Source organism: Amphiura filiformis, unplaced genomic scaffold (assembly GCF_039555335.1).
Source record: "Amphiura filiformis unplaced genomic scaffold, Afil_fr2py scaffold_103, whole genome shotgun sequence".
Lineage (NCBI taxonomy): Eukaryota > Metazoa > Echinodermata > Ophiuroidea > Amphilepidida > Amphiuridae > Amphiura > Amphiura filiformis.
Window position 1 is genome coordinate 68,597 of NW_027305567.1, and position 72,089 is coordinate 140,685.

Here is a 72,089-nt window from a genome sequence, read left to right on the forward strand (position 1 = left end):
ATGGTCTTATACTATAATAACCATGATCTCATTAATGTTTTAAATATTGGACTGTTGTTCTGGTCAATTTGGATATGGAAGATGAACGGAACCGTTTTTTTATACTCGAATACGACCTTCAATGGTATTATACTATAATAAGCATGATCTCATTAATGTTCTAAATATTGGACTCTTGTTCTGGTCATATTGGATATGGAAGATGAACTGAACCGTTTTTTATACTCGAATACGATCTTCAATGGTCAAAAACAAAGATTTCAAATTGCTCATGGAGCTCAAACTTGGTTGGTGGGTGTAACTTGGCCAAGGAAGCCCAGGTTTGCATTTGTTAGGTCATCCATGGTCATCGATTTCGAGATTTGCAAAAGCCAATAACTATGACAGCCGAGAACCGCGAAATACGGATACTCGCCTAGTACTATAATAAGCATGATCTCATTAATGTTCTAAATATTTGACTGTTGTTCTGGTCAATTTGGATATGGAAGATGAACTGAACCGTTTCAATACTCGATCACATTGGATATGGAATATGAACTGAACCGTTTTTTATACTCGAATACGATCTTCAATGGTATTTTACTATAATAAGCATGATCTCATTAATGTTCTAAATATTGGACTCATGTTCTGGTCATATTGGATATGGAAGATGAACTGAACCGCTTTTTACACCCGAATACGATCTTCAATGGTCTTATACTATAATAAGCATGATCTCATTAATGTTCTAAATATTGGACTGTTGTTCTGGTCAATTTGGATATGGAAGATGAACTGAACCGTTTCAATACTCGATCATATTATTAGATATGGAAGATGAACTGAACCGTTTTTTATACTCGAATACGATCTTCAATGGTATTATACTATAATAAGAATGATCTCATTAATGTTCTAAATATTGGACTCTTGTTCTGGTCATATTGGATATGGAAGATGAACTGAACCGGTTTTTATACTCGAATACGATCTTCGATGGTATTATACTATAATAAGCATGATCTCATTAATGTTCTAAATATTTGACTGTTGTTCTGGTCAATTGGATATGGAAGATGAACTGAACCGTTTCAATACTCGATCATATTAGATATGGAATATGAACTGAATCGGTTTTTTATACTCGAATACGATCTTCAATGGTAATATACTATAATAACCATGATTTCATTAATGTTCTAAATATTGGACTCTTGTTCTGGTCATATTGGATATGGAAGATGAACTGAACCGTTTTTTATACTCGAATACGATCTTCAATGGTGTTATACTATAATAACCATGATCTCATTAATGTTCTAAATATTGGACTCTTGTTCTGGTCATATTGGATATGGAAGATGAACTGAACCGTTTTTATACTCGAATACGATCTTCAATGGTAATATACTATAATAACCATGATCTCATTAATGTTCTAAATATTGGACTCTTGGTCTGGTCATATTGGATATGGAAGATGAACTGAACCGTTTTTTATACTCGAATACGATATTCAATGGTCTTATACTATAAATAAGCATGATCATATTAATGTTCTAAATATTGGACTGTTGTTCTGGTCAATTTGGATATGGAAGATGAACTGAACCGTTTCAATACTCGATCATATTGGATATGGAATATGAACTGCACCATTTTTATACTCGAATACGACCTTCAATGGTATTATACTATAATAAGCATGATCTCATTAATGTTCTAAATATTGGACTCTTGTTCTGGTCATATTGGATATGGAAGATGAACTGAACCGTTTTTTATACTCGAATACGACCTTCAATGGTATTATACTATAATAAGCATGATCTCATTAATATTCTAAATATTGAACTCTTGTTCTCATCATATTGGATATGGAAGATGAACTGAACCGTTTTTTATACTCGAATACGATCTTCAAAAATCAAAAACAAAGATTTCAAATTGCTCATGGAGCTCAAACTTGGTTGGTGGGTGTAACTTGGCCAAGGAAGCCCAGGTTTGCATTTGTTAGGTCATCCATGGTCATCGATTTCGAGATTTGCAAAAGCCAATAACTATGACAGCCGAGAACCGCGAAATACGGGTAATCGCCTAGTACTATAATAAGCATGATCTCATTAATGTTCTAAATATTTGACTGTTGTTCTGGTCAATTTGGATATGGAAGATGAACTGAACCGTTTCAATACTCGATCATATTGGATATGGAATATGAACTGAACCGTTTTTTATACTCGAATACGATCTTCAATGGTATTTTACTATAATAAGCATGATCTCATTAATGTTCTAAATATTGGACTCTTGTTCTGGTCATATTGGATATGGAAGATGAACTGAACCGTTTTTTATACTCGAATACGACCTTCAATGGTATAATACTATAATAAGCATGATCTCATTAATGTTCTAAATATTGGACTGTTGTTCTGGTCAATTTGGATATGGAAGATGAACTGAACCGTTTCTTATACTCGAATACGACCTTCAATGCTATTATACTATAATAAGCATGATCTCATTAATGTTCTTAATATTGGACTCCTGTTCTGGTCAATTTGGATATGGAAGATGAACTGAACCGTTTCAATACTCGATCATATTGGATATGGAATATGAACTGAATCGGTTTTTATACTCGAATACGATCTTCAATGGTAATATACTATAATAACCATGATCTCATTAATGTTCTAAATATTGGACCTCTTGTTCTGGTCATATTGGATATGGAAGATTAACTGAACCGTTTTTTTAATACTCGAATACGATCTTCAATGGTCTTATACTATAATAACCATGATCTCATTAATGTTTTAAATATTGGACTGTTGTTCTGGTCAATTTGGATATGGAAGATGAACGGAACCGTTTTTTATACTCGAATACGACCTTCAATGGTATTATACTATAATAAGCATGATCTCATTAATGTTCTAAATATTGGACTCTTGTTCTGGTCATATTGGATATGGAAGATGAACTGAACCGTTTTTTATACCCGAATACGATCTTCAATGGTCTTATACTATAATAAGCATGATCTCATTAATGTTCTAAATATTGGACTGTTGTTCTGGTCAATTTGGATATGGAAGATGAACTGAACCGTTTTTTATACTCGACTACGACCTTCAATGGTATTATACTATAATAAGCATGATCTCATTAATGTTCTAAATATTTGACTGTTGTTCTGGTCAATTTGGATATGGAAGATGAACTGAACCGTTTCAATACTCGATCATATTATTAGATATGGAAGATGAACTGAACCGTTTTTTATACTCGAATACGATCTTCAATGGTATTATACTATAATAAGAATGATCTCATTAATGTTCTAAATATTGGACTCTTGTTCTGGTCATATTGGATATGGAAGATGAACTGAACCGGTTTTTATACTCGAATACGATCTTCGATGGTATTATACTATAATAAGCATGATCTCATTAATGTTCTAAATATTTGACTGTTGTTCTGGTCAATTGGATATGGAAGATGAACTGAACCGTTTCAATACTCGATCATATTAGATATGGAATATGAACTTAATCGGTTTTTTACTCGAATACGATCTTCAACATGTTCAATGGTAATATACTATATAATAACCATGATCTCATTAATGTTCTAAATATTGGACTCTTGTTCTGGTCATATTGGATATGGAAGATGAACTGAACCGTTTTTTATACTCGAATACGACCTTCAATGGTATTATACTATAATAAGCATGATCTCATTAATGTTCTAAATATTTGACTGTTGCTCTGGTCAATTTGGATATGGAAGATGAACTGAACCGTTTCAATACTCGATCATATTATTAGATATCGAAGATGAACTGAACCGTTTTTTTATACTCGAATACGATCTTTAATGGTATTATACTATAATAAGAATGATCTCATTAATGTTCTAAATATTTGACTGTTGTTCTGGTCAATTGGATATGGAAGATGAACTGAACCGTTTCAATACTCGATCATATTAGATATGGAATATGAACTGAATCGGTTTTTTATACTCGAATACGATCTTCAATGGTAATATACTATAATAACCATGATCTCATTAATGTTCTAAATATTGGACTCTTGTTCTGGTCATATTGGATATGGAAGATGAACTGAACCGTTTTTTATACTCGACTACGATCTTCAATGGTGTTATACTATAATAACCATGATCTCATTAATGTTCTAAATATTGGACTCTTGTTCTGGTCATATTGGATATGGAAGATGAACTGAACCGTTCTTATACTCGAATACGATCTTCAATGGTCTTATACTATAATAAGCATGATCTCATTAATGTTCTAAATATTGGACTCTTGGTCTGTTATGAAATTGCCTGGATCATGAGGGGGGGGGGGGGGGGGGCTAAGCTTATGATTTTACCAACATGACCAAAGACCTATGTAGACGCTATTAATTAAAGACTTGTATAATTCATGCATTGCATTTGTGGTCATGTTTTCCCTACTTCTGTCATCTTGCTGTCTGTTATAAGTTTCTCCTAATCTCCCAACATACACACACAAGGTAAGTTTACCTGATCCAGGGGTCCATGTCATGAGCGTCAGCAGCCTTTATGTTTCTTTGCTTGTTTGCATACATTTCCAAATTAATTCCATATCTCAGACATTATAGACCTATAAATCAATACTAAAACAAAATAAATTGCGCAGATTTTGGGGAAAATTTGTGCCAGGTATTAAATGTAGGCTTGAATCTAAGCATATGCCAAGATTGAGAAATATTCTGGTCTTTTATTCAGATTTTTCACGTATTTCTCAAGCCGGCTGCTTCTAGGTAAAATCACGAGTAGTTCTATTCTGAAAATTGGGTGAAAAAAAGTGTATTGTATTCGTGGTCCAGTAGCTCGAAAATTCAATGGTCACCAATATATTTAATTTAATTTGTTTACTTGCTTATTTGTTTGTCAGGAAAACATCAGTTTGAAAAATTGAGTCGCTTCATAAGGTAGGTAGAGCCATTTGAATAGAGGCCATTTTGTACACAAAGTATAGGGAAATTTATTACTATTGTGCATCCTAAACTGAACCGCTTTTTATACTCGAAACGATCTTCAATGGTATAATACTATAATAAGCATGATCTCATTAATGTTCTAAATATTGGACTGTTGTTCTGGTCATATTGGATATGGAAGATGAACTGAACCGTTTTTTATACTCGAATACGATCTTCAATGGTCTTATACTATAATAACCATGATCTCATTAATGTTTTAAATATTGGACTGTTGTTCTGGTCAATTTGGATATGGAAGATGAACGGAACCGTTTTTTTATACTCGAATACGACCTTCAATGGTATTATACTATAATAAGCATGATCTCATTAATGTTCTAAATATTGGACTCTTGTTCTGGTCATATTGGATATGGAAGATGAACTGAACCGTTTTTTATACCCGAATACGATCTTCAATGGTGTTATACTATAATAAGCATGATCTCATTAATGTTCTAAATATTGGACTGTTGTTCTGGTCAATTTGGATATGGAAGATGAACTGAACCGTTTCAATACTCGATCATATTATTAGATATGGAAGATGAACTGAACCGTTTTTTATACTCGAATACGATCTTCAATGGTATTATACTATAATAAGAATGATCTCATTAATGTTCTAAATATTGGACTCTTGTTCTGGTCATATTGGATATGAAAGATGAACTGAACCGGTTCTTATACTCGAATACGATCTTCGATGGTATTATACTATAATAAGCATGATCTCATTAATGTTCTAAATATTTGACTGTTGTTCTGGTCAATTGGATATGGAAGATGAACTGAACCGTTTCAATACTCGATCATATTAGATATGGAATATGAACTGAATCGGTTTTTTATACTCGAATACGATCTTCAATGGTATTATACTATAATAAGCATGATCTCATTAATGTTCTAAATATTTGACTGTTGTTCTGGTCAATTGGATATGGAAGATGAACTGAACCGTTTCAATACTCGATCATATTAGATATGGAATATGAACTTAATCGGGTTTTTATACTCGAATACGATCTTCAACATGTTCAATGGTAATATACTATAATAACCATGATCTCATTAATGTTCTAAATATTGGACTCTTGTTCTGGTCATATTGGATATGGAAGATGAACTGAACCGTTTTTTATACTCGAATACGACCTTCAATGGTATTATACTATAATAAGCATGATCTCATTAATGTTCTAAATATTTGACTGTTGTTCTGGTCAATTTGGATATGGAAGATGAACTGAACCGTTTCAATACTCGATCATATTATTAGATATGGAAGATGAACTGAACCGTTTTTTATACTCGAATACGATCTTCAATGGTATTATACTATAATAAGAATGATCTCATTAATGTTCTAAATATTGGACTCTTGTTCTGGTCATATTGGATATGGAAGATGAACTGAACCGGTTTTTATACTCGAATACGATCTTCGATGGTATTATACTATAATAAGCATGATCTCATTAATGTTCTAAATATTTGACTGTTGTTCTGGTCAATTGGATATGGAAGATGAACTGAACCGTTTCAATACTCGATCATATTAGATATGGAATATGAACTGAATCGGTTTTTTATACTCGAATACGATCTTCAATGGTAATATACTATAATAACCATGATCTCATTAATGTTCTAAATATTGGACTCTTGTTCTGGTCATATTGGATATGGAAGATGAACTGAACCGTTTTTTATACTCGACTACGATCTTCAATGGTGTTATACTATAATAACCATGATCTCATTAATGTTCTAAATATTGGACTCTTGTTCTGGTCATATTGGATATGGAAGATGAACTGAACCGTTCTTATACTCGAATACGATCTTCAATGGTCTTATACTATAATAAGCATGATCTCATTAATGTTCTAAATATTGGACTCTTGGTCTGTTAAGTATGAAATTGCCTGGATCATGAGGGGGGTAGGCTAAGCTTATGATTTTACCAACATGACCAAAGACCTATGTAGACGCTATTAATTAAAGACTTGTATAATTCATGCATTGCATTTGTGGTCATGTTTTCCCTACTTCTGTCATCTTGCTGTCTGTCATAAGTTTCTCCTAATCTCCCCACATACACACACAAGGTAAGTTTACCTGATCCAGGGGTCCATGTCATGAGCGTCAGCAGCCTTTATGTTTCTTTGCTTGTTTGCATACATTTCCAAATTAATTCCATATCTCAGACATTATAGACCTATAAATCAATACTAAAACAAAATAAATTGCGCAGATTTTGGGGAAAATTTGTGCCAGGTATTAAATGTAGGCTTGAATCTAAGCATATGCCAAGATTGAGAAATATTCTGGTCTTTTATTCAGATTTTTCACGTATTTCTCAAGCCGGCTGCTTCTAGGTAAAATCACGAGTAGTTCTATTCTGAAAATTGGGTGAAAAAAGTGTATTGTATTCGTGGTCCAGTAGCTCGAAAATTCAATGGTCACCAATATATTTAATTTAATTTGTTTACTTGCTTATTTGTTTGTCAGGAAAACATCAGTTTGAAAAATTGAGTCGCTTCATAAGGTAGGTAGAGCCATTTGAATAGAGGCCATTTTGTACACAAAGTATAGGGAAATTTATTACTATTGTGCATCCTAAACTGAACCGCTTTTTATACTCGAAACGATCTTCAATGGTATAATACTATAATAAGCATGATCTCATTAATGTTCTAAATATTGGACTGTTGTTCTGGTCATATTGGATATGGAAGATGAACTGAACCGTTTTTTATACTCGAATACGATCTTCAATGGTCTTATACTATAATAAGCATGATCTTATTAATGTTCTAAATATTTGACTGTTGTTCTGGTTAATTGGATATGGAAGATGAACTGAACCGTTTCAATACTCGATCAGATTGGATATGGAATATGAACTGAACCGTTTTTTATACTCGAATACGATCTTCAATGGTCTTATACTATAATAAGCATGATCTCATTAATGTTCTAAATATTGGACTGTTGTCCTGGTCAATTTGGATATGGAAGATGAACTGAACTGTTTCAATACTCGATCATATTGGATATGGAATATGAACTGAACCGTTTTTTATACTCGAATACGATCTTCAATGGTATTATACTATAATTAGCATGATCTCATTAATGTTCTAAATATTGGACTGTTGTTCTGGTCATATTGGATATGGAAGATGAACTGAACCGTTTATTATACTCGAATACGATCTTCAATCCAGGGGTCCATGTCATGAGCTCCAGCAGCCTTTATGTTTCTTTGCTTGTTTGCATACATTTCCAAATTAATTCCATATCTCAGACATTATAGACCTATAAATCAATACTAAAAACAAAATAAATTGCGCAGATTTTGGGGGAAATTTGTGCCAGGTATTAAATGTAGAGTTGAATCTAAGCATCTGCCAAGATTGAGAAATATTCTTGGCTTTTATTTTCAGATTTTTCATGTATTTCTCAAGCCGGCTGCTTCTAGGTAAAATCACGAGTGGATCTATTCTGGAAATTGGGTGAAAAAGGTGTATTGTATTCGTGGTCCAGTAGCTCGAAAATTCAATGGTCACCAATTTATTTAATTTAGTTTGTTTACTTGCTTATTTGTTTGTCAGGAAAACATCAGTTTGAAAAATTGAGTCGCTTCGTAAGGTAGGTAGAGTCATTTGAATAGAGGCCTTTTGTACACACAGTATATGGAAATTTATTACTATTGTGCATCCTGAACTGAACCGTTTTTTATACTCGAAACGATCTTCAATGGTATTATACTATAATAATATTGGACTGTTGTTATGGTCAATTTGGATATGGATGATGAACTGAACCGTTTCAATACTCGATCATATTGGAGATGGAATATGAACTGAACCGTCTTTTATACTCGAATACGATCTTCAATGGTATTAAACTATAATAAGCATGATCTCATTAATGTTCTAAATATTGGACTGTTGTTCTGGTCAATTTGGATATGGAAGATAAACTGAACCGTTTCAATACTCGATCATATTGGATATGGAATATGAACTGAACCGTTTTTTTATACTCGAATACGACCTTCAATGGTATTATACTATAATATGCATGATCTCATTAATGTTCTAAATATTGGACTCTTGTTCTGTTATGTAATAGCTTGTAATTGCCTGGATCATGAAGGGGGGGGGTAGGCTAAGCTTATGATTTCACCAACATGACCAAAGACCTATGTAGACGCTAATTAAAGACTTGTATAATTCATGCATTGCATTTGTGGCCATGTTCTGTCAACTTGCTGTCTCATAAGTTTCTCCTACCCTCCACACACACACACACACACAAGGTAAGTTTACCTGATCCAGGGGCCATGTCCGTCCAGGCCGTGTCCTACAGACCCGTATACATTTTTCAAAGAGGAAAGTTTGAAAGTTGATTCGAGTAGGGTATGCATAGGTCTTCCAAATTCTACCAGGTGGAAAATTCCAAACCCGGGCAAACTCTGTATATGACCATTTTTCAAAATGGCCGCCAAAATGTACTTATGAACCAGGTAAAATGACAATAACTCTGAAACTACTTGACCTAGAGGTGTGATTGAGGTGTCTATCCCCACTAAATCAAGGCTGTCTGGTTGAATGAAGGGGGTTTCATGGATGTCTGAGGTCCAGGACACCTTAAATCCAAGATGGCCGCCCGTAGCAACCATAATAATCATATTAGCCAGATGAAATGACAATAATTCGGAATCTACCTGACCTACAAGGGTCATTGAGGTGTCTATCCCCACTAAATCAAGACTGGCTGAGTGAATGAAGGGGGTTTCATGGATGTCTGAGGTCTGGGACACCTGAAATCCAAGATAGCCGCCCATAGCAACCATAAATCATCATATTAGCCAGGTGAAATGACAATAATTCGGAATCTGAATAATAACATTGAAATTCTTGGTTGTGAAAAAAAGTTCACAATTTTGATTTTGTGCCATATCGGCCATCTTGGATGATTTTTGACAAATGTTCTCTAAATGTATGATTTCAATGCCTCGGTTTGAAAACATAATTTATGCCATTGACTAGTAAAGTGCCATTTCATAAGAACCCCCTTTGATACTTTCACAATATACTTGTTTCAAGTTTGCATATATGTTAAAATAAAGAAATATATAAAGGTAAATATATGGTAATGCCAATTTTGCTCCCAATTGCTATTTTTGGACCTTGTCATTTTATTTCGTTCTAATGACCGGTCAGAATGGGAAACTTTGAAAATTCATAATTCGAAAAGTTTTTGACCGATTTTGACCATTTAACCAGCACAATACTTCTGTTGATGAGTTCTATCCAGAAAATAATCTTTTGTAGCAATAGGGACAACGTGAAATTTTGATGGTTATCCCTACTTTATGTTTGTTCTAGTCATATTGGATATGGAAGATGAACTGATCGTTTTAATCAGTTTTAATACCGCACTCGACACAATCTTCAATGGTATACTATAATAAGCATGATCTCATCAATGTTCTAAATATTGGACTGTTCTGGTCAATTATTGGATATGGAAGATGAACTGAACCGTTTAAATCAGTTTAAATACCGTACTCGACACAATCTTCAATGGTATTATACTATAATAAGCATGATCTCATTAATGTTGCAAATATTGGACTGTTGTTCTGGTCATATTGGATATGGAAGATGAACTGAACCGTTTAAATCAGTTTAAATACCGTACTCGACACAATCTTCAATGGTATTATACTATAATAAGCATGATCTCATTAATGTTGCAAATATTGGACTGTTGTTCTGGTCATATTGGATATGGAAGATGAACTGAACCGTTTAAATCAGTTTAAATACCGTACTCGACACAATCTTCAATGGTATTATACTATAATAAGCATGATCTCATGAATGTTGTAAATATTGGACTGTTGTTCTGGTCATATTGGATATGGAAGATGAACTGAACCGTTTAAATCAGTTTAAATACCGTACTCGACACAATCTTCAATGGTATTATACTATAATAAGCATGATCTCATTAATGTTGCAAATATTGGACTGTTGTTCTGGTCATATTGGATATGGAAGATGAACTGAACCGTTTAAATCAGTTTAAATACCGTACTCGACACAATCTTCAATGGTATTATACTATAATAAGCATGATCTCATGAATGTTGTAAATATTGGACTGTTGTTCTGGTCATATTGGATATGGAAGATGAACTGAACCGTTTAAATCAGTTTAAATACCGTACTCGACACAATCTTCAATGGTATTATACTATAATAAGCATGATCTCATTAATGTTGCAAATATTGGACTGTTGTTCTGGTCATATTGGATATGGAATATGAACTGAACCGTTTTTATACTCGAATACGATCTTCGATGGTATTATACTATAATAAGCATGATCTCATTAATGTTGCAAATATTGGACTGTTGTTCTGGTCATATTGGATATGGAAGATGAACTGAACCGTTTAAATCAGTTTAAATACCGTACTCGACACAATCTTCAATGGTATTATACTATAATAAGCATGATCTCATTAATGTTGCAAATATTGGACTGTTGTTCTGGTCATATTGGATATGGAAGATGAACTGAACCGTTTAAATCAGTTTAAATACCGTACTCGACACAATCTTCAATGGTATTATACTATAATAAGCATGATCTCATGAATGTTGTAAATATTGGACTGTTGTTCTGGTCATATTGGATATGGAAGATGAACTGAACCGTTTAAATCAGTTTAAATACCGTACTCGACACAATCTTCAATGGTATTATACTATAATAAGCATGATCTCATTCATGTTGCAAATATTGGACTGTTGTTCTGGTCATATTGGATATGGAAGATGAACTGAACCGTTTAAATCAGTTTAAATACCGTACTCGACACAATCTTCAATGGTATTATACTATAATAAGCATGATCTCATGAATGTTGTAAATATTGGACTGTTGTTCTGGTCATATTGGATATGGAAGATGAACTGAACCGTTTAAATCAGTTTAAATACCGTACTCGACACAATCTTCAATGGTATTATACTATAATAAGCATGATCTCATTAATGTTGCAAATATTGGACTGTTGTTCTGGTCATATTGGATATGGAATATGAACTGAACCGTTTTTTATACTCGAATACGATCTTCGATGGTATTATACTATAATAAGCATGATCTCATTAATGTTGCAAATATTGGACTGTTGTTCTGGTCATATTGGATATGGAAGATGAACTGAACCGTTTAAATCAGTTTAAATACCGTACTCGACACAATCTTCAATGGTATTATACTATAATAAGCATGATCTCATTAATGTTGTAAATATTGGACTGTTGTTCTGGTCATATTGGATATGGAAGATGAACTGAACCGTTTAAATCAGTTTAAATACCGTACTCGACACAATCTTCAATGGTATTATACTATAATAAGCATGATCTCATTAATGTTGCAAATATTGGACTGTTGTTCTGGTCATATTGGATATGGAAGATGAACTGAACCGTTTAAATCAGTTTAAATACCGTACTCGACACAATCTTCAATGGTATTATACTATAATAAGCATGATCTCATTCATGTTGCAAATATTGGACTGTTGTTCTGGTCATATTGGATATGGAAGATGAACTGAACCGTTTAAATCAGTTTAAATACCGTACTCGACACAATCTTCAATGGTATTATACTATAATAAGCATGATCTCATGAATGTTGTAAATATTGGACTGTTGTTCTGGTCATATTGGATATGGAAGATGAACTGAACCGTTTAAATCAGTTTAAATACCGTACTCGACACAATCTTCAATGGTATTATACTATAATAAGCATGATCTCATTAATGTTGCAAATATTGGACTGTTGTTCTGGTCATATTGGATATGGAATATGAACTGAACCGTTTTTATACTCGAATACGATCTTCGATGGTATTATACTATAATAAGCATGATCTCATTAATGTTGCAAATATTGGACTGTTGTTCTGGTCATATTGGATATGGAAGATGAACTGAACCGTTTAAATCAGTTTAAATACCGTACTCGACACAATCTTCAATGGTATTATACTATAATAAGCATGATCTCATTAATGTTGTAAATATTGGACTGTTGTTCTGGTCATATTGGATATGGAAGATGAACTGAACCGTTTAAATCAGTTTAAATACCGTACTCGACACAATCTTCAATGGTATTATACTATAATAAGCATGATCTCATTAATGTTGCAAATATTGGACTGTTGTTCTGGTCATATTGGATATGGAAGATGAACTGAACCGTTTAAATCAGTTTAAATACCGTACTCGACACAATCTTCAATGGTATTATACTATAATAAGCATGATCTCATGAATGTTGTAAATATTGGACTGTTGTTCTGGTCATATTGGATATGGAAGATGAACTGAACCGTTTAAATCAGTTTAAATACCGTACTCGACACAATCTTCAATGGTATTATACTAAACACAGCCAAAAAAGAAAGTCTCCAGTAGTTCCATCCCCATTTAATCAGAGTCTGATGAGTTTATGGCAAAATAATTTATATAATAGTTTTCTATGCACTTTCTTTCAAACGTTGATACCAAATTTGATATAAAAAGTTTAATAATCATGAGCATAGGAGCCGTTGTTTGGAAATTCGTGCAATTTTAAAAATGACAAATTACGAATTGACCACGCAAAATCCAATGCATGGTATCAGCTTATTATGTGGCCTGAAGCAACCCGTACAGGAATCATTGCACACTTGCCTGCGCACAATTGAAAGAGCGGGGTGATTTGATTTGCATTTTGACATGCATGGGTAAACCTTTAACCTGCCGGTCTATTCAGGCGACGTAATTCTTGGCACTCACGCTAGCTCTGCTACGTGATACAATTCCCTATGTCATTTTTAAAATTGCGCGAATTTCGAAACAACGGTTTCTATGCTCACGATGATTACACTTTTGATATCAAATTTGGTATCAACCTTTGAAGGAAAGTGTATAGAAAACTATTATATAAATTATTTTTCCATAAACTCATCAGACTCTGATTAAATGGGGATGGAACTACTGGAGACTTTCTTTTTTGGCTGTGTTTATAATAAGCATGATCTCATTAATGTTGCAAATATTGGACTGTTGTTCTGGTCATATTGGATATGGAATATGAACTGAACCGTTTTTTATACTCGAATACGATCTTCGATGGTATTATACTATAATAAGCATGATCCCATTAATGTTGCAAATATTGGACTGTTGTTCTGGTCATATTGGATATGGAAGATGAACTGAACCGTTTAAATCAGTTTAAATACCGTACTCGACACAATCTTCAATGGTATTATACTATAATAAGCATGATCTCATTAATGTTGTAAATATTGGACTGTTGTTCTGGTCATATTGGATATGGAAGATCAACTGACTATTATGATATGTAAGATTACACGCCAGAGTCTTTCCCGATATCATATCATTGGATATTGTACATGAAATGAACCGTTTTAATATTCGATATGATTATTGGATATGGAATGTGAACTGAACCGTTTAAATCAGTTCGAATACTGTACTCGACACAATCTTCAATGGTATTCAGATTTCACACCACCAAATAGAATTATATGGTTGTGCGCCCTGAATTTTACTTTTTAGAAAAAAACATGGATAGCTAAAGTAAGCATTAAAATGAGCAGAAAGTTGCATAATTTTGGCACAATTTTGATTGGTCATGATTAGTAATGTTAAATACTGCAAGTGTACTACAGATGGGAGAGATCGAATAACTTTTAATAATTTTAAGCAGCCTTTTCTTTACAGAAACACTGGCATGATTTTGCCTGTAAAATAGGCAATTCCCGGACATCGTAGACTTCGAGGGCCAGTCGTAAAAAATAATGACAGTCAACCTATATTTTTTCCCAGCGAGAGGGATCAGGCAAGGGCTGATTTCAACTATCATAGCGGTCGCTTAAAAGTGAGTCGCTCCTGTGAAAAAAATGACGTTTTCTTAAGGCAAATTTAGCACATCTCTATGGGACTCTGATTTGGTGGTGTGAGATCTGAATGGAGCTGTGTGTGTGAGTCTCATCTTTTGATTGAGCAAGTTAGCCCTGTCTAATTAGCGTTTGCATTCACCGAAGAAGTGCATTGACTGAATTTATGTAATTAAAGGCTAAAATTGAAGAGAACTGCAACATTTGCTACAAATATACCAGTGCTAAGGTAAGTTATGACCCGAAATGTGTGTTTGAGTGCGAGATTCCATTTCGTAGAGTGACTTAGGCCCAAGTAATGTTTACAATTATAATATTTTGTAAGCTTACATCATCAATGGCATGCAATGACTCAGTGCCAGATAAAGAAGACATCAGTATGGTGCTAGGGTACTGGTCGGAACTCATGAAATAGGCGCCTGGATCAGGTAAGGTTACGGTTTGTGTGTGGGTGTGTGGGGGTGTGTGTGGGGGGGGGGGGGGGGGGGGGTAGGCTAAGCTTATGATTTCACTGCTGGAAATGTTTACAATCATAATGGTATGCAATGACTCAGTACCAGATGGAGAAGACAGCAGTATGGTGGCACGTGGGCTAGGGCACTGGTTGGAGCTCATAGAATGTGCCCGTGGATCAGGTAAGCTTATGGGGGGGTAGGCTTAAGATTTCACTAATAGGCCATATAATTCAACACTTATAATTCAGGCATTGTGGTCATGTTCTTCTTTGTTTCTGTGTGTCTGTCTGGCTGTTTGTCCCTCTTGACTGTAAATTGCTGGAGGTCTAAGTCTTGGCGAACTTTTAACATGGTAATCACAATGCTATCTTCAGTAGATAGCAGATTTGCGCGCGAAATAAATGTTTAATTTCAGACCATTTTAGCCCAAAATGAAGGTGAATTTTATTACGTGATGGGCTATTTCACTACGTGATGGGAAATTTACAAATTGCTCGTTCGTGCATGATGTAGCATAATAATTATGTTATACCCGGCGCACCTTGTGTTTTAGGGTTCGAGTTAGGGTTAGGGTTGGGGTTAGGGTTAGGGTTAGGATTATGGACATAGGCCAAGGATCATGTATGGTTATGATTAGGGGCTAGGGTTAGGATATAGGATGGATCATTGTATGATCAGAGTTATGATCGTGTTTATAGGGTTAAGGTTATGACCAGGGCCTAGGATTAGGGTTAAGATCATCGATTAGGGTTATGATCAAGGCTAGGGTTAAAGGGCCTAGGGTTAAGGTTAGTGGTGCTCAGAATATTCCAGAATTATGCCGATTTAATTTAATTAATAAGTTGAATAAAAATGCTTTGACATGTGGTTATTATTACAAAGCCTATGATGTTGGTGTATGGTTTACAGGTCCGGCAAATAAGATTTAAAGCTAGGGTTATCACGTTAGAGTTAGGATTCGCTTTGTGGCCAAACTCAGTGAAGAACTGAAGGTCCTGTATTCAAGCTTTAATAGGACTAGTTGTCGTTTTGTTTGTTGTATTGTATGCACAAACCATATTCCAAGCAGCGAATGGACACAACATGTAGGGTTTGCATTTTGAAGCATCTTTTAAAGCTATTCTCCGACCGATACACATACTCATAGCTAGCCGCCATGATTTCTAATGCATCAAAACTTGACCTCGTTTGATGACTGGCTGCAAAGTTTTGATCAAATAATACTCACGTCATACCTTTATACTATAACTAAAGCACTTCCAACAAACACAGAAAATCACACAGAAAACAAACAAATTAATTACGGATCAAAATGAAATAAAAAAAACCACGTTTATATAATGACTGCGTGAACACTTTCGACGGTTTTTCTCCAGTATGTGTTCTTTTGTGTATTTACGACTTTCAAAAGCAGAGACAGTTTAAGACTTGAAGCGGCACACATTCTTCTTATGCACTCTTAAACTGTCCCTGCTTTTGAAAGGTTTGCTGCAATGTTCACACTGGTGTAGCTTGTCGTTTGTATGTTTTTTAAGGTGACGTTGTAATTTGCTTGATGTTGTTGTTTTAAACTCACAGAAAGTGCATTGATAAGGTTTCTCACCTGTATGAATCCTTATATGGGTTTTGAGGTCATATTTTTGTGAGCATTTATATGTACAGCGTGAACATTTAAACGGTTTTTCTCCAGTATGTGTTCTTTTGTGCATAACAAGTGCGTTTCTATGTGCCGAGGTAAAATCGCAACTCGAACAACCGTAAGGCTTAACGCCTGTGTGAGTCCGTATGTGCACTTGTAAGTTGCCAGTATGTTCAGTTTTATAGGGGCAATGTGTGCATTTTCTGGTCCGATCTTCCAAATTAGCTTCTTCTCTTCCAACATCCAACTGACGAATATCTGTATTGAGAGAAAATATTTTGATAAGAACCATATAATAATAATAATTTAAGGACAAATTTAACACGTTTAACATGTTTGTTTATTTATTATTATTTTACTTTTTTTTTATTAATCATCGGGCTCTGTACTCACTTTAGAATTAGCAATAATATTGTTCTTACATGTATTTTTGTTGATGTTTTTGTTATTGTTACAGCAGTTGTTATTTTATTGTTGGATGATGATGATGATGATGATGATGATGATGATGATGATGATGATGATGATGATGATGATGATGATGATGATGACGACATTTAGAGAATACAGGTATTGTTTTTAGCCGCTGGAGTGCATCTATCGAATGGTTATTCTTAAACACTTGAGAATGTTCCTGCAATCTTATTGGTTCTTACCCGTGTGATATGACACGATATCACACGGGTCAGCGCGTGTGCATCGACGCGATACGCGTACTCGCAATTTGAACCAATCGGAGTCGCATAGCAACAACGGGACTGGTCGATTTTAAGCCCTAGGTATAATTCCTTGCAAAATGTAGGATTTACTTTGATTAAAATTAGTAATACCTATCATATTTTTACTTGAATTGAAGTGTTTAAGAATGAGAATAAAGGTATTGTTTTTAGCCGCTGTCGTGCATCTATCGTCTCATATAACACGGGCGACACATTATTTTTGGCGTAAAACAACTCGGCTTCGCCTCGTTTTTTACTTAAAATAATGATGTCGCCCGTGTTATATGAGACGATAGATGCACTCAGCGGCTAAAAACAATACCTTTATTCTCTAATTGTCGTCGTCGTCGTCGTCGTCATCATCATCATCATCATCATCATCACCGTCATCATCATCATCATCATCATCATCATCATCATCGTCATCATCATCATCATCATCATCATCATCATCATCATCATCATATCATCATCATCATCATCATCCAACAATAAAATAACAACAACTGCTGTAACAATAACAAAAACATCAACAAAAATACATGTAGGCCTAAGAACAATATTATTGCTAAATACAACACTTAAACCAGACTGCTACTTTGGAAATCATTACCTTCACTTCTGTTACTTTCGTTTCCTTCACTATAATCCTCCTCCTCGGCGTACTCTTCTATGATTGCGGCCACCTTTTAGAAACAAACAAATCAGACTTTTTGACATATTCGTACAACTTCGTTCAATATGCTTGTAGACTAATACAGGACTTGCCGTCTAGATTTTAAAGGCGAGTACTAATCACTCGCTAGCATGATTCTAGACGAGTGGTCGAATTTTCACAAACATCACTTATTTGGGTATTAAACGGTCTTAAAACGGTATTTATGTTGAAATGCGCGCGAATTTTTGACTTTCTACACTTGGAAGGGCACAGAATTAGACCGTCAGGAGAGAGACATTTTGGTAGACGAACGAGGTACCAATATCTGACCACAGACGTGTGTAGGGGGTCACTTGAAATTAACGGAATGGCGTGTCTGCCGGGTTCCACCCACTGTGTGTGCCCCAGGGGGCCCTCCAAATAGCTAGAAAAATAGGTTCAGGGTAGATGAGCGTGGTACCATTCAAAACTACCACCATAGTGTGTGCAACGCTCTCCATATATCAACATCACAAATGACAGACATTTTAACTTCTGTCAAAGGCCTGTCAGACCCCCAGGCCCCCCTAAAAATCAGACAAACATAGATGAGCAAGGTACCACTTAGGAACAATTCCAAATGAATAAGTGTAGTGTATAGAATACTAAATGGACAATAACAGACACATAGTCCCCTGCACTACCGGTATCAGACACCCTAAAAGTACCGCCAGGCCCCCTGCTTTCAACTAGCCTAGGCTAGATATTGTCGATACCACTCAAAAATAATCTTAAATGAACAAACATAATTCATAGAAGATGAAATAGGGTATGCTGCAATACCGAAAACAGACACCCCAAAATGGACCACTACCCCCAGCTTGCCAACTAGCCCGGGCTAGATATTGTCGATACCACTCAAAAATAATCTTAAATGAACAAACATAGTTCATAGAACATGAAATAGGGTATGACAGACATTTTGTCTGCTGCAATACCGAAAACAGACACCCCAAAATGACCCTTACCCACAGCTTGCGAACTAGCCCGGGCTAGATATTGTCGATCCCGGTTGTCGGTACCACTCAAAAAAATCTTAAATGAACAAACATACTTCATAGAGATGCTTACCAACTAGCCCAGCCTATATATTGTATGTACCATTCAAAAAGAATCCTAAATGAACTGACGAGCACATTTCATAGAACACCTAATGGGTAATGACACGCATTTTATCTGCTGCACTAAATATACCAGACCCCACCCCAACCCCCCCCCCCCCACACACACACACACACACAAAATGGACATCCCACCCAACTTACTAACAAGATCAGGCTACATAAAGTAATATGTAATACCCACAGTACAAAAAGAAACTCTTCAATGCAATTATTGACGTTTTGTGTGACAACTTAGCCCGGCAAAATTCATGATTTCAAGAACATTTTAATACAGTTACTCACTTTGCATCAGAATAATGAACATCTTAATTCCAAATCGTCGGCAGAGTGCTATAGTATCGTAAGTGAGATATTTGGCCAATTTGAGATGTTGACGAATTATAGAAGGCCGTTAAAATACACATTTTAAACCAGGTTTTAAGTTTTAAAATTGCTTAATTATTGTTTAATCAATAAAATAAAATAAGTTCAATGCAATTTTATTAATGCCTGTACAAGACTATCGTATGTGTCACTTACGATAGTTTTGCACGCTAAATTTTGTTTTTTATCTGCTGCAAGACCATCGTATGTGCCACAAACGATACTTTCTTGGACCTAAACAACAAAATCACGGAATGCTACACTATCGTAAGTGCAAAACAGTCTCTAACACATCACTGACTGTGATGGCTAAACGCGATGTCACCAAGCTGGCTAAGTTTAAATATGGTGTTCTTATTTTTTGATTCAGTAATAATCTTGAGAGATAACATTAGGGCAAAAGGTTTGTTGCTATTGTAAATATTATGTGCCTAAATAAATTAACAGTTGTTAAGTAATATAAAATGATAAATATTGAACATTTGAGCTTATATTACGCATATCCTAATTTAGCAGTGGCTGCTACACTATCATATGTAGCACATACGATAGTATTGCACTCTACACTTATTTCTATTTGAGTGCAACACTATGGTATGTGCCACTTACGACATCTAAATCAATAAATAATTCATCTATTTATTAACTTTCACAACATTTATATAGTTTATTATTAAAATTAAATTGCTTTACATTCCCATGTCATTTTATGGCTACTGGGAAACAAACGGCTTCGCAAAACACTAAAATGCTCCTCCGGTAAAATTGTCCAAACTGCACTTACGATAGTGCTCTGCCGACGAAATGGCCCATGTTGCTTCCTAAGTTTAAACTCTATGCATGTGTAAATTCGGGTATACAATGTAGGAAAAACATTGAAGATGCCCTGTGCTCATTATTTAAGATACACGAGATGTACAAAATGGAACATACGGTCATGTGAATGCAAAAAGGTCTTAACTGACATTTTTAGCTAAATTGACTTTTCTGTTAAAACACACATTTGAAACTTTCACACAGGTTTCAAATCAAAATAGTAAACAATATTGTGAGAGAAAATAGGACATGCCCCGCACTTTCAGCACCATGGATCCAGTATCCCCCGTTGTTGTTGTAAAAGAAATAGGTAGAATATGCAGATACGAGTCACCAGCTGAGAACAGTAATTATGTCCCCTTATTAAATAAGTTTTATTAAATAACTGAAAGATAAATAATAAGTTGACTAGATATATTAGTGTGATCGGGGGCGAGGACAGTGAGTGCTAGGGGTAGGATGTCAATTTTGGGAGGGTCTGGTATCAGCAGTGCAGCAGACAAAATGTCTGTCATATCCTATTTCGAGTTTTATGAAATGTGCTTGTTCATTTAAGACTATTTTTGAGTGGTACCGACAATATCTACAGTAAGCAAAAAATTAAGGTACCAGTTATGTTCACCTCCTGTATATCCTAAACAAAGACAGATTATTGGAACCAGCAACCAATAGTTGCATCTTTTATCTCGAATTTAAGACCTATTTCGTTAAAATTGTTTAAGAAATAAAGACAAAGCGATCCCAAAACCCAAATAAATAACAATTTAAAAGTAGCAGTTTGCTGCATTAAGGGGGTACTACACCCCTCAATAAATTTGTGTATATTTTTGCATGTTTCTCAAAAACTAATAAAACAGTGGTAACAAAAGTTATGTATATAATAGGGGCAAGGAATCCAATTACTACACTGGAATTTCAGTGACCCAAGACAAGCGTTTTGTTATTTATGATAAGAAATAAGGTACCGCTAGGATGTACCTCGTTTCTTATCATATATACTGAACCGCTTGTCTTGAAGCACTGAAATTTCCATGTAGTAATTGGATTCCTTGCCCCAATAATATACATAACTTTTATTACCAACATGTTATTATTTTTTGAGAAAAATGCAAAAATAGTCACAAATTTACCACAAGGGTGTAGTAACCCCTTAAACACCCTATTGATTTGTACACAAAGCGTTCGTGAACAAGAGAACTAGCGCCGCGCTTCCATATTTGATTAGCACGTTAAAATTAGCGTCGTGCTTTCATTGATTAGAACACAATGTGCAACTTTTGATTTCGTTTCTTCATTAGGTTTTTAGATCACCGTTTCTTTAATTCTCAACCAATTTCATCAGATGAGGTCTTAAATCAAAGCTGTAGAGTACAGGCATTGACATATTTGTCTTTATTTGGGATATACAGTGGTGAACATAACTGGTACCTAAATTCTTTGGCTTACTGTAGTCCAGGCTAGTTGGCAATCTGGAGGTGGGGTCCATTTTGGGGTGTCTGTTTTCGGTATTGCAGCAGACAAAATGTCTGTCATACCATGGAGGTATATACCTCCATGGTCATACCCTATTTCATATTCTATGAACTATGTTTGTTAATTTAAGATTATTTTTGAGTGGTACCGACAATATCTAGCCCGGGCTAGTTGGCAAGCTGGGGGTAGTGGTCCATTTTGGGGTTTCTGTTTTCGGTATTGCAGCAGACAAAATATCTGTCATGCCTTATTTCGTATTCTGTGAATTATGTTTGTTCATTTAAGATTATTTTTGAGTGGTATCGACAATATCTAGCCTAGGCTAGTTGAAAGCAGGGGGCCGGCGGTACTTTTAGGGTGTCTGATACCGGTAGTGCAGGGGACTATGTGTCTGTTATTGTCCATTTAATATTCTATACACTACACTCATTCATTTGGAATTGTTCCCAAGTGGTACCTTGCCCATCTCTGTTTGGCTGATTTTCAGGGGGGCCTGGAGGGTCTGACAGGCCTTTGGCAGAAGTTAAAATGTCTGCCGTTTGTGATGTTGATATATGGAGAGCGTTGCACACACTATGGTGGTGGTTTTGAATGGTACCACGCTCATCTACCCTGAACCTATTTTTTTAGCTATTTGGAGGGCCCTGGGGGGGGCACGCAGTGGATGGAACTCGGCAGACACGCCATTCCATTAATTTCAAGTGACCCCTACACACGTCTGTGGTCAGATATTGGTACCTCGTTCGTCTACCAAAATGTCCCTCTCCTGACAGTCTAAATCGATTAAATGCTAACTTGAATTGCTGATCTGATGGGTGATTTTGGGAGATCCGCAGCGAGTGATATTTAGTATCTTTGGCTAGTGGAAAATCCCTCACTAGAAATCGAGTTTGGGCGAGCGGTGGCGAGCGAGAGCGATCGCTCGCCTCAAACGGCAAGGCCTGTAGTATATCACGTAACATGCGTAATATAATATGTCTTTCGTCGGCATTATCGGTTTCGCCACTCGTGATGTCATCAGTAAGTACATGAAGTAAGGAATAAACACAACACAATATTGCTCTCTTTACTTCGTGATCGTGTATTTTGGCATAATTGGTTATTGATTTTTCTTTTGCACGGAATAAACATATTCCCCGATCAGCGAAAGCACATCACGTTTCTAATCTTACGATGCCTTAAGTCTTTTTCGCTACAAACTACGAAAATAAAAATACGCACTAATATTAATAATTATGTGTTTATATCCCAAATAGTTTGCTCATTAACTTTGTGTTCCAATGGGTCTTAAGTAAAATGTGATGCGACCAAGCAAAATCAGACGGAACTCGGAAAAATTGATTTTGAGATATAGCCAAACAAAGGAAATATTTCCTTTTGTTTTCTATTGTTTTGGAAACTCTTTAATTGCTCATATCTTTAGAACTGGTTGTTAATTTTAATGGGTTTTTCTGCAAAATGCAGCTTTGAAAATGCTTTTTACTATCCAATAAGAAACGAAAAATTTAATATTTCCGAGTTCCGACTGATTTTGCTTGATCGCATCACAAATTACATACAACAGGATTTACATACAGCAGCCTTATAGGTGCATATGGGCCTTCTTTCCGGGTTGCTACAGCCTGTACAGGACAGAAAAAAATAATCATACCTGACTAACAGCGCTAGCCTCACCAAATCCAAGTCTGCACATGCAGGGTAGGGCAACGTGACATCTGCCGCAGAAACGTCCGACGTCATTTTTCGCATTCGCATCGTTTTTGCTTCTCTGTAGAGCAAAATAGGATTACCCGGTTTAATACGCAAAATTTTCGGCCTAATGTCAAATCATGGTCAAATGTCTGTCGTGAAACTTCATGATGAGCTATTTTGTGATTATAGGGGAGAGCGGGAGCAGTACAATAGGCGTAGATGCTGGGGAAGGGGGGGTAACATTATTTTGCCAGGGGTGGTTCATACAATCACCCCCCCATGTTGACGCCTGTATGTGGGTTTCTGACCAAATTCGCGCGAATGTATTCCACTTTTGCACCATATTTCACCAGCGGGGATTGAACCCCGGTCGCTGGATTACCGGTCCAGAGTTTTACCACTGTACTGAACTTGTTTCTTTTTACAATCCACCTCGGTCACTTCGTTCTAGCTCACAACGCCAACTTATTTCACCAAGATATTTAACTTCTTATGCTAAGCGTGCCTTCTCAGTTGCCGCTCCCATGCACACTATGGAATAAGTTACCAATTCACATTCGTCAAGCACATTCTCATGAACTCATTCAAATCGCAACTCAAAAGTCACTTATTTATTTCAAATGTCATTTAATTTGTATTTATTGTTTGTAGTGTAAGTTTGTAGTTTAAGATAGCATTTATTTTCTTGTTTGTAAAGGGCATATAAAGACATGTTTATTTATGCACTTAAAAGCGCCTCCATATTATTATTATTATTATTATTATTATTATTATTATTATTATTATTATTATTATTATTATTATTATTATTATTATTATTATTATTATTATTACCTGAGTTCACAGTCGGTACTCGGGCAATCTCAACTTAAGTACGTCCCCACTCTCTCATTGTGTCTCAGCGGCCAATTATTATATTAAATAATCCAGTGACCGGGGTTTAATCCCCGTTGAGTCCTGATTTTTTTTTCTCTCTCAATATTTTTATATGTCAGTTTGTTCGAGCCCCAAACACGTCATTTAAGTTATAATTTCTCAGGCTTGCATCGTTTATTTCCGATCCTCGCATATATTAATATGTGTTTCGCATTGTCTTACGCCCTGCTAGGGTGAAGCATATAGGCCGTCTCCTTCTTCATTATCTATTATAGTTTTGTCAGAATTTCCGTTTTGATTTCACCGTTTTTCAAGTCATGCTCCTAAAATGTCAAAACTAGTACTTTATCTCGAAAGCAAACAGCAGAAATAGTCGATAATTCTATTATTGTTTTAATCCAAGTCCCTTTTGCATTGAAAGCAAGGATTACTCGACCAGCAATTTTGAAGCCCAAATCTCCCAATTTTGAAGCCCAAATCTCCCTTTGGGTGTTCTGATAAATTATATGAATTCTGGATGCTCCAGTGATAGCCTGCAATGGCAAATTACACTGTGTATGATTTCCATGATTATATCGACCATTTTGTCTGTTTGTTTACCGAGGTTGGTCCGTATATATTAAGAGACGCACGCTTGAGGTCCATGGGAAAATCCACGGTCCAGACATAAGCAAATTAGGGAATTGTCATTTTCTGACCATCCTATCTCCATGTGGATTTTGGATGAGCCCCCCCCCCCTCCCATCGCGGGTTGGCATTTTCATGACACCCTTCAGACTTGGTACTTGTGTTCGTTTTTGTTTTGTTTTTTAATTTGACATGTAAGCATATTTGTCACCATTTAGCGCTATACATTCGAAATGTAGGCTATAGCTAGTCGCGCTATATTTGTACCGTGTGTCCCAAAAGTAACTTAACATTGTGAATTTGCCATAACTTGCGTTGGGTTAATAGTGTTGTTACAAAAATTGCACAGTATGTAAATAATCCTTTTAGAAATGTTATGATACCAAACATGCCTATGTGGTCATGACCCTTTGGCATAAAATTAACGGATATCTACCGTACCGTAAAACCCACTTTTATAAACGCAAAATAAGTCTCGTCATTTGAGACGTGATAACACGATATAACGTGTTATCGTTTTAAAATCTGTTTTGTTTAATTTTGCTGTGTTTGTTTGATTGTTTGTTTATTTTCAATGCGTAATCTTCATTTTCTGTTTTATCTGGATTTTATATGGAAACTGCTTAATAATCCCCCCGGTTTGGGTGATCTGGAATCTAAAGCTTGTATCATTTTTGTTGTATGGGTAAACTTAGCGAATGAAACTTCCCAAAACTAGGTGGCATGTATACCTTAAACAATTTTTATTCAAATCCAATACTCTGATTGTTGGTCATATCACCCGTTGCCATGGTAACGGCCGCCATATTGGATTTGGTGAATTTCAAAGGTAGAGACCTTTGGAACATGATATCTCAAATTTATCAATAGAAATGGAATTTTGAAAATGTGTTCTTCATAGGCAGGACTCGAATCTGAAATAGAATTATGATAATCATGTGATGTCTTGAGGGTCTACCGGGAGGTCAAAGGTCAAATTCAAAATTTAATAATTATTGCTGTATGCTATTTTGATGCTGCCATAGCAACAACATAGTTCCCAAGCTTGGAATTAAAAACTTCTAGTCTAATTTATAGCCCTGCATATCAGCAACACTAAGTTCAAATTTGAAGTCCATAGCTCAAATACTTTTTGAGATATTGCGCACCGTGTGGACATACGTTCGCGAAAAAAAGTTTTCGAACGTTTTTTTATATTTTAGAAACACTGTTTTACTTTTATTTTGATTTAGCAAAGACACAATTGAATTATTACAAATGATAGTGAAGATTAGAGGTCAAAATACATAAGAATTAATTTTTAAAAATTTGCCTCACGAAGTTACATTTTTGAATATAACTTTTGAATGGAAGCTCCGATTTTGTATTAAACATTCCGATCGCTTTTGATCATCTATTATCGGCGAATTTGCTTGAAAACACGTGAGTTCATGTTGTGTAAACATAATTAGCATAGACACAAATGAAATTACGATGCAATACAATGCAATTTGAATGCGCAGCAGATCTATAGAAATAACGTTGCCGGGTTTTATGCAGAATTAGACCCTGTCAGCATTATCCTCAGTTGAGCAAGCATGAATAATACGTTGATCAATAGACCCTAGTACGAATCCAAGCATAGTTACAACACTGCGCTTGGCTTGTCTTGTACATTGCGAAACGAGCCTACATGTTTGCTAGTATAATGACAGACTCTAGAAATGCCAACATAACTCTTCAAAGAACATCATCTTAAGAATTATTTCAGTATCGAAATCAGTAGGAATACCAAGCGTACGGTGTACACATTCCAGAAAAAATATAATTTTGTTTGTTCTAGCATTCTGTATCTCCACAAAATTATCACATTTTGTCTCCAAAATCCTATGTAAATGATTCTCGTTGCTACACAGAAATTATTTTCGACAAAGGATAGACATTTTACACAATTTGTCATAACTTAAAAAGATATTGGAATATTTTGATATTTTTATTTCATGTGAATTATGGGAAAATAAAATAAAAAATATCTTGTTTTTGATATTTTGTAGAGCAACATGAGTAAATAATAAACTTCAAACATCGCGCCCTCGGCGCAACTCGCATACAATCGAAGGTCGTGAAAGATAATCTGATAACAATAGCTTGACAATCAATAATCCCGTTTCCAGTCCCTTTATACACGGTCCCTGGTTTAATATTGTCAATAATCCTCATTATAATTTAAAACAGCGGTCACGCTTACGCTAGGCCATGAATGTTCATACCTAAATGTAGCGTGTGCACTGTGCAGTGAGTGAACCAACTCTATTGTTCAGGGAAGGACATCATTCATGTGCTTGAACAAATAACATATATGAGCTTGCTTTTGTGGGTTTGAGACACACATATGTACAGTCGCACAGTAAGGTCAAGGGGTCATCAATGATGCTGTTTTTGGTATCAAAATAATTATAAAAGATCAATCTGTGTGAATATGTTCTTCATTTTGGTATGAAGTAGGAAATATTTGAGATATGGCAAATTCACAATGTTTGTAGGGGCCAACTTGGATAGCTCCCCAGGTTAATTATGCAGATGCTTGGTAATCTTTTGACTCGCGTCCAACACCCGGGTCCAACAACCAAAATACTTGACTTCAAATGACAAATTAGTGCACAAAGGGATACACTTATAAGCTGAAACGTATCTCATTTATTTCTACTATCTGCACTTAGCTTTTCTTTACATATCGAAGTCTTTATATGTTGAACAAACGGTAAAAGAATGTATTTTACCGAGAGCATCCTACAACAACAAACTTAATTTTTCCACATGGCAGCATCCAGTAAATGGGTGACAAGCTGTGTTTAGCTTACTTCAAGGGAGCTCATCACATAAACAAACATGCCATAGGAATGCAATGATTAAGGATGCACAACACTTAAACAAACTTTGATTTTGGTAAATGGCATCAACAATGTTAAGTTACTTTTAGGACACGCTGTATGTACCGGCGCGGTATGTATTATGTAGTCCTATATGGGGGTGGGTGTGGGGTGCAGAGGTCTGTGGGGGTGGGTACTCAACACATTTTAACCATGACTTTCAATGCAAGGTTCATTGCTGCCACAAATGGTTTTTTTATAGGTAATTTAATAAATTTTCATGTTTAAAAACCTTCTTTGTTTTGGCTGCTTCATCATGACTTTCCGTGGGTTTCCAAAAGCAGTTTCAAACAAACACAAACAAAACTACAAAAGGCACCTCACCCAGTCACCTCATGACAATTGAAACACTGGGTCAAATATTCACGTTCCAAGTTATTCTGTTTTTAGGCACTATTTAATTGCTTGACAAACTTAACAATGATAGGGTAAGATGGGGTAAGTAGGACACTTAAGGATATTATTGGATATAAAACTCATAAGTGAATAAAGATTGGACTTTTATAATTCAAGTATAATCCAAGGACAGTGTATGGTGTTAGTTTTGTGGCGATACTCCAATTCAGTACAGAAGGGCTGGTCAATTATGCATGACTGTCCCACTTACCCCAACACTTTGGGGTAAGTGGGACACATTCTGGGGTAAGGGTAAATTTGATACATATTTATGATATTATTACATTAAAAGAGCATATTTTACAGCAATATATTGGAGCATTGGGGCATTATTAACATAATTATACCGAAAAATAGTAATACTATACTGAATATATGAGGCAGATTTTTTTCTTGGTTTTTAGTGACAAAACCCAAAAAAAACCCACGATTAGCGATTTTCAGCCACAAAATCAATAATGAAGTCATTCAATAGGCGTGTTCAGTATTAATTTAATTTTTGAGCTTGTTGGCGGCATTATATGCAATTTAACTTAGTAATTTTGTTATTTTTTGTATCAAAAATTAATTTAAAGAACCACTGTCCCACCTACCCCAAGTGGATGGGGTAAGTGGGACACCATACTAAATAGGCCCTATTTGGTTCATTTGCATAATTTCATCATGATTTTCTGCTATCAGGCTTGTAAAAAGCATTCTTATTATGGTAAATATTATAATTTATTATCTCTCAATTTGTCCATAATTTTCAGCAAAGATTTTCAAATATTTGGTAATAAATAGGTATAATTTATCAAACTTGGTAGGTTTCAAGGTAAACATCAAGGTAGTGTTGGTCTCAAGCATCTCCCGCAGCTCAAATACCAAATAAACTCCAATATTGAGCAGTGAATATAACATACATATTTGCAATGGGGTAAGTCACCATTCGGTATCGTATTGGTGGATTTAGTGCTGCAATGAAGATGTAGTATAGTAAGTTTCCCACTTACCCCACTGTCCCACTTACCCCATCTTACCCCCTATGGATGCTTCTTATAAGGCACAAAATCTTCCGAGGAACTCATAGCGCTCAAAATACGCAAATGACAAACAAACATAAAAACAATCAATTTACAGAGATGGGTTTTTAAGTTGGCGTTTAAATAACGAAAGTCTTAGGATGTAATACGAAGGTTATTTGGAAGTGAGTTCCAAACAGTTTGCTTAGTAAAACATGCAGCGTAATATATATGTTTTGTAAATGAGAGTTTTGTATTTAGATATTGCCCAATTGCGTGTTAGATTCCCGGGTTAGATTGTTGATTTTTTTTTACCAAACGTTGGGCAAAGTTGTTTTGAGGAGTGGCAAATTTGAACACATTGGTCCGATGATCACGGTGATGATGAAATCAAATAGTCATCACTCACGTGATGAAAGATCCCCATCGTGCTTGGGTCAACATGGTCAGTGGCATAGGCCTGAAAATTTCTTTGCCATGTTGAAGTTCTGGCAACACTGTAGCCATGGTAGCTTTTCCACAATCTTCTTACGGCACCCAGAGATATCGATTCACAATGCTAGTATACTAGCCTCAGATTTCACGCGTTGATTTTGAAAAATTTTCAGCCGGCAGTAAAAATGCTGAAATCAAAACCGAAATTCTGACAAAACTCTGATATATCGCTCACGGTGATGTGGGTTAAAAAGTTGGGAAAAATCCTTCATTAGCGAACTATATTACTTTGAATAGCTAACAGGTTGATCAAAAACAACAACAAAAAAAAAACCTCGCGGGCAGAGTTGAAGCCTATCAAAATCGAACATCTTACACTAAATGACTGAATTTCACGCCTAAGTTTAACACTAGGATTTGAAAAAAAAATTACAGTATCAAGCATTATAGTTTTTTCCTGACATTTACTGAAAAAATGAAAAATTATTGCGAGAAAATGAATTTTACATTGAAAAGGTGTAACTCAAAATTTTGCTCATTTTAACACCAAATTCGATCGTTTGAATTGCCTCATTAAATGACTGAGTGATTGTACAACAATAGAAATCGGTTGTGTAATGTATCAGAAGAAATATGCTGTAGGAGCTCCGGCTTAATTGACCTCCTCAAAAATGAAGGTCTGGTTATTTCTAATTTCTCAGGTCGAGAACACCTTACCTTTCTCCACGGTAGCAAAGGATTTCCATAATCATAACGAAGTTCCTCGTCCGGAAATATGTCTCTAGTCGCGAACAGGCAAATAACTGGAGATTGGTTGCGTGATTCACGTGGTAATACTTTCATTGCGCAGTTCACTGGCTCATGAACCCCGTCTCCGTCATTTACCAGTCGTCCTAGTCGCTTGGTTTCTTCCGTAGCATCGATACTGAATACAATAAAGAAGACGAAGTAAAACTTTTTATGACTTTACCTAAATTGCCGACCCTTTCCATCATCACTATTCGTCAGCGAAGTGGTTATATAACTCCCTGGTAACTGGATCATACACCTTTTGGAATTGGTAGTGCATGCCGTAGACTTTGTGTTGCGATCATTTCGATCGTGGTGCAGAACTCAAAAGCGTGATCCAGTTGACATAGTGATAATCGGATTACACGTAACATTTCGCTGCAGTGGCGTAGCCAAGGGGGGAAGCTGTCCCCTGTGAAAAGTCTTGCCCCCCTCTTGCCCCCACCCCCCGTGGGATGGTGGCCGCCCCGATATTTAAGATTTTTTGTGTGTTTCTAACCAAATTAACCTAATATTTTGCCATTTTAACCTCGTAGTTTCAACCCGAGTTCGATCGTTCAACTTACGCATGTAGCCGCAGTCTGTGCCCTCATCATGGACTTGGCGAGCCCCAAAAGCAGTGCAGATTAGAAACTAGTGAGTGCTAGCATGGTGCTAGTCATGAGGGAGGAAACTTTAATAGACGGCCTTGAACAACGCTCTGCAGGGTCTATTGTTCTATTGTTTCCGATTAGAGCGCTGACATATTGGAAAATGTTGCCAATCAATATTCATGAGAGTGTACATTCAACGTCCAGTTTGCGAAATTGGGTTAGTTGTGTTTGATAGGTGTGAAATACATCTGACTGGGCGTTTTAATTACGTAACGAATAAAGGCATTGACATCGTCGAATGGCTGCCCAGTGCTGTTATGTGTTTAGTTATTATATAGGCCTAATAATTAGTATTAAATGTATTCATCATTCCTTTCTTTTCCCTTCTCTGTACTTATTCTTTCCTAGGCCTACACTTTATCACTCCCTCGCTCTCATTGTCCCCTCTCACCCTCCCTCTCTCATTCCCATTATTTTCCTTATATTTCTATTTATCTACTTATCTTTATTATATCTTTTTATTTCTCCTTCCTCCAGCCCTCTCTCATTCTCCATATCCCCTCCTCCCCTCTTCCTCCCTCCTCCCCTCCCAAGACTTCTCACAGAGGTGAATCTGCCCCTCCCCAACCCCCTCCCCTCTTTGGGTACGCCACTATTTCTATACCAATCTCCTTCTTAAAATAAAATTAAATGGAAATTTCTTAAAAACAACCTTTATAGAACAACCTTTATAGGCCTATACTTATACTTATATGTATACGTATAGCGATTACCATTCTAGTGTAATATAGATATATGGACTGGACATGGCAGCCTTAATACATTCTAATGTGTAATCGATCACCAATAGCATTCAATTTATTTAAATGAAACGCCTATCGTCAGGTGGGTGGTAAAGATGATTGCATCGACAGCTAAAGCCTCCTTATTCAGTATCGAAGTTACGTAATGTTACTATGTCAACGGGATCACGCGCTAGAGTAATGAACCACGATCGAAATGATCACCACATAAAGTATATGGCACTCGAAGGCATACCAAAGTAGCGTGATCCGGTAACCAAGAGAATTACGTAACCACTTCGATGCTGAATAGCCTTCAGACCCACACAAGCACACATTTGGGATACATGAGTACAATGGTACCACTTTACACATGGTCACTTATTGATACTCGCCTGTTGTGTAGAGCGTTAATATGATGCCGGATCAGTGACCAAATTAATGGCGGAACCCCTTTATTCGAAACAATGGTACAACTTTTATGAATAGCCTGTCGCAACTTCTAATCGGCATCAAACGAACAAAAGATTATATAATCTATTGCGACTCTATTTCTATTTAAAAGCTCTTTGGCCTTGAACAAGGCTAGCTATAATCCTGACTCTTAATTGTTTGCTAGATTCAAGCGAGGTCATCCGAAAATCTATCTAAGATAAATTTCTACTGATGCTGCTGAAAAATCCAAGAGGTGTGTTTATGTAATTCCAATTACGAAAACTCTCTGGTTTCAGAGAATCACGGCACTAAAAACAACTTACCAATACATGCGGGAGTCGTGTTTGAAAATATATAAGTATACCATCCTTCTCTCTTTGAAATACGCCTTTTCTAATTCTTTCCCTTCTCTGACTGTGATGTTCTTTCCAACATACTGAAGTAGGAAGTCTCCTTTCTTGAACATTTGCGTGGCAAACACTCCCCTTCCTATAATTAAGTTCAAAGTAATATTTGAAAGTGTTATGGGTATTGTGAATGCATATCATAATTAGCTATAATTTAATATTCTACAATAAGTAATGCCCGAGTACCAACAATTTTATCGCTGAAATGAGCTCAAAGTAATAGGGACCAGGGACCGTGTTCCGATCACTAGGCCCTAATATATAGCCTCATCCCCAGAACCCCAGATTTTTTTCGGGAAGTCGTATATTTATATTTTAACGTAATTTTACGACTATGCTGTCCAACTTCATTTAATCGCAAAATATAAATGCACACATAGCCAGGAGGGTGATAGTTGATTGAGAACTCGCTGGAATGCATAGTGTATTGATGCATCCACCAACTAAACCATTCGATTGTATTTTTTTTGTGTGGGGGTGTGTGCTACGGATTTGCCCGTACCCCAGTCACTTGTAACTCATTGCTCCGGCCTTTACATGTTCTGGTTTGACGGCATAAACATGTTATACAACTATCATGAAAGTTCATCTGTGTTGGTAATCAAATAAATGAAGAATTGAACTTTGAGCAACTTTATGTGTTGTGAACAAAAGTTCAATTCTTCATTTATATGTTATACAACTGTGTAATTTGTTTTTTTTTTTTTGTTTTTTGGGGGGGGGGTGTTTTTAAGGCTTTTTTATCTTTTATTTTTTGCTCAGAAATATAATGTTATCAATTTATCTATGCATTACAGGTATTTCTGAACACAAACAGCATTACATGATTTAGTAAATTGGTATTTATTGGGATCCCATCATCCTCGATTGCATCCGGACGGTCAATCGAGGTTAAATCCAGGTCAACACAGGGGGTCACTCTATTGTTTCAGACCTGAGACGTATCCACTGAGCGCCGCCATAACCGAAAGATGCCCTTCCTAGTCATTTAAATACGCAGACAGAGCATGAAAATTATACTATCAGCAAAGTGTGTACCTTAAGGGGGAATAATACCCTGATTTTCATCAGTACCCCTCTTCTTTTTTTTCTTGCAAATTTATGAAGTACATAAATATGTTCATCACCTCATGTCCTGAACTTATAAAATATATCTACATACAAAGTGCTTTTAAACCATTTTAGTAAGTCATTTTAGCCCAATATATTTTTTGTTTACTGTATCCTTGTAACTCAGATGTGTGTTTCATAACAAACCATAATTTATTCTATTCAACATGTTCAAGTAGAGTACATGAATAGAATACATTAAATCCTTTGTTATACTCTCTATAGAAAATCTAGTGGTGCATGCAAAATAACAGTTAATATTAAAACTGAATAAATTAAATAAACACTTACACAATGGATGCATAGTCATTAGTCAATTTAATACTATAATGTGTTGTTAGGAGAAGAAAAGGCTATTAGGTCACCGTATGTCAGGTTATAGGTCAATTGATTCAGGTCAAATTTAAGCATCCATTTTAAATACACATGTGAGAGTCTGTGATATCATAATGAGGCATAATTTTGATATTCTGTCTTTAACTGGATATATATCGAGAAGTGCAAGGTGGATATACTAATATACCTTGGGATGTAAATGGTGAGGACAATTTAGAATGCCTAGTTGAGATGGATTTCACAAATAAATATAAAATATTTACCAAAATCACAAAAGTTAAGCTTACGGAAAACTACCCAATATGGTGGTATAGGTGACAAGAAATACATTTTTTTTTCAACATTGCTGTAGTATGGTTGTGGTAACCTGTTACCTATGGCTTAATTAAGTTTCAGTGAAATAATGTCGCAAGTTGAAAATACAAAATATAGCTCAACATTGAAAATAGAAGCATTTTAACCAGTTCCTTTTTTGATAGGTGTGGAGCACCAAATTCATGAAGTCATAAAAGAAATCAGGAACCACTTATTCCCATTCTACATATCAACTTTATTTCGCTGGAATGCATAGTGTTTTAATGCATCCACCAACCATTCGATTGTATTTTTTGTGTGGGGTGTGTGGGGGTGTGTGCTACGGATTTGCCCGTACCCCAGTCACTTGTAACTCATTGCTCCGGCCTTTACATGTTCTGGTTTGACGGCATAAACATGTTATACAACTGTGTAATTTGTTTTGTTTTGCTTTTTTTCGGGGGGTGTTTTTAAGGCTTTTTTATCTTTTATTTTTTGCTCAGAAATATAATGTTATCAATTTATCTATGCATTACAGGTATTTCTGAACACAAACAACATTACATGATTTAGTAAATTGGTATTTATTGGGATCCCATCATCCGCGATTGCATCCGGACGGTCAATCGAGGTTAAATCCAGGTCAACACAGGGGGTCACTCTATTGTTTCAGACCTGAGACGTATCCACTGAGCGCCGCCATAACCGAAAGATGCCCTTCCTAGTCATTTAAATACGCAGACAGAGCATGAAAATAATACTATCAGCAAAGTGTGTACCTTAAGGGGGAATAATACCCTGATTTTCATCAGTACCCCTCTTCTTTTTTTTCTTGCAAATTTATGAAGTACATAAATATGTTCATCACCTCATGTCCTGAACTTATAAAATATATCTACATACAAAGTGCTTTTAAACCATTTTAGTAAGTCATTTTAGCCCTATATAGGCCTATTTTTGTTTACTGTATCCTTGATTCTACATATCAACTTTATTTCCCTAATGTGTTAGCAACGCATATCCAAAATTTTCAACGAAATCCGTTGATAGTAAGCTTTCCAAAATGAAGTGAATTTAAAACATCAGTGATGTACCACCTTTTGGCTTCTACCTTTAAAAGCATGTAAGCTACATTGATACCGATGCCACCAATAAAACGAGAAGATTTGCCCTTCATTTTGCATACCACTTTGTCTAATTTTTGTTGTTGTAATTTCTTCACAAAATGCAAAAAAATGCACAAAAAAAAATCAATTGGTGTAGTACCCCCTTAATCATGTTAATTGTAAAAATAACAGGGAATATATAAAAGGTGCTGATCATTTTTATTTAATGATTACTTGGACTGCAAAGTCGTATAAGTACGTGAAAATTACGTTAAAAGTGTAAATATTCGGATATTTTTAACAGCGTAAAAATTATTATACATGTATCATCTGAAAGTTCATATGTTTCTCAATAAATCAATCCTGAGAAATGTTATGGCTGAAAGATATTTAATTTGGATGTGATGAATGAAAAAGTGACACAATTTGGTCAACCAATTTATCGTTCGTAGAGATTTCTTTAGGGGGTTCAAAAATCACACTTTTCAGCTCACATATTAAAACTTTACAGATTATGTGAGTCAAGGTCATTCATTTAAGATGAAAACTTTGTAATGAACCATCCCCCTTGAAAACACTAGGTCTGTCTGAGTAACGTATTCGCGATGCAGACACTAGTTATAAGTTCCCCCCGGTAAGTTCCCCAGGTCTATTCCGGCCCGTTTACATCATGCAACACTTACCAACATCGAAGTTCACGAATCTTTCTTCCAAACCACTTTGATCGTATCCTTTTTCACAATAATATTTTGCATGCTCACGTTGCATTTTCAGCTGCAATATAGAATGAGGACGAAAAGATAATTATTAACTAGACAACATAAATGTATGAGCAAATACCAAATTCGATGCCAGTGTCGCTCGCACTGCGCACCCATTAGGCCCTTTACAATTAATTCTTAGTTTCCTGTTTCCCGCCCGCGTCCAAAGTAGAGAATTGCAAAATATATGATCATTTTTTTTTTATTTTGTTTTTCTCTAGTTTGCTCCATTAAGTGCCCTATTGATTTGCACACAATACGTTCACGAACAAGAGAACCAGCACAGTGCTTCCATTGAAACTAGCGTCGTGCTTTCATTGATTGTAACACAAAAGTGCAACTTTTGATTTCGTTTCTTTATTAGGTGTTAGATCACCATTTCTTTAATTCTCAACCAATTTCAACAAGTGAGGTCTTAAATCAGAGCTAAAGAGTACAGGTATTAGCTGCTTGTTTTAATTTTGACATATTTTTTCTTTATTTAGGATGTACAGGGGTGAACACAACTGGTACCTTAATTTTTTGGCTATATAATGTAGATCAAAACGCCCATTGTACACCATAATAAGGTTGCACTGAAAACCAAATCCGAGTCACAATAAGGCACAATTAAATCGTAAAAATGGCAACTTTTCATTTTGGGGTTTGAGGGTTTGGAGGAGCATACCTTGGTCAATTCTTGTTCCATATTCACGAACAATGTGTCAAATGAGAAAGCAAATTCCAATTAACAAAACGTATATTTCAGAATAATCCAAAATGACTATAACTGACTATTTCTTTTTGTGCCTGGTGTAAGCATGGTGACACAAACTCTAGCAATTTTCTTTAAAAGTACGGTCTTAAAGCTAGGCGGGCAGAAAATTCTAATGTATTTACTTGAAAATATAAAATCAGTGGTGTTGAATATTGTTTTCCCTGTGTTCTATCATCCGTGCTTTTATTCCTATTATTTTAACCCAGTATAATATTTACGATTTAGAGAAGATCATTCTAAGACAAGTACTCATCACAATAATTATTTGTTGTCCACAGGTATTTAGATTTATGTTTAATTATGATTAGTTGCACTGAATTTTAATATACTAAACTGAGTCAGTGTGAGTAACAAAGATGAGTCCACCCTTGACTCATATGTCTAAAGCAGGTTGGTCTAAACTGACCCAGTTTCTATAGTTTTTAATAGGCTACATTGTCTAAGTCTGGTCAATATCCATTTACTAAACGAGGTACTGACTATATGCTGAATGAGTCATTTGATACAGATTGACTAATCTACATTAGTCACATCTGGTTGTCATTGTTTCTGTACTCATATTGATGAGTCCATGTGACTCACTTAGTCTAGTCAATATCCATTTGACTATGCTGAATGAGTCATGTGATACAGATTGACTAATCTGCATGAATCATTTATCTGGTCATTGTTGCTGGACTCATATTGATGAGTCCACGTGACTCACTTAGTCTAGTCAATATCCATTTGACTATGCTGAATGAGTCATGTGATACAGATTGACTAATCTGCATGAATCATTTATCTGGTCATTGTTGCTGGACTCATATTGATGAGTCCACATGACTCACTTATTCTAGTCAATATCCCTTTGACTATGCTGAATGAGTCATGTGATACAAATTGACTAATCTGGATGAGTCACATCTGGTTGTCATTGTTGCTGGACTCATTTTGATGAGTCCAAGTGACCCGCTTGAGGTAGTCAATATCGCCAGACCCGGTTGGATGAGTCATTTGACTCGGATTTGATTTTCAGTGTGATTTTTATGGTATCATTACTATCCTTGTTCATGGAGACTTTATTCATTATAACACATTTTACAACAACAACAAAACAAAACAAAACAAATCAAAACAAAACAAAACAAAACAAAACAAACAAACAAACAAAATGTTGACTTAAGCCATTTTTAAAACTTTTGATTTTACTTTTTCATGTATAAAACATAGCTGGTGAGCATCATCATTATCATTTTTTTTCCAAACCAATTTAACATTAAAAAGACTTCTAAAGTAAATAGTGTGATATCTGCTGATAACCCGCTGTCATGTCAACGGAAGCATTTGCATAAAGAAAAAAGAAAGAAAAAAAAAAAAAAAAAAAAAAAAAAAAAGAAAAAAGAAAGAAAGAAAGAAAGAAAGAAAGAAAGAAAGAAAGAAAGAAAGAAAGAAAGAAAGAAAGAAAGGAAGGAAGGAAGAAAGAAAGAAAGAAAGAAAGAAAGAAAGAAAGAAAGAAAGAAAGAAAGAAAGAAAGAAAGAAAGAAAGAAAGAAAGAAAGAAAGAAAGAAAGAAAGAAAGAAAGAAAGAAAGAAAGAAAGAAAGAAAGAAAGAAAGAAAGAAAGAAAGAAAGAAAGAAGAGAAGAGAAGAGAAGAAAGAAGAAGAAGAGAAGAGAAGAAAGAGAGAGAGGAAGAGAAGAGGAGAGAGAGGAGAGGAGGAGAGAGAGAGGAGAGAGAGAGAGAGAGGAGAGGAGAGAGGAGGAGGAGAGAGAGAGAGGAGAGGAGAGAGAGAGGAGAGAGAGAGAGAGAGAGAGAGAGAGAGAGAAGAGAGAGAGAGAAGAGAGAAGAGAGAAGAGAGAAGAGAGAAGAGAGAAGAGAGAAGAGAGAAGAGAGAAGAGAGAAAAGAAAAGCACGCATGTACAAACACTCCCACAATACCAATTCGATTCTACACAACCGCCAGGACAAGAAACCATGAAACATGAAAATGTTGAAATAATACAAACCTTAGTCTTTTCATATCCAGGTTGTCTTGACGAACGACGAGCAGCTTTCGCTGTTGAATCATGATCATTGAGAACCATGTTGCAGACTGGCTGTTGACAATGTTACAATGTTGTTATTTTAGTAGTAGTAGCTTGTATTAGTACTATTACTACTGACAATAATGTTTAAATTCCGAAGAAAGCAGTCGCTGATGATACGAAACGAAAGTGATCCCCAACAAACTTAATACTTACTCGATTATGTACTGCTCATCATGAGCATGAGTCACAGCTCAAAGCATGGATGATCTATCACAGATAGGCTGGGATTTCACTCATTCAAACCCACGGGGACTCACCCAGAGGACAAAATATGTCTTAGTGACTATTTTATATACAGAAGGCCATTATAATGATTTCCATTTTAGGCCTATCATGCTCCATACCAGGGACCTAGTACTGTTATACTTTGTCCTATCCTACATGTATTAGGGTTAATTCTTTTTTTTTTTCAGCAAACTCAAGTCAACGGCATTTACCATGTTTACAGTTTTAACCAAACGATAATTAGCTTTAGTCCAGTATTTTACAAAAGAAAACAACCCGGGAAAACAATTAATTATTAAACATTTGTTAAAGGCCAGAATCTTTTCCGAAATCATGCATAGCCGTTGGAACCGGTGGGGGTGCTTGGGGTTCAGCCCCTCAATAATTTTGGTGCGGGGGGGCTGGAATACCTTTCAGCCCCCCCCCCCCAAATATTCCTGGGTGAAGTTAAAAAAGTGTGATAAAATAGAGGGGAAATGAGTGTTTGTGACATGATATATTTTGCAACATTTTCCGACACCCAGGGTAGCCCGCCAACAAATCAAAATAATTAACAAGATATATAAAAATGGCATGCAAAAGTGTATTTTTCTTAAGAAATTTTCTTAAGAAAACATGTCATATAATCGTAACATGGCTAAGAAAACATGTCATAATCGTATACTAATTATCCCTAACGTCCGGCGGAACTTTTCCATTTCTAGCATATCTCCTCAGAAAAGGAATACTAAAAAATCGACCGCTTCGGGCCGCGATTCGAACCCGGGACCTGTCGCAGCCCAAGACCATGACCTGCTATACCACGCCACGCCTCGCCCGTTCTGACAAAACCAGGAACATGTCGCATTTTTGACATCTCATTATTTGAATAAAAATGTAAGCACGGGACAATAAGCTTCAAAATGATACCAAATATATAGCCTACATAACATCAGTACTTTTCAAGATATGCATAATTTTGGAAATGATACCTTGATATTTAAATTTATGCCAAATTGCAATTCTAAGTAATGTGCTAATTAGTTTAGTTTCCTGCTTTACACAGGATCAGAGGATGATTTAAGCACTACCGGTACCCAACACCCCCACTGCAGTCAGAGCTGTATGAGTAACATGACACCACTGCTCTGCTTTACTGTATAGACGTGGTAAAATTTGAATTTGTACTGCTATATTTGCAATAAAAACACTGTTAATTTGCTGGTCGATTTCACATTTTATGTTATCTACAGAAGGTGTGAATTATCCTTTATACACACATCACTTTTGTTCTGAAATCGACCAAGTAATAATGACCCACACACAATTCTAAAACATCATCTTTTGCACAGAGTTCAATGGGATTTGAAAAGTAAAGTGACAGTTGAAACTCTGGTGATAACACTTTTGCAGTGCATGATGGGGCTTCCTTAAATCATCCTCTGACACAGGATTGAATATGGATTATCATAGTTCAACTGTCATTATTGAAAGTCCACTCAAGCCCAAGGTCGAATACCATGAAATTAAGGATTCCAAAATTGCTATGCCACTCTCACTCACTCTCCCTCCCTCTCTCTTCCTTCTCTCTCTTTCTCCCTCTTTTTAAAAAGCCCCCAAAGCCCCCCCGCATGCGCCTGATAATCGTATACTAATTATTCCATTTTCAGCAAAGTCAACTTCGCTGGTACCTTTAGTATTAATAGTTACAAAACAAAAATTAAACAAAAGAAAACAAAACAGAGAAAAAAACAATTATTAGAGGTCTGAAACTTTTTAAGAAGCCATGATATTGGATATGGAAGATGAACTGAACCGTTTTAATACTCGAATACGATCTTAAACGGTATTATAGGCCTAAGCATGATCTTTCATGTTCTAAAATTATATTGGATTGTTGTTCTGATCTGAGTAATGATCTTTAAATCCCCCTTTTCAAATTAACCAAACAATAATTAGGTTTAGTCCAGTATTTACAAAACAAAATATAATTATTGCAGACCAACATCCTTTGAACAGTTTTTAACAATGGGCTGTTCAAATCAGATACAACCTTGTCATCTTTAACATGCATATCACTGAAAAGTAACAATCTGGCTGTTTGTTACTTTTTACTCATATTTATAGAATTCCTGGCTAGTATTATAGAGTACTGTCATAATACATGATAGCCTGCGTTAAAAGTTCACTTCCAGGTCTTTTAACAAGTTCAAGTTCAAGTTTACTCCCAGCTGGTACAGTAACCTATAAAACGGACAGAGATTTATGATGCTAATCAAAAAGTGGTTCAATACCCTTTAGAACACATTCTGCAGGCCGATCAAGAAGGATATATTATTAAACAGGAAAACACTGATTCATGATACCACCAATTAGATTTCACAAAATTCTGGATTAAACAGCCTATAAATTATACTTCCGTTGTCTTGATCTTGGTGCCAATAGGCAACCAACAGTTGGCCTATTTATCATCTATTTGTATAGTGCACTACAAATGTAGGCCTATAACTAAGTACTTGAATAATATTGTTCATGATATACTTCTTCTTATAACCCAGAATTATATTACTTTTACACTGGATAAGATGTCAACATTTGACATCTTCAATATCATGCTCATTAATACACACTGTAACATTTTCATTACAATTTTAAATGTTGATCTAAATACTACACTTTCATGAAATTTATCATATGATTACTTGATTCGACTAAAATCATCGCTTATGTATAACCTCGCAAATTATAATACAGAAAGTAACAACTTCTACTAGTTGTTTATAATTATTCACATAAAACAAGGACGGATTGAGCATGTTTACAACCCATAAACATGCATAGATTATATCAACTATAGTGAAAGCAAGCATAATGAAGCATGGGGAAATTATCATCCAGAACTTTTGTGTTAACACTTTTTATAATTAACATATTTAATACAGTTTATATGCTAATTGACCTAGAATCCGTTTTTGGCATTCGCTATTAAACAATACTTTGGCTGAAATACATGTACAAAACGCTTTTATAATCTAATTTCCAAGTTGTTCGATATTTGCACTTTCTCCACTCTGGGGAGAAGTTATCATTGAACAAAAATTATCTTCATTGATATCAGCTTCAGGTTTATAGTTACACTTTGATAATATTTCTTCATTTCTTTTCATGTATTATTATCATATTTCAATTCTTTCAGACTTCTGTTTCTCACATTGCGACAGGATTATGATATGTGACGTGTCATGTCAAAAGGAGACACTTTTGGGCAGGATCGTAAATGGAGAAATAGCCAAAAATCTGCCGGTGGGTGATTTTTTCAAAATTTGGGTTTGTTGCGAATTTGTGATGTTATTAATGTTAAAAATATTGCCTGATAGTTTCAGACCGGAATATAACTGGCATCTTGTATTTTTTGAGACATTTTTCAAGTTAATTCCTACTCTCAACATTGTCAATAATATTTTTAAAGGCCGATATCTCAATTTCCAATTTTATAATACCATAACTTCCGAACTCAATATCTTCGCTTAGGAATGTCCGATTTCATTGGGGAAAACGGCGTTGTGGAGCAAAATATCTCTATATTTAAGATATGTAAAAACCTCAAAATTCATAACCTGCCCAAAAGTGTCTCCTTTTGACATGACACGTCACATATGTTATTTGGCTTCAATAGCCGGGATACATCCGGATCCATAGATTACCTGTCAAGTGAAAACTGGCCTTCGACTATTTAGGCCTATATTAGAAATTCATCACAATTTTTTTTTCTTCTAGAAATTCATCACATTTTTTTTTGTACATGCTTTTACATATTCATATTGGATGTGCAGCTAGTGATCAGAAAGTTAACCATAACTATGAACGTATTATATAATAATCCAAACATATAGTATTATGTTGAATACCAAAGACATATTATCAACTCCATATAAATTTTTGTCTAAAACAGTTTCGAGAGGCATTGAAAAAAAATCATCCGAAATAGACATGAACTAACTCAAATTAAAATACGAACTTGCAACAGCTACATACATATGTGTAGTTTGATACACGAAATTAAATCATAATAAAACAATTTCAGCAATATAAAGGTTATTTAACCATTTAACCTATACCCTGATGTCGCCGACGTCGCTCTTGAAATTTCCTTAAAAGTTCTCGGCCTCATTGGATAAGGGTGTCTCTGTGCCTGTCCTTGCATTGTCCCCTGGTTGTTCGCTGTTGGGTGAATGTCCAGGTGAAAATTTTTGACTACATATGGGTACAAGCGTAGGACATGTTACCCTAAATGCATTGGTAACATCTTCTCTTTGATCTTCTGGTGGATCTTGATTACTAATTATCACTGGTTTATCTACATGTCCATAGAACAACTGCGATACTGTATCTGCACAATCCTCTGCTGTAAACGTTCCTGACTGTTTACTTGTACAATGTTTGTTCACAAACGAAGGGTTATGTGTTTGGCGCTTCAAGACGGTATTGACTTCCGAGTTCTTTACAGCCAACCATTTTACAAATAGTTCTTGCAATATCTTCTGGAGAGGATTTTTCGCTTAATGAATCATGATACAGTTCGGATGATACGTTGCGTTTTTTAAACATCTGGTCTGGAGATGGAGTTCCAAATCGCGCTGTTCGAATTTGCTTAATCTCACAATGCAATTAATGCTGTTCATGTCCACCAAACAAAGTAACTATCAAGGTATACATGTCAATGACCTAGTGCTGTAATCGATTGTCGTAAGTATCGATAGTCGGAAAATACATAGACTTCCGACATGTCGAAACACTCAATGTCAGTATCGATACACAAACGACATGGCACACATGCTTAGATTATCTCAAATCAGGTCTCAAATTACCGTGAAAATGCATGATCCATGTAGTTTTAGCTGTTAGGCTTCAATACACTTGTTGTTAACTTGTTTCTGGAACTTACTGATAATAAAATTGGTAAACTCAAATCCGTGTTTCAAACTGCGTGAGTATCGATAATAGTATCGACATGTCGGATGTTTGCCTCCCGACATATCGATACCCAGAAAGCTTATCGATTACAGCACTACAATGACCTCTGTATATTTATTTGGTTAGTATGACTTAAAGTACTGGTAACTGGTACTGGATAGACCCTTTATGTACCTTTCGTGCTTTTCTATTAGTTTACGTAGGATCTTTACCTACAGGGATGTGCTCGGGCATGTGCCAATATTGCGTAACGCTGGAGGTGAATATATTTCTTTGACACCAAATTGGTTGTATCATGATGATCTGGTGGCTGAGTGGTCTAAGGCGTTGTGATTTCTTCTTGTGCTGTTCTTATCGTCGCTTGTTCGAAACCTTGTGGCATCTTTTTTTCTTATGCTGCTTTATTTTTCCACAGTAGGACCTATAGAAAGTGATTTATATTTCTTTTTGTATTATTTATTAATTAATTAATTAATTAATTAATTAATACTTACTGTCTATAAGCTGTTATGGCAGCGAGGAGGTCGTCACGTGCGTATTTATAAAAGCGCATTTATAAATATAACCGAAGGACAATGGTTCATATGGCAAGTTTTCTATACAAAAACGATTCTCTTATTAACCATCTACGCACAGTTTCCACCATGATGCACTTATGGTCCATGGCAAGCCCGATTCGACCTTTGTGGCATTAAACCCAGTTAACAGGATATTAATCCAGTAAATCGATTCAGTAAAGCAAATAAGCTCATGCATTCGATCACTAACGGCAACCAGCTTCGGTCGATTACCCCAGCTGCAGCGTGTGTAAACTCTAATTTGCATAGAGGCTGTACGTGAAATTATTGATTGGCTCCAAACAAAGGATTTGAACCGGCGCACCGTAATCATGTCGCAGTGCAGTCCATTCAATCAAATGTTGTCATCAACCTATTTGATCGCAGTGCATTGTTATGTGTGTGAGACGAACTGTCGCGGTTGATTGCAATCAAACAAACGATGTCTTATGTATTACTTTGTTCCGTGATGAAAATCGTGATGTTTTATTTAATCACTCTCGAAAAAAGTATTTCTTTTGTAGGCCTATTACTTTGTTTTGTGATGAAAATCGTGATGTTTTATTTCATCACGCTCTAAAGCAAACGATTTCTTATGTATTACTTTCTTTCGTGATGAAAATCATGATGTTTTATTTCATCACTCACGAAATATTGATTTCTTATGTATTACTTTGTTTCGTGATGAAAACCGTGATGTTTTATTTCATCATCACGCTCTAAAACAAACGATTTCTTATGCATTATATTTGTTTTGTGATGAAAATCGTGATGTTTTATTTCACCACGCTCTGAACAATAATTATAGTTAAATGCATTTTAAGAAAAAAATCTTATTAAAACAGTATGTTGTTTAGAAAAAATGTAGAAAGTGATGATGATGATGATGATGATGATGATGATGATGATGTCTCCAAAAGTGTCCCGGGTTTTTTCTTGCCCTAAATCGTGCGTATCTATTAATAAGGCACTTCAATAATCAATAATCAGTCCAGTGACGGCCTCCACTAACTAGCTACTAACTTGGGTTATGGGCGCTGAATTTCATGTTCACTGTCACTTACTCATCAGCGAAGTACGACCCTTTGTCAACCACCTACAGTACCCAATTTCGGCATACTATGTAAGAAACTCATCATGATGATCGAACAGAGAGTACTTTAAATGTAGCTTGTACCGTTTTCGTGTGGCATTCTTCAGAAGTGAGCGGTCCGTTTACCAAAATTTTCGGTCAAATCTCCATTCAATTAACACGGGACGTTGGCTAGCTATGTCTTGCCCTCACTCACTATTTTACCAAAGTACGAATATTTCTGAGCATCTAACCTAGCTGTAATTTTAGGTCATGTTAGAGGAATATATTTGCTAGAAGTTTTTGAGAGTACTTTTAATATTGGCCGGTTATTTTTCACACATTGACGTTAACTAGACAAATGCCTATTCTTCTAACATGGCACGATTTATACAGGTCACAGCTCAATGGTGAGAGCACTGTGTATTGTGTATAGGAAAACGGACAGTAACTGCAGTATGCCTCGATACATCTGAGCACACATTTTCGTCCAAAAGCTTCCAAGCAGAGAACAGCAAGCAGTGAATTGTCTTTACACAGTCTTTATACGGTTGAGTGAGTGCATACCCAGATAACATATACTTATTGGGCCAATATTGGCAAAAAGTTGCATTGGCATTACATCAGTATATAATATTGGGCCAATATTGGCTCACCATTCATTGGCAGCTGATCTCGGGCCAATAATAAACCAATCATTGGTTTAATGTTGGCCTTTTATATATCGTTTGATTGGTATTACATCAGTATATAATATTGGGCCAATCTTGGCTTTCAATTGGCAATTTTTACATTGGCCTCATGTTGGCAGCCAATATAGGTTATCACACCAATTTCGGTAACAAATTGGGTAACAATATGGTAATAAATAATTATTGTGATGAGTACTAGTGTTTGGAAGACCTTATTTAAATCCTATATTATACTAAGTTGAAATAATAGGAAACAAAACCACGGATGATAAAACGCAGGGCAAACGCTATTTAACACCACGGATTATTTATTTTAAAGAAAATACACACGAATTTTCGGCAATTTCAATTCTAAGACCATACCCGAGGAAAAAAAGATAGAGAAGCGACACTCTGTACAAACTGCCTATACCATGCTATACAGCAGTTGAAGACATGCAATTCGCAAGCGTCGTCGCCGGCCAAGTCTTACTACGAACGTGTAATGAGAAGATACCACAGAGTCCTACATAGAGATCTGAGGAAGAGACGGTCCGAATTGACCTAGTGACCTATAATTTATAGGACAATCACATTTTTAGAGTATAAGTCCGCCCACCGCTGTCAATCATTCTAATGAACAAATAAACAAGCTCTGGCAATGACGTAATCCTAATTATAAATGAGAGAATCACATTGTACATGTACTGTCTGCTGTACTAGATGTCTTCCAACAAGTGCCGGAGTGTCGCGGCCCTGACCATACTTTTAAAGATAATTTCTAAAGTACGTGTCACCATGCTATCAAATACTCTTGATGGCTATTCAACACCACGGTGATGAGTCGTGTTCCTCTCTTACCGCGAAGCGGGCAAGAGATGATACATATCGTCTTTTCCCGAGCCAATAACGTCCAATAATTAAAGTAATCCATTGCATCAATATTGGCCCAATACTAAAATTACATATTGTTAAAACATTGGCAGCCAATTGTTTGCCAATGAGAAATAGGTACAGGCCCAATGCTGGCTCAATAACTGTGACAAGGTTTGGGCCAAGCTGGGGCCAACATTGGCCCAAGCCCAATATTGAGCCAACCTTGGGCCCATGAGCAAAACATGATTGGCCCAATACTGTCAGCCAATGTTGGGCCAATTGAACTCAAACATTGGCCCTTCATTGGGCCACCATTGCCATGCTATCTGGGTAGCATTGTAAGAGCTGTGGAGCTTCTAGCTGAAAATGGTTCTTTGTGATTGGTTTTTGTTGATACCTCAAAACAAAGTGTTCCCTTCATCCAATCAGAAAATTTATCAAACGAAAGCTAACACTTCCCCCTTAAAACACTTTTTGTCATTAGGTCAACTGATAACGCAATTCAATGTTATATCAGGCGAATGTGGTAAATCTGTTGAAAACTACCTATCCAAGCACATGTTTTGACCAAAATGTAGGTTTAAAAGTCAACATCTCAAGTGTTCCTTACAATATTTTTCAAATTTTATGTCATTAAATGAAAGGCCACCACTTATATTGTCCATATACTTGTGTCATTAGAATGAGCAATGGCCAATTCTCTTTAAATTGCAAATCTTATGCAAAAAGTTACTATTTTCGCCTGTTTTGTCATACGGTTGTAAATTCAATGAACTATGGCTTTGCTAAAGAGCGCTTACAAATTGATGAGTGAAATTTGCCAGAATTTTGACCAACTTCACCAAAAATAATTGAAATTTGGGCGAAAATCGGGCTTTTTTATGATTTTTTTGAAAATTCAGCATTTTTTGACCATTTTTGGTGCATTTCTTGAAGTTGGTCGAAATTCAAAAAAATGAAAAAACGGTCCCTAGATATTTTTGTCTAGTTTTTAAAAATTAATAAAAAAATAAAATTTGGCCCAAGAATTTTTTTTTACGTTGCACGAAAAAGAAAGTGGGCCAAAAAACGTTTTTTGACCTCACAGATGAACTTATCAAGTCTTTGCCATTCTAAATATGTATACTTTTATATACTTTAGACCAACAATTTAGCAGTTATGAGGCCCGAAAGTTTCCATAATTCCAGGGTTCAGACCAACCTTAAGGGTAATTTATGAAATGCTATGAAATCACATGTATAAATCTTTCTCTCTTAACATTTCAAATGCCAACTTCTTGTCATGCAAAATTGCATATTTAGGCCTACATAACCGAGCCACAAAAATGTTTCAAAATTCATTATTTCAAGATTCAAGAGATTCAAGATCATTTATTTTCATATTTCACATTACAATCAAAATATTATAATATTATAATCTACGTATAATATACCAATCTACATTATCAAATAATTTTCTAAATAGTATGTGGTAGTGAAAAGATGATGATGATAATACTAACAACAATTAGAGGTTATTCACAACCTCATGAATATACGCAATGTCTGAAACCCAATCAAACTTGTTTATTTGACAAAAATTGCAAGTCATGCGCGGTCATTATTTAGAGGTTAAAAAATAACAATCTAAACATTTTGCCTTTGGAACCGAGGGATATTTTTCAATGCCTGACATATTACCGATGCAAAGTTATTAATTCATAACCGTCACTGACAGTTATGAATTAGTGAATGTATTAAAATTTGAATTGAATTTTGATTTTGGCAATTTTTCATTTCATTTCAATTCAGTGAATTGAATTGTAATAATGGCTTTTTAAAATTTCAATTCAATGCATTGAATGGAAATGTTTTTATTATTTCATTTCAATTCAATGCATTGAATCGAAATGTGTTTTTGGTTCATTTCAATTCAATTCATTGAATCGAAAATGTATACAACCATACAACATGTATTTTGATTCTGCCATTTCACTTGTCATGCTTGTATTATCAACTTATCAGTTACAATCTTTCTCGCTGAACTGCTTTTAGCCAAATGCCCGGTAAAATGTAGCAGTGTTGGTAATAAGAATTGAATTTGAATATGTATTGATTTCAAATGCTATGAATTGGAATTGAAATTGGTTAGCAGTTAATTCCAATGCATTGAATTGGAATTGAATCAAAATGACTTAAACCAGAGAAAAATTGAATTGAAATTGTATCAAAATGAGTTTAAAAAATAAGAATTGAATCTGAATCGAATTGAATTCCCGGATTGAATTGAAATTCATTTTCTGAATCGAAATAACATTAACCGTCACTTTCATCTCTTCACTTTACAAAATAACGCAAAATTTTTCTCAAGAATAAACATTTAAAGGTTTTGCCCTTCCAAAAATCGAACAGGCTAAAACAGGACGACCAATAACAAAAGTGCGAATAACAATCTGTGCAAATATGAGATGGCGCGCAATCCAAATACGGCAGCCAGCTCGCGCGCAGTTTGTTCGGCTGTCACGGCTGTGTAATGAGTTATCAAAACTTGCAAGAAAAAACAGTTTGCCCTCCAAATAACCGATCCGCAGTTATTAATTAGGGGTTCATTCATAGGATTGAGGGCATGGTCGCTGCTTATGCCCGAGGGCATAAATCAACGATCATGCCCGAAATCCTATGAATGAACCCCGTTCATACATACCCAACATTCTGAACATTGTTAGCAATTCAATACAAATGAAAATAATAAGGGTTTACAAGTTTAAATAACATTTCCATACCGTTTTTCTTCAAAAATTGGGAGAAAATGAGTAGGCCTGCAGGAAGCAGCTCCACTAATGAGGTCAACGGCCAGGAGTCAACGCGTTCATCTTTTGCGCTTCGCGTGAGGGCGCGGTGACATGCACGTGTACGCAACACTAGCAAATCGTGGATCACGTTAATTGGGTTCCAACGCTTCGTGACGCAGCTTGTTTATGTCCTGCGTACTGGTCATAAACGGAATTTATGACAAGCAAAAAAGGACCCAAATCCCAGAAACGTCGTTATATCGTGAGTATGTACGAACCTCTAATCAGCTGACCTCCGCGTAAACAATAATGACCTCACGTGATGACGTGCTGGAAAATGTCCCGCTACGCTGGCCTCGCGCGCGAGTATATTGCATGCCTAAACAATTCACGCGCGCGTCACTACTTGTTTGTGCATCGCACGATTTCGAAGTGCTGTTTCCGATTTTTCGTGGGGATAATTATTTGAAGTTTTGAATTGATGAAAAAAAATTATGTTCTTTTAGAATATAATATGTTAAGCCGATATATTTTTCGAAATTAGTAGAAAAGTGACAGTTTTGAATGAGGTTAATAACTTTGCATCAGTTAATTTCGGGCATTGTGGAAAATCTAAACATTTTGCTTTGGACCTCGGGGCGTATATGACGAGCAAGTTTTGTCAAATAGACAAGTTTGATTGGGTTTCAGACATCGCTTATATTCATGAGGTTATGAATTAGCAATAATCAAGAGCAAATAAACAATGGTACTGTAGATTGCTACACTAAATTATATACATCAATGTGATCTGTATGTTAATTCTCTGCACGTACTTTAATTGAGTAATTACGCAATTTAGGAATAGATCAATGTGATCAATAATGTAGATTATGTACATGCTATTTTATAACAAAGGTTACGCTACTAAGTTGTGGTAGATAATCAAAATTGAGGAAAAAATATGCAGTTCGGTATAGTAAAAATGTAGGACCTCATGCCTATGAATTACCGTATTGTTTGTGATTCTTTATACAATATGCCAATATCAAATGCATTCATACAGTCACTCTCATAATACTATGAGAGTTTTTCTTCGGGCACATTATATATGCCTGTGGAACAGGGCATATATATTCTTGCCTCTTCTTACCAGCCAAAGGAAAGGCTCGGTCACGTGTTTGGACGATCGCTCATCGGGAAACGTATACCTTTTAAACATGCTAAATGAAAACCTCTATCTCGTCGGGAACCATGCATACCAAGGTCTAAAAAAAATAGACGGCAAGTGCCTCGGTCAAAAGAGGGTCTCCCGTCCCGTGACATCAGGTGGTTGTACGGTATACCAGTTATTTTTGGACTTTTTTGGAACAAATGAGTGTATTTCTATAAAAATTAGTTGTATAATGCGGCCCATATACACGATCAATTTGATTGATCAATATTGCATGGGGACCCCAGATGCATGACTGGATACAAAATGATATTTCTCTTCAATATTATTAAAGAGATCTAATCTAGTTTGATTTTTTGCCGGGTTTTTTTGACGGTTGGACAATAAAAATTGTTCGTATGTACAGTGTACAATGGTAGATTTTGTATCTAGGATCTTTGAATTGATCGTGTATGGGCCGCATACGAATGCACCTCTAGTTATGTACCAAATTAAATTGAGATGTAGGGGGGGCCTAAATCGCGTCAACAATGAAGCTTGCCATCCATTTAACATGCATATTGCGTAATGTGCGTGTGCGTATGCGTAACTGTAATTATTATAAACCGTGCACTAAAAAATCCACACTTCTTTGACATCCCGTAAATCCAAACTTGGTAACTCTTGGGCTACAAAATAGGTTTGGCTACAAATTGATACCAAACATACCAGCCAATCCTCGAGATCAGTGACATTTGGAACCACATTTTGAAATTTGATGCAATCACACTTTGTATAATGAGCAGTAATTGGCGGGTCGTATCGATTCTTCACTGCCTATAGCGCTCTTGTGTTTGCTAGGGTTGTTGATGCATATGTTTCATTGACGCTTTAATCGCAATTTGCAAGAAATAAGCACAAAAGTGCCTAGAAAATTAAATGAACTTTTACAAGCAGCAGAAGCATACCCTAAGTTTATTGAAAATCATCACTTGACTAAAATAGGAATACGAATTTGCCAACGATGCGTGTCTTGAATTGAAAAGTGCGCGCTTTCGTTGACCACTTACGACCCGCTTTGCCCTATGTACTGCTTGATAATCGTTCTGGACAGAATATCGGGTCACAAGTCGTGTTATAAGCCCTGGTTCGCAAATTCAGAATCATGGTGCATTGTGGGTAATATTTGCCGATCCAACGGGAGATAAGCAACAGGAAAAAAAAACCACTTTGTACCTGAATGTTGCAAACTGTTTGGTCTTCATTCTAGCAGTATACTTCCTATCATGAAGGAATGAAGACCAAACAGTTTACAACATTCAGGTACAAAGTGTTTTTATGGAAACTCCAAAGTTCACCACATTGCAAATGTACAGTGTGGCTCAAAATATTTTGTTTTAAATCAGATTTCTCACAGCATTACCTACGCATCGCAGATGAAGCATTACGTACCTAATAGATGGCTAGCTTTATTGAAACAAAGTTCCTGTAAAGGCAAAAATATGAGCCACGGTCGAAATTTATTATTATGTAGATATTCTTTCTAAATATTCATCATAACAAACACAATCATGACAAACACTTTTTTCAATGAAAATGTGAAAGGAAAAAGGTGTTATGAATATAATGATAAACGTTTAAGCTGGCGATGTCCATGACTTGTAAAGAATCACATCGCAAAATCCCACTATAATTGAAGACGGAGATAAAAAGACTAGTTTTAAGTTTGCGTTTGACGTCACTGTCAATCAAATTCTCTACGATCCTTGATTGGTTAAGGGTACTTGCCCATGAGTTTCATTCAGGGGCGTGTTTGAAAAACGGCACAGCGCATTAGTAAAAAGAATAAAAAATACTAAAATTTTCACCGGGGTTCGAACCACTGCCAATTGCACTATGAATGCTAAAGATGCCTATACTGTGCCACGGTGACTGTGGTTAACATTCGGCGATTTTCAAAGATATACATATCAACACGTTTCTAGTGTATTGAAACTCAGATTTTGGTAGGAATACGGTCATAGAAAGACATATGACTCTACTTGTCTGTTTGTTTTTCATTTAATACAAATTAATTTTGATGAATTGAACTGGTACGACTCTTAGCACTCGTGATAAACGACAATTAATTTAGTAATAATAAAATGAAAACGCTGGGTCATTCACGACGTCATTTGTAATTTATTTCAAAACCTGGGGAGGACCACACACATCCGTGCTGCATGTATACGTGCGCAATCGATACTCAATGATCCAGACAATAGCGTTTGAATATACCGCCCTGCTTGACACATCTTGTCACTTGCCCGGGGGGGTCACTCCCATTGTGGCCTGTACACCATCCGCGATAATCAACTTTTGAAAAGCACCCTAAACAAGGATTTAACCCATGGCTAAAACAATACCCTAAACAGGGATTTTATTCCTTGCATCAAATTTCATACCCTAAATTTCATTTCCGCGTATTAGCAATTGCAATTTTGCTACCCTTTTTCCCAATATTTCATGTTTTTGACACCCTAAACGCGTTACGCGCGTATCGTGCTTACCCACGAAAAACTACCCTTTTTACGCGTTTTCATTATCGCGGATGGTGTACAGGCCACAATGGGAGTGACCCCCCGGGTCACTTGTGGGAAGATATACTATAGGCCTACCCTAATAGCTTACAATAGATAACCCACCGTAAATAGCTCTGTTCATTAGCTCGCTGTGCTAGTTTATACGCGTAGTGTACGCACTTTTGAACCATATTTTGTTCAAAAATGATAGGAAGGGACTGTTTTCAGCTAAAATGTTGGTTACCAGCATATGCTTAATGATACCGGGAAGTGTTGCAGAAAGGTAAGCGTACTCTTTATTTATTCAAAATATCACATATCAATGAATTTAAATTTGAAATCCAAAAAGGAAATGTCAGGTCAAAATTATCACCTTAGAATTATTGTGAAATAAAATCAAACCAAATTTAGGCTCCGCAAACAACGTCCAATTATTCCCATTGGTGTTTGCTACACGTGCATATAATAAATTATGATTTGGGGCTAATTTGAGAAGAGTTAATGCCTCGAGTTTCAAAATACACCGAGTGATGTTTTTGATCAAAAACATCGACAATTCAAGACTCTGTAAAAACAAATCAAGAATTTTCTGGGATAATTGCAACTAAGTATAATGAAAGTTATGATCTAAGCTACCAGATGCATCATTAATTTCCTGACTATGATATTTAGTTGTGGGAAAAGATTACTTTAATGTTTTGGCGGGATTATTTCCCGCCAAAAATTTCAACCAAAAAGAGCATGTAGCCTTAATAGCGCGTACAAGGAAGGTCGATTTATCTGGTGCCGATCGGAGAAAAGGAATAGCAGTAAATGGTGAAAAAATACGTACTTCAAGGCAAACAGCAACTTTTCTAGGTATTGTTGGCATGGTGCCTTCGTAAAAGAAAGTTTCCTACTATAAAGACCTGCGATGGGTTGTATGTTTGAAGCTGCACCATTAACAACAAGGCGCCCGGTTTTACCGCCGTGTTCAGCAGCTCATATCATTACGACACTTGTAAACAAACCGTGCTCGAGTTTGATTAACAGATGACGTCAGACGCAAACTAGTCTTTTTTTATCTCTGTCTTTCATTATAACCGCGACGTACGGTTGAATCTAGCAGTGGGCATCCGCTAGTTACATATAAATTACTAACTTTGAGAGCCCATTAAGTCTCTGTAAACTTAAGCCATGATTTCTTCGTGATACGGAAAAACGGAACAATTCACGGAATTCGGGGTTTGCTCACGGAAATTTGAAAATGCCACAAAATATTGAAAACTGTATAAATGTCTTACTTTTGTTTTGATTTGCAAAATAAAACTAAGAAGAGTTGATTATTTAGCAGTTACACAATCCATTCTAGCATTAAGATTTTGGCCATACTACAGCAGAGGGTAAGACAAAATACACTTTTAAAACATGTTTGATTTAACTTTTCAGTGCTTTATAGTGTAAAACGGAAAATCACGGAAATCGTCCAATTAGTAACACGGATTTTAAATTTTGTAACACGGAGAAATCATGGACTTACTGTAAACACAGAGGATGATTTAAGCACTTCCCAGCAAGTCTTGCGGTTAGCACAGCTTTGTGAGCGAACATGACACCACTGCCCGCCCACTGCATACACACGTGCATGGTTAAATTTGAATTTGGACAGATATATTTACAATAAAAACACCTTCTAAAAGTTGGTCGATTTCACATTTTATGTTATCTACAGAAGGCGTGAATTATCCTTCATGCATACATCACTTTAGATCTGAAATCGACCAAGTAATAATGACACACGGGCAATTCTAAAACAACATCTTTTGCACAGAGTTCAATGGGATTTGAAAAGTAAAGTGGCAGTTGAAACACTAGTGATAACACTTTTACAGAGCATGATGGGGCTTCCTTAAATCATCCTCTGCTGTAAACACATCGGTTATACAGGGTTCAAAAGAAATACCCCCCCCCTAAAATTACGAAACATTTCTTTGCATAACTTGACATATATTTTGTTGACTTGAAAATTTCAAAAAGCTGTGAATAGAGGAATCGTTTATCAACCCTCCCAAAATTCATTTTCAAAAACAATATTTTTGGTCAAAAATAATCACATTTTCTTCGTTGTCATGTACGCCTTTATTCAAGAGAGCTGTTGCTATAGATCTTTGCAATTAACTGTTTCATTCAGTCTACAATTTGCAAGTAAATTTTTCATCTCTTCTAGCCAACGAAAGAAATGAGCATCACACTGCAAACCTTATTTCTACTCCTATAGTGATTTTACCATTTTTGAAACACCGACTGAAATGGCAAAGAATCATTGTTTTAAACTGAAAGATGATTGCATGGGTGACTGAGTAATCGGATACATAAAAATCTAAGACAAATTAACTAACAATTTGCATTGATCACGTTGATATCGAGAACGTTTTTGTACATTACATGTAATAGGATGTTGGAAAGTGCAACCTTTTCTGAATGCATCATTTTTGGAAAATGTGATAATTTTTGACCACCAAAAATTATTTTCAAAAAGAAGAAAATTGGGAGGGTAGCAAAAAGATTCCTCTATTCACAGGTTTTTAAATTTTTCAAATCAACCAAATGTATGTCAAGTTATGCAAAGAAATGTTTTGCAATTTTAGGGGTGGAGTTATTTCTTTTGAACCCTGGCCCTGTATCTATAAATGCGCTTTTATAAGTGCGCACGTGACCCATGGGCACGACATACCATGGAAGAAAGAGATACCAAGACCAACAAGCGTGACTAAATCCTCGTGCATTGACCACAGTATAGAAAAGGATTCCATTGTATTATAATTCTGTTTCTTATTTATATATAATGTATATTTGTTGTTTTTGAACGCACCGCTGGTTAGGCGTGTGCCACTGATACAAAAGTGTATGTTCCAATAAATAAATAAATAAATAGTATTAGCACTGACGAATTTGGAGCAAACCTTCTGTTAATAAAATACTATGATGAGCCACCAGCCTGGGTGGCTCACGCTCCAGTAATTTCAGATGATTGAGCTCAGTAATACATCAAAGAATGTCTTTCAATTCATGAAAACAAATAGATAATCAGCTTATCGGATTAAAAGCTTAGAGGGAAGGTCTTGCTGCCCATCGAGTGTTTGTAATTATCAGAAGGTTTTCTCCAAATTCATTCTCTAATGGAACTCTGTAGATAAATATCATCATTGCAAAATTATTACACATTTTGCAATTCCGAATTTGTAATATACGACGGAAACGTTTACAATATAATCACAAAGTTGAACAAAAAAGACAATTTTGCTGCACAGCAGTCTCATGTTTTCCGCCTTGCATTCAAAATGTATAGAAAGATCACTCGATATGTAGAAAGTCACTTCGAGACTTACTGTCTATGAGCTGTTTTATATCACTCATACATATATTTTAGACAGTTTATTGGTTGATTTTTACTTATCCAAACAGTCTGAACACCCATTTTGAACTCAAAATCAATTTTACCGCAAAGAGCCTAATTTCATTCATTCATTCATTCATGTTATTTTTTCATCATCATCAATACATACATAATCAGCATAACAGATATAAACAATGTTGAAAATAATGATGTGATGAGGTAGATGCATTACAAAGCCAAAGGCCTGAAAGACAATGCATCACCTTTACATTAAATAATATATAAGTTTAGATATTTACACAAGAAAGAAAAAAAAATCAGTATAAAAAACAAACAAAAAAGAGACAGCACGGAACCCATCTTGAATATCACTTATATACATTAACCAGGCAAATTAATGCAATTTTTTTTTTTAAGTGTTTATATGTAACAGCTTCAGTAACTTGTACAATAGAGTAAAAACAGAATTATTACATGAATGCGATAATCAAGAGTTAGTGATCACCTTTAACGATTCTAATAAGACCAGTTTTGAATTTGGAGATGCAATTTGCTTCTTTGACTTCCTTTGGTAAGCTATTCCACAGCCTAGGGCCAAGTGACAAAACATTATTAAGTCGATGGACCTCGGCCCGATAATCATTTTTACCTCTTGTATCATAATTGTGGATAGACTTCATATTGATGAAAGTATTATCAAAAGATCTTGGTAATAGACACTTGTGGTATTTGTACATACATAGACCCAATTCCTTATTATAAAGTTGATACACATCAAGAATATTAAATTTTTCAAACAATGGCTTTGTATGACACAAATAGGAGCTGTTAGAGATGACCCTTACAGCTCTTTTTTGAAGCTTTACAATTCTATCCAAAATATTTTTATTGGCATTGCCCCACAATATTATACCGTAAGTTAAGAATGGTAAGATAAGGGTACAGAACAACTGGTACATGTTGGGTTTTGGTAAGAAATGTTTGAGTTTGTTTAGTACACCAATATTCTTACAGCATGTTTTACAAATACTATTTATATGCGACCTCCATGTGAGGTTATGATCTAGAGTAATACCAAGAAATTTTGCATCATATACACGTGTCAACTTACATCCATCAAGATATATTTGATAATCATTGGTAATATCATTAGTCTGATGAGGTGTTCCAAAGAACATAAGATTTGTCTTGGTGGCATTTAAAGACAGTTTGTTACATTTGAACCAATTTACAACCTCTTTTAACTCTCCATTCATAGTATCACATAATCTTTGTATATTACTATCAGAGTAGCATACTGTTGTATCATCAGCAAACAGTATAAATGATAAAAGTGTTGATGTGTTACATATATCATTCATATATATAATAAAAAGAAGAGGACCAAGGATAGACCCTTGTGGCACTCCACAAAGTACATTTTCATATGATGATTGAGCACCATTAAAGGATACAAATTGTTTTCTGTTTGACAGGTAGTTTTCAAACCATTTATGAGATACACCACGAAAGCCATAATGATATAGTTTGTGTAATAAAATTTCATGGTTGATGGTATCAAAAGCTTTCGATAAATCCATAAAAATACCAGCAGTGTACATATTATCATCAATAGCATTATTTACATCTTTAATAAAATCCAATACCGCCATATATGTTGAATGATTATGTCTAAACCCATACTGTCTGTTGTAAAGAATATCTTTGGCATCTAAAAAGTTACAACATCTATCATGTATAATTCGTTCTAGAATCTTGGAAAAACAAGGCAACACAGATACAGGCCTGTAGTTACCAAATGATTCAGGAGATTCTTTCTTATAAATTGGCACCACCTTTGCTATTTTTAAAGTATCTGGAACAATTCCATCTAAGAGCGACTTATTGAATATTAATTTAAGCGGATACACAATCTCAGCTGCAACCAATTTTACTAAGTCAGATTTTACAAGATCATGACCCGGGCTTTTTCTGTTACCCAGTTTTTTGATGATTTTCATGATTTCATTTTCATCTGTTGGTTGGAAAAAACATGTAGAGTTACAACTATTAGCTAGGTACTGGTTAAAATCTTTACCTTGATGTTTGATTGATCCAGCTAATGTTGGTCCAATGCTGGCAAAAATTCATTAAAATTGTTTGCAATTTCTTTAGGCTCAGTATAGGTCTTATTGTTACCTACAAACTTTTGACATTGTACCTTTTTTGGACTTCTGAGTATTGAGTTCAGGATTTTCCAGGTATTCCTCATATTGTATCTTTCTTTATCCAGTTGAGAACTGAAGTAGTTTTGTTTTGCTCTCCTTAATAGGGAGTTTAATCTGTTTCGATACATCTTATATTTAGATACATTAGTTTCAGTAGGTTTTTGCATAGATTTTTTATACAACCTGTTCTTCCTGCGTATACATTTCAACAATGAGTAGGTTATCCAAGGTGCCTTTGGCGTCTTGTTTTTAGCGTTATGTTTTTTAAGCACTTTTTTGGGATACATTCTTCAAACACTTCTTGGAATTTATCTATAAAATTGTTGTATGATACATTAGCATTTTCGTTTTCACACACATTATCCCAGTCAACCTGGCTCAATTTGTCTTTAAGTACATCTATATTATGTTTACTCATGTCCCTGATTTCTATATCGACAGTACTGGAATTTCTGTCATAGACACTTACATCTGTAGATACAAATATAGGTAGGTGATCACTTATATCACTTATTAAGATACCAGAGGTTTGCTTAGCATAATTGTTGGTAAATATATTATCAATAAGAGTTGCTGACGTACGTGTTATCCTAGTTGGCTTGATGATACTCGGATACAAGGAATATGAAGACAAAATGTCAACAAATTCGCCAGTTGATTCATGGACGTCATTATTTAACAGGTTTATATTAAAGTCACCCATTATATACAGAAGCTTATTTTCTTGACCTGTGATTTTAGACAATATCGTATCAACACATTTGTTGAAATCTTTCATATTCTGGTCAGGTGGCCTATATATCACACCAATGACAATGTTTTGTGATTTGTGCTTTTCAATTTCAATGAATAGAGATTCTGTGTCTTTGAGGCAATTAAGCTCATTGATATCATTTCTCATATTATAAACAATATTCTACTCAACATGCATACACACACCACCGCCTTTCTTATTAATTCTGTTACATACTTCAAGGTTGTAGCCTTTAAGATGATAATAATCATGAGGCTTGTCTTCCAACCAAGTCTCAACAAGTCCAATGACTTGAAAATTGATGTCGACTTCTGACAGTAACTCTGTGAGTGAATCAAAATTCTTTTTACACTTCTTACATTACTACAAAGCATTGTTAAATTGTTACTGTTGATACCAGCAGTATCTTTTAATTCATCAGTGAAATAATATTTCGAGTTACTATTACAATCAATATTTTCAGGTATACCTACATTGTCATCAACAGGATTAAACTTCATGTTCTCAAAGTGAGTTTTTACATGGTCAGTGTTTAGATCACCATTTTCAAAACACCTGTATAGTTGAAGTTGGAATTCACATTCATTGGTTATATGATTAAAAGGTAATGTAAGACTTTCGTTACAACTAGCACAATGCCAATATTTAGTAGTGTCACTACATCTAAACTCTTTTGCGGTTAGGTTACTACAGCATTTATGAACATATGTGACTCCTCGCCACAATTGAGCCCGGATGTCGCCAATCATAATTTTGAGATATTCAACCAAAATATTCTGCTTGAAATTAGCTTTAAAATGATGTATATCATGTCTATAGTACTTGACATTTAAGTAGTGAAAAATCAATAAAACAGTCAATAAATCCTTTCTTTCCTATTGTTTATTGTTAAGTTCGATGGAGCATATCTCAATAGTGGCACTGGCGACATCCGGGCTCAGTTGTGGCGAGGAGTCACATATTTCATACATAATTTACACGTTAGCTTTCTATGATTTCTTTTAACAAGATGGGAACATACACTGCATACACAAGACATAAAGAAAAATAGGAAAAAAATTACTCAGTGATGCTGTTACTACAGCGATCAATAAGATTTGAATTAGATTTAACTTTACCTGCATCATACAGAAATAAGTTTTAAATCTAACACCATACTACAAGCTGAATTGTTGAAGTACAAAGGTATGTATACAACAACAAAGTTATAACATAATATAAGTTATATATTGTCACACTCATCAGATATTCCAAACACATAAGCAGTATTAATTGCATTCATAAATGTGTTTAACCATAACAATGTCAGCCTCATCATTTCAACCAAATAATGATAACATTATAATAATTAACATAGCCCAATAGGCCTATTTAGTTTATCATTGAGAGAAACATAACTGTAACAACATGACCATTAAAGTGCACCATTAATATCATGATATGATTTTAGAGAAAAGCTGTACAGTATAACAACTTTGTACTGTAATACCACTAACTCGTCATCTCAGTCTACTAGTGATGGCAATGTAACATACACACTTCACAAGTCATCTTCATCAAAGATTACTAAACACATTACCAATACATTCGATATCTCCTGTCACATATTTTTTACTGCGCATGATAAGAGTATCGTTGCAGTAGAATGATTTGTACGAAAACCTGATTGATTATCTGATAGAATACCACAGATTGTAAGGTATGAATAAAGTTGATTGTGAACAGATCTTTCAATAATTTTTGAGATGAGGCAAAACAGAAATATCAAAATTGTCTCCAGCTTTAAAGATTGGAGTAACTTTGGTCAATTTCCAATTTGTTGGGAATATAGATGTACAAAGAGAAAGATTATAAATATAAGAAAGTGAATGACATATACGGTGCAGCAAGTTTAAGAAGTTTGACACTAATATCATCAATACCAGTTGACCTGTTGTTAGGAATATCACAAATTTGCTTATAAACAAAATCTGAAGAAATGGAATTAAAGCTGAAAGAACTATCAGAATCTTTGATATTATTGTTAATATGTACATTATCAATTTTTTCTGCAAGTGTGGAACCTATTGAAGTGAAATAATCATCAAATACATTAGCAGTTTCTTTGACAGTAGATGTAAAGCCATTCTTATTTTTAACAGTAGTAGTAGTTGATGAAGATTTAGATGCTTACAGTTTCTTTATCATAGACCATAATTTACATTATTAAATATTAGCTATGGAATCAGAATAAAATTTCCTCTTGAACTTAAGACGTAAATAATCGGCTTTGTTACGATACATTTTGGCCATCTTCGGGGATCTAGAATGGCGTTTCGACAGTATTTTTTGTGGGACATGAGAGCACCTCAGACGTATTGAATAGTCCTTCAAGAATGACTATCGGCTTAGTTTAAAATCTATTAATAGCGAGGCGACCCGGCCTTCGGCCTCGCTTCTCGGCCTTCGGCCTCGTGTTTCGGCTCCGCCGAGCCCTCCCCCCAATAGCCGAGGTCTTTCACGAAGGACTAGTATTGAATTGCATTCTAAATACGAAGCATGTCTTTCTGATATCAAATAATTTTCATTTTTTGAAAATCACAATATAATACAAATTTTATGACAAATTATAAAAATTTGATATTTTTCAATTTTTTGATATATAACAGTCCTCGAAATAAATTTTATAAATCTAATGATATATTCTTAAAGTGTATGTAAATGGGAGGAAAAGCCGACGATCAATTGAAAATTTTGACCTTTTATATTGAAGCTATGGATTTTTTTTCCCAAAAAGACCTATTTTTTTTGGTGTTTTGGGGAAAAAATCCATATCTTCAATACTAAAGGTCAAAATTTTCAATTGATCGTCGGCTTTTCATCCCACCTACATACACTTTAAGTATAAATCATCAGATTTATAAAGTTTACTTCAAGTACTGTTAAATATCAAAAATATTAATTTTTAATGATTTGCCATAAAATGTGTATTACATTGCGAATTTCAAAAAATCAAAATTATTTGATATCAGAAGGACATTCCGCGTATTCAGAATGCAATTCGATATGTCTGATGTGCTAATGTCCCACAATAAATACTGTCCAAACGTTCATACCCCTTCCCTTAACAAAGATAAGATTGTGGTCACTAATTTCCAGACTGTGAACACTAGAAGCACAAAAAATTTCAGGTCTAGACACAAATGCAAAATCAATAATTGTCTTATTTTTTTCAGTGACACGAGTAAAATCATGAATAAGTTGAGTGAGCTGAGAATGATTAGCAACACGTGAAACTTTTTTAGCATCAGCAGGTTTAGCTACATCAAGATTAAAGTCACCTAAAATAATAACATCATCATAATTAGAAAAGCAATTTTGAAACATACCATCAATATTATCAATAGTTATCCACTTTACTCATGTGTGACTTCTAACAAAAGGCGCTGGTTCCCGTAGTATTCCTCATTCAAACCAATTCAATGCACGACCTCGGAGTTACTTGCATGACTTTGGCGGGCTATTCGCCACTTACACGGTTCCGCCATTATGCACTATGTGCGGGGAGAGCCTCGAACTGGCAGCATACATGAATGGGAATTGAACCAGTCATAACATTCTGTGTAAGGTTACGTAATTTTTCCTTTCATGTATGCTGCCAGTTCGAGGCTCTCCCCGCATATAGTGCATAATGGCGGAACCGTGCAAGTGGCGAATATTTTGAAACATTCATGGTTACCAATGCTGGTTCTTCTTTTGAAAATAATAAACAAGGTATAGGTGTCGCTGATAGGATAGGCAGCTTATAGAACACGGATAACCTCTACGCTGGCGAAGTTACGTAATTAATCGGATTAATTACCATAGCAATAGGTGAAAACAACTTTGAACATATCGCGCTGCACTACAAGCAGATTACACTCATCACCTGTGTATGTATGCAATCATAGATTGAATACAATACTGGTCTTTTCAAAGATAATAATCATACAGGTGCAAGTAATCAGCATGATATGGTTCAATGAAGAGGTACCGCGTGAACGTATCATTCAAAAATTGTTTTCACCTATTGCTATGGTAGTTAATCCGATTATTACGTAACTTCGCCAGCGTATAGTCGGCTTTGGCCGACTATATTGATAAAAGTTACTCAACCATGGAATAAGTTATGGTCACAAATTTGGTCTCATTTTTGACAGGAAAGAACAATGGTTGTATTGATATGAAACAATATAGAAATAGATTTCAAATATTTCTGATATATAGGCGTTTTGGAAAGTTTCCAAACTCTTTTTGAGGAGTTTATACATAATAATTATAAAAAACGTTCAACCGAGTTGGGTCAATCTATATAGCCTACTTTTACTGGTTCCTAGAAGAGGGAATACATTGGTATGGGGTCTAACTACAGCAGTACTCGCCGTACGCCAGAGTTTCTAGAATGCTGCTAAAATAAGAAAAATGTTAATGCTAATTTATTGCACATTCTAGGGAAGCGTGGTTACCTTTTTGAAATCGCCGAGTGGGAGGGTTTTCAATGAAATATTTTTTGTGTTAAAACTGAAGCATCCTATGTATGAAAGAATATATGAATATTAACTGCACATCATATATTATAACCATCGTGATACCCAATCGTGCTAAAATTTATGTGGTTTAGGAGGCATAGAATTTTATTTCAATTTTATATACGCCAAAATATTTTCTGAATTTAGTCAAAATTAACATTCAATTGATGGTAAAAAATTTATGTAAATTTTACGTAGGTCCCGACTAAAGAATACTGTTTCGTCTTTATGGGAATCTAATCTCCAATATCTGGAAGAAACCTTTGAGGACCTATACGTGGAATTCTCCTATAAATTGCAAAAATTGAAAATTTCGTGTTTACACGAAAACTCGAAAAATGGCATACTGAACCACATGCATATATACCCGGTATAATATAGGAGTAATAGCACATGCAGCCATAGCCATAGCAGCCCAGCGAGTTCAAATCGATAATGTATTGTGCATGTATATTGACTGATTTCTGTATGTAGAACACGCAGTTATCAACAATTGACCGCTATTAATACACATTAACGTTTTTAAACAAATAAAATTCCAAAATTTTAAACAAATAAAATTCCAAAATATGGTACGTTTTCTGTCTTTGCTTGTCACGTGGTATGTTGAAGTATTGAAGTTGCGATTATATGTTTAAATTTTCACGATGACACCAACAAGTCTAAGGCGCTGGTGATTCGACCAACCTGTATTGGCAGCAACTTTGTTTTTATGCAAATTAGGCTCTTTCCGCAAGAGGATTATACAGACCTTTAATAATAGTCTTCTGGGGACTTCAAAGAAATGCATTGTGAAATAGAATATGAAATGGAATGTGAAAAAAAATCTGATGCAATTAGTTTCACAAAAAACCCTAATATTCCTGGCCTAGTGTGCAAAAAAAGCAATTACTTTCACCAAAAACCCTAATATTTCTGGCCTATAGTGTGCAGACAGGACAAATTCCTCTGAAAGCCGCCAAAGAAAAAATCAGACATTTGGGGAACCTTTATTTTGACTTACCTTGCATAACTTCATTTCTTACTGAAGTTTCTAAGATTGTTCATGTTAAGTTAATAAAACTTGTTACATAACGAACTGAAACAAAACTAAACTAAGTTAATCAAAATAAATAAACCAAGCTAATGACAGAAAATTATGGTACGGCATGATCGCCCAAGTCTATGAACTGAAGGGAAAGAGGGGAGAGAAAAAGACTGAGAGGGGAAGAAAAAAGACATGATAGAGGGGCAGAACAGGGAAAGAGAGGGAGAGAGACATAATGTATATAACTATTTTTTACTCCAAAAGATACTTCCAAAGAACTAATTTTACTTCAAAAGAGTATGGCAGTTTTTCAAAGCGGCAACGTAATTACTGCCTGGGGTGAATTCATCAGCGTCAAATATTGTTTGTATTTACACGGGCAACAAATGGAACTTCGTTTTTGTTCTTCCGGGTAGAAGAATTAAAACTTGCGCACTAAAGGACATGTTACAAAAAAGCTGTCACTATCGAACATGTAAACATATTTATATTTGATTCTTTGAACTGGAATCCACGAGGATGGACCACTTTTGACGCGTTGTTTTGACCAAGTGGTAAGAGGGTTCTTGTACTCGGGAGGATTAAGCGATTGTTGAGGTTTTTTGAACCACGATACTACTGCTAAAGTGTGATTAACCTTTTTATTTTCAATCTTGATTGAGTGCTGCATGTAAAATTTTACCTTTCCAGGTCTAACATCCAACAAATTATCGAAACACACATTCCCTCTTCGTCTGACCAAGCAGCCATAATTAGCATGTTGTTCCAAGTTCGTTTGTTGATTCGCGAACCAAATACCTCTCCGGCTATAGTAATTCCACCATATTGGCGATAAGTATTTGGTATATCTTGGATATCTAGAGACCTATTTGGATAAATTGATTGGTACATCTCAAGTATGGATTGAACTTCTTCGCTAACCACGGTTTGAAGCCTACCAGGTCCTTTTGGACGAATGAGCGGTTCGGATATTGCATTTGCTAGAGCCGAGGGAGACAAATGTGTACACTTGTACAAAGTGAAAGAACTGTTCAAGGTTGTTGATGAGACATCAGTATGATTCATATTTAGCATTGATTCAGAAATTGGCAAAAATTCATCAACAAACAGAGATGGGGTGGAAAATTGTAAGTTAGAAACAAAACTGTGTGCGGCTATTGTACGCATCATTTGGATTTCAATCGCAAGGTGGTTGATATGAGTATCTGCTATTGTGCCGTTATAGCGTTCAAAGGCAAAACACCAGAAACTGTAAACTGGGCCATAATCAAGGAGGCATTCATTGAGATGACCATGAAGGTGCAAATTTGGATATGTGGACAAATTGCCGTACGCTTTTTCAAATTCACTGCCAAATTTTAGAAACAAGGTCTCTATTATTGCTATATCTCGTGTCTCTAAAATTGGTTGAGTCGCTTTTCGACAGGCAGTTACAAACGTGTGCCAAAGTTTGAAGTGTTCATCTGGAAGTATGTTTTGTAATACGAGTAAAGAATAGTAAAGCGTCCAAGTCAACCACTCCTCTGCCGTGAATTTCCCCCAACATGAAGAAATTTTGATCGGAAGCCGCCCAATTCCTGATAGAGTTGAAACAATAGCCATTTTGTTGCTTATTTGGTCTAATTCATGATTTCCTAGGATGCCTTGATCGATCCATATTCCAAAAATTTTCTTAGCAGTCCCAAGGAAAAGGTTATGCATAGGATCGATTGCACAAAATTGTATTGGATTGAAATAAGAAAGCTTTAAAAAAGGTACCCATCGTAAGCCGTGTTCTGTCTGCAGCTGCTTCTTTTGGGATGTTGATTTGCATTTTTGTGTCTGTTCTGCCAAAATTTTGTGTTCTTTCAAATTTCTCGGTTTCCAAGTTGTTTTATCAAATCCGCTATAATCGGGTCTTTTGATTTCCTGACCTTTCACATTCATTTCACCTGTGCCCTTGTATATGAATTTTTTGGAACATTTGCTGCATCCAGATGTTGCTGAATGGCTCAAAAATCCACAGACTTTTCTGTTGGCTGGAATATCACTTGAACAGCACAACAAAGCACCTTTAATCCGAATATCTCCATGTTTAGAAATCGTTTGTATGGGTACACCACGGTTCCACAGGAGTTCAAGCTCTTCAACTACCGGTTCAAAGAAACTGTTAAGAGAGGACGGTTCTTTAGCAAAAGCGGGAAGAATGCCAAGGACAATTAAATTTTCTCTTTTAAATCTGATATTCCTGGGCAGGTTCAAAATGGCAAGGTACATAGCTCCTATTGAAACATTTGGTCGTCTTTCGTAGGGTTGAAACCAGTCGACATTCAACATAAAACCAAAATTAAAACCATTCTGTAATTGGCCACCTTCAGTAAAAAACTTTTTCCACACCCTCCCATCATAGATATCTCTAAGAAAACTAGAGTTAACTTGTCGATCTTTCCATTGCATTGCTTTTTCCAGGAAATCTGGTCGGTTTTGGATCATAGTTTCCAAACTAGAGATAATGCCATTGTAACAAAATGTTTTTAGAGGTCGATACTTCACTCGGTCACCAGATAAGAAAACGGGTTTTAAAATTTGTGAATTGCATGTCAACAAACCCCTTCCTGTGGATAACTGGTTATTACACAGAATTGGTTTTCCATCCCGGTCAAATATCTGCTCATTAGTATATAACTTAAGACACTCGGGACAAACCACAAATTTTTCAAAAGAGTCCCTATCTAGTTTACACAATTTTCTTAATCTATAAACAGACTTGGGAAAAATTGATGCAAGGTTAGGAACATTCAAGAAATACTTTCCCAATACCAATAGAAATGTATGAAAAAAACTAAGTAGTTTCTCCATGGCTCTATCGCTTACCGCGCCAATTTTTTGCCACAGAAGAAGGAAGAATACGCACCATCTTATTATGGCATTATGCTGAGGAGTAATCTCATTACAAAATGCGTTGTCGCTTGATTTATCATCCTGTTGACCTGTTTCCGCTTGTCGTTGTCCAAAATCTGTATGTCGTAGTCCAATGTCATCTTCCACGTTTCCTTGTTCATCGTCATCTTCGTCTCCATCCAGCCAGTCATCTTCACTTTCTCCTTCTGATGACATCTATGTAGAGAAAGAGTACCAATTTCCTTTATGAACTGTTCTACATACCCTTCTTCATGTTTATGGAATCAAACTTTGACAGATACGCTGGGTCATTCCATACCAAATCAAGAAGTGCCTCCAGCTCGATCCCTTCAGACTTTCTTATAATTTTGATCAAAGTAAGTATATACAGGGTGTCCCAGAATGATTTGTACCGTGTTTGCAAAAATAACTAAAAATAGAAGACGGGCAGTGTATCTATTTTTGATACCTGCATTATAATGCTGGACATGTCTCCTACTTATTCGGTTAATTTCAGCACGCTACCTTTATTTGTTTTGGCGTGGCATGCAATAATGTAAAATCGATGAAAAACCTGCTTTTCATTTTCAGCGCAAACGACTCGCATACCCTTGAAAATGGCACAATACGATTAAATAAAGAACGCGGGATGTTTGGCACAGCATTTCGACGACAACTACTGTTGGGGTTGCGCCTTAAAGCTTGCCGGACAGCTGCAATGTTCGCTCTAGTTCTTACAGTCTTACGAGCACCTGAAGCTTCACTCTGCCGATTCCTGACAGTTCTGTGCTCGTCAAACTTCTTTACGTTATACACTATCGCTCCTTTGACTGGAACGCGTGCTCGCGGGAATTTTCTTTGCGTCTCAACATAGCTGCCGGTTTGCCAGTAAGTTTTTGAAAGAAATCCACGCTGCTGTACAATAAATCGAGGAGCCATCTTTTCTGTACCACAACCAGTTTGACCTCTGCAAGCATTTCAAATGACATAGACCTCACACCACAATAACTATATTTAAAACTACCGCCAAAGAGAGAATGGGATTAGGCCGCAAATCCTTAATTCCATATAATGATTGCTTCGTAACGTCATAAATAATAGATAGATATCGGCTATTTAGTGGAAATATGAACAGGGCACAACTAAAATACCTGCATAACTTTTTCCAAATAACTTTGTGCTGAATGGTTAGTAATGTTACAGATTTTCAAAATAGGTTGCGTTCTCAAAACTAAGAATTCACAATTTTTACGCAATCTTCCATAACTTCTACTAGAAACGTCCAATTTTTAAAAAACAATATGACCATTTAACATGCCCTTCATACCTAAAAAATTCCATCTTTCCCGGTATAGATCATTCTGGGACACCCTGTATATGGACTTATGGAAAATCCCAAGTTATCAGTAATTTTCTTACAGCGGCCTGTTAAAAAGAGGCTGCGTTCAGCTGCCAGATGACACGGTCCCCATAAGCGGCAATCATACAAATCTTTGATAAAAGCTTGCTCGTTTAATATTTTCACTTATATTTATTTACTTTATATAGTAATCTGGTAATTACTTTTTTGGTTTAATTTTGCCTAGCAACGCGAATTATGAAACGCATGCAATCAAAGAGTCAGTATTTATTGAAGATATTACTTTACTCACCGCTTCTAAAGATATAACATTTTTTTCAATACGTTGTTCAAAATCACCTTCCCCCAACACATCCATCATTTGTTCGTCATAAGTATCTGGAGCAAAAATAAAAACAAAACAAAACAAACTAGCCTGTTGTCCTTAGAGCACGAATTAAGTTACGCTTTTCGGGTAAACAAGAGAAGTTAAACTATCCATTTTAACATATGTGTTGCGATCAAGCAAAATCAGTCGGAACTCAGATATCATTATTAAGTTTTTAGATTCTTACAGGATAGTAAAAACATTAGCAAAGCTGTATTTTGCAGAAAACCCCATTGAAATTGAACAACCAGCTCCAAAGATTAAAGAGTTTCCCAATCGAAGTTCCGACTGATTTTGCTTGATCGCATCACATATGATCTGTAAATATACCTTTGACAGTACGACAGCAACTTAGCTCACTTCCGGTAATTTTTACCGGCGTGACCTCTGCTGTTACGTAACGCAATGTTAAAAATCAGGTGGCAAATACGGTTTTTCAGAAAACATCAAAAAATAGAATACACGAGTTGTTTCTCCCTTCATTTCCATATTGAGCCCATAAATAAGATATGAAACATCAGTATAAGGCAAAGAATAACGTGTAAAAGTTGAATTATTGTGCAAAAATGAATGCTTTTGGTGCGCGAAGTAGCCTAAAAAATGAGAGAAAATGCATGTCACGATCACTAAAATGGTTATATCTACAGCTTTGAGGAAACTCCGGTCTAATGCTTTTCTGTTATGATAAACATTAATTAACCAGAGCTTGTATTAAATTTTTAGTGAAAATGAGCGGTGGACCAACCTAGTCGTAGGTTGAAAAGTTGGGTTCTTTGAGTCCTCGTGTCGTAAGCGCACGTTGCAAGTGTCACGATGCTTCACGAAATTGATCCCAGCCGGCGCTGTCTATTATACATGTTATATTGATCAATATAGCAATTAAAAACGTCTATTGTTCTAATTTTATTAATGCAAAATACTCTATTGTGTAACAAAATATTGTAGTCGTCAAAGAAGGTAGTATCATCTCATTTAACTGAAGTACATTACAAGCAGTTTTGAAAAGATTGTTGTTGAGTGAGATACTTGAACAT

At 35.6% G+C, this 72,089-nt stretch overlaps 1 protein-coding gene and 1 pseudogene across 1 annotated transcript; one reads left to right on the top strand and one right to left on the bottom strand.

Moving 5' to 3' along the window:
* Positions 1 to 23,891: 23,891 nt before the first annotated feature.
* LOC140144955 (N-lysine methyltransferase KMT5A-like) lies at positions 23,892 to 39,716 on the bottom strand. Its single transcript, XM_072166752.1, has 5 exons — positions 39,639 to 39,716; positions 36,819 to 36,909; positions 33,206 to 33,371; positions 31,001 to 31,208; positions 23,892 to 23,969 (listed from the first exon to the last, which is right to left on the bottom strand). Exons 1-5 carry the CDS (start codon positions 39,714 to 39,716, stop codon positions 23,892 to 23,894), a joined length of 621 nt encoding a protein of 206 aa, XP_072022853.1.
* An 8,237-nt stretch (positions 39,717 to 47,953) lies between these two features.
* On the top strand, positions 47,954 to 48,069 carry LOC140144956 (small nucleolar RNA U3; annotated as a pseudogene).
* Positions 48,070 to 72,089: the final 24,020 nt, after the last annotated feature.

Excerpts from the sequence above, each read along its gene's own strand:
- LOC140144955 (XM_072166752.1), bottom strand. The coding sequence starts at position 39,716 with ATGGTTCTCAATGATCATGATTCAACAGCGAAAGCTGCTCGTCGTTCG. Across the intron at positions 36,910-39,638 it reads CTGGATATGAAAAGACTAAG|CTGAAAATGCAACGTGAGCA; the intron begins GTTTGTATTATT and ends TCTATATTGCAG. Across the intron at positions 23,970-31,000 it reads CTTTGCTACCGTGGAGAAAG|GCTGTAGCAACCCGGAAAGA; the intron begins GTAAGGTGTTCT and ends TGTCCTGTACAG.